The following is a 57267-nucleotide window of genomic DNA, read 5'->3' as shown; positions in this document are numbered from 1 at the left end:
ATCCTCACCACCTAATGCATATCACCAAATACATGCATGGATAGAGAGGTAGGTGTTGTACGAATGAAGGGTTTCAAGGGGTTATTTGAAAGCCAGGTTCACCAAGCGGCATCACAGCTTGGCTGGGTCAGTTTTTCTGGATGAGGGTCCACAACCAGAAGCTCCTTTGGCCGGTGCTGTTGCTGAGCAGTTGTGTGGAGCTGCATCCTCCATAACGGTGCTTCTGTCAACTTCTTGGCCGTCTCCCCATCAGGCCCAGATCTGTTTAGTTGTGAAACCTGAGAGTAGTATCTTATGTCCAGCAGGTATGAAGACCAAGGTAAATAACCCTCAATAGAAACCACACTTGTTAGGGAGAGAATGCGTATTAGATTTCATAATTCACCTTGGGACTCATTCACCAAGGGCTGCTCTAAGCCCGTTAGCGCCGATATCTATTTTTAACCCTGATTCCAGTCAGCTGTGGGTCCCGGTCCATGCACATGACACGCTGTCAAGAATCCTTTTTTTTTTTTTTTTCCTTTAACATTTAAAAAAACTACTGTGATTTTTTTTTTCTGCTGGCCGTTCAACCTCCTCTCTGCAGCAGTACGGGGAGGAACGGAGCTGCTCTGCCTGCAGAGAGGTTTCCCATTCCTCACAGCTGATGGTTTTCAACCCATCCCTCACTTTCTGGCTTGTTTTTGTGCATCGGGGAGCCAGTTTGGGAAGCGCACTGGAGATGGGGGTGCCGACTGGGCAAACCTCTGGGGGGGTGATGCCACCTTTCCCAGGCACGGGGACCTGAGCCCCGTGCTCCTTAGGAAGCACAGCTTTTTTCCAGCTGTAGTAGGAAAGGTCTTGTGGCATTTCACTGGAGAGGTTTTTCGGTATCTCCCGATCAGATCTCCCCTCTGGGCTGTTTGAACTGGCTGTTTGCCTGACAGCAGCAGAAGCCTCCGGGAGGCAGAGGGAATTTTTTGTGTACCGTGCAGGAAATTTGGGGCCTTTTAAAGTGAAAGGAAGCATAGAAATGCAAGATCCCATTGCTGCTGTTACCAGAACTGGGCAAACTGGCTATTTGCTTTCTAGTCTTCTGAAGAGTCAGAGGGTTCAAAGGTTCATGCAAGTGAAGATGTTACTGTGGTTGGGAAGCCAGATGAAAGAAGCGGGGAGCCAGATGATCTCATGGGAGGAAGGATAAGTGTGATGAGAGGGATTTCTATCCCTCCCTGTGGAAAGTAAAACTTTCCATAGATACAGACCCTCTGCCATACTCTTCATCAGCAAAGCCCAGGGGTCCAGAGTCTCTTGGGGTGGCACGTGGAGTAAGGGGGAGAGAGAAGGAGGAGGGCTGTGGAGGCTGGAGGAGAGGAGAGGAGAGGAGAGGAGAGGAGAGGAGAGGAGAGGAGAGGAGAGGAGAGGAGAGGAGAGGAGAGGAGAGGAGAGGAGAGGGAGAGGGAGAGAAGAGGGAGAGGAGAGGGAGAGGAGAGGAGAGGAGAGGAGAGGAGAGGAGAGGAGAGGAGAGGAGAGGAGAGGAGAGGAGAGGAGAGGAGAGGGAGAGGAGAGGGAGAGGGAGAGGAGAGGGAGAGGAGAGAGAGAGGAGAGGAGAGGAGAGGAGAGGAGAGGAGAGGAGAGGAGAGGAGAGGAGAGGAGAGGAGAGGAGAGGAGAGGAGAGGAGAGGGAGAGGAGAGGGAGGGGAGAGGGAGAGGGAGAGGAGAGGGAGGGGAGAGGGAGAGGGAGAGGAGAGGGAGAGGAGAAGAGAGGAGAGGAGAGGAGAGGAGAGGAGAGGAGAGGAGAGGAGAGGAGAGGAGAGGGAGAGGGAGAGGGAGAGGGAGAAGGAGAGGGAGAGGAGAGGAGAGGAGAGGAGAGGAGAGGAGAGGAGAGGAGAGGAGAGGAGAGGAGAGGAGAGGAGAGGAGAGGAGAGGGGAGAGGAGAGGAGAGGAGAGGAGAGGAGAGGAGAGGAGAGGAGAGGAGAGGAGAGGAGAGGAGAGGAGAGGAGAGGAGAGGAGAGGAGAGGAGAGGAGAGGAGAGGAGAGGAGAGGAGAGGAGAGGAGAGGAGAGGAGAGGGAGAGGGAGAGGGAGAAGGAGAGGGAGAAGGAGAGGGAGAAGGAGAGGGAGAGGAGAGGAGAGGAGAGGAGAGGAGAGGAGAGAGGAGAGGAGAGGAGAGGAGAGGAGAGGAGAGGAGAGGAGAGGAGAGGAGAGGAGAGGAGAGGGAGAGGGAGAGGGAGAAGGAGAGGGAGAAGGAGAGGGAGAAGGAGAGGGAGAGGAGAGGAGAGGAGAGGAGAGGAGAGGAGAGGAGAGGAGAGGAGAGAGGAGAGGAGAGGAGAGGAGAGGAGAGGAGAGGAGAGGAGAGGAGAGGAGAGGAGAGGAGAGGAGAGGAGAGGAGAGGAGAGGAGAGGAGAGGAGAGGAGAGGAGAGGAGAGGAGAGGAGAGGAGAGGAGAGGAGAGGAGAGGAGGAACACAGCAACATCTGAAGCAAGTGCAGGTAGGGTCTGGGTCTGAGCAAGCCTGCGGCAGGGAGCTGTGGGAGAGCACAGAAGGGGCCCCAAGCGTCGGTACCATTTGGGAGCTGATGGAGTATGAAGCTGTGAGTGGGAGCTATGGGAGGTCTCTGGGAGGTGTGTTCAAAGCCAGGCTCCTGGGGAGCCTATCCAAAAGGCTTTAATGAATATGTTTGTTTATACATTTCCACCTAATTGGGGTTAATCTGCTTTGTGTTTTGGCTAATCGGCTGGTTCAGAGGCCTAATAGGTTGGAGGGGGGTGTTTTGCCCTCCTCCTGTTTTCAGGCTGTGGAGTCAGGGGAGAGCGACCGCTGTGAAGGGGCTCAGAGCTGCCTGGTGTCAGATCTGGCGGAAAAGTGCTTTATCCCATGAGGAACGGTGCTGGGGAGCATGTCCCCGGGAGGGACTCGCACCTTTCTTCTTGCTAATTGGTGGCTCTTGTGGAAACGAAGGATTACTGGGGAAAAAAATCCATCTCAGCCTGGCACTAAGCGAGGTAACTGCTCTGTAGGGGTCTGCTGAGGTTCCCAAATCCTGGTGGGCACCGTCCCTGGCTGGCCCCATGCCCTGCCCTCACCCTTCTGCCTCGGGGCCCCACCTCGAGCAAAGGAGATGTGTGGGTCGGGCACACGCCTCCGCTGTCCCTCTGTCCCCCGTGAACTTTGTCTTCTGGGAGCCTTTCTGCACCCGTCTGCTCAGGGACTGTTGCTATTTCAGGTCCCTTTGCTGGCTGGGAAGGGGTGAGTCATGGTCATCTCATGCAAAGTCTTCCTTGTCGTTTTAGGTTAAAGGAGCCGCTGTTGCCACCAGAAGCACATCCCACCCTCTGAGGGTGGAAAAAGAGTCAGGAGGATGAGCTCAGCCATGTGGCAAGAGCCCATTGCGCTAAGGGGAAGCTGCTGTAAATGCTGCCCCTCCTGCCAGACCCACACATAAAGGGCTTTTTGTGGGGCTGTGGCATAGCCATGGGACTGTTCCACCACTTTGGACCTCCCGAGCTCAAGGCTTGCCAAACAGATGTTTGCTTTAAAAGACCTTTGTGCTTGCAAGGTCGAGGATGGGTCTGACCCCTTCGGTGTGCCACATGAGGTGGTTTCGAAACCGGTCTCTAAAAAAGCCTTCGTTCCTCTAGAAAACCACTGCAATGCTTATTCTGCAAGCCTCTTGGAGGAGACAACATGTAGAGGGTCTCAGAAAGCTCCCAGGTCCTGGGTGGGAAAAAAAAAGGGAGCCCAGAGCCTTAGTCAGAGCCCATAAGTTGCTTGAAAAGGGGCAGAAGAAAACCCGGGCTGCCTTCAGGGCTGCTTGCACGTGCTCTTCCCGGCAAGGCGACAAAACCACAGGCAAAACAACGCCGGCGGTGCGATGACGCCCAGCCGACTGGCGACAGACGCTCAGCGTCCAGTGGTGTTTAATCACGGCAGACGCGACCTTCCTGTTATTCAAAACCGTCCTTGCGCCAGCTCACCCCCAGCCGCCCCGGCCGTCCTGCAGCCCACGACTCAGCCCTGCCTCCCCTCCCTGCCGGGGCTGCCGAGGGACCCAGCGAGGACCCTCCATCGGGGGGTTGCACACAACCTCTCGCAAAAAGGGCTGCCCTCGAAGCCAAACTCATCCAGCCTGGGGACGGAGCCTCTTGTCGAAGCCAAGGTCAGGGGAGCAAAGCAGCTCCAGCTTTTCCTCTGTGCTGTTTGTGCAAGGCGCCTGCTGCTCATGCTTGGCCCGGCTGCCAAGCCCGTGGGGCAGCAATTAAACCTCCACGCCTGGCACCGGTGCAGCAAATTCAGGTGGTTGGTTTCCAGTTGGGCTTTTTCATCTCTCTTCTGCCGGCGAAGGCGGAGCGTGCTGTTGCCACAGATGTGGCTGGCCCTGCGCCTCCACGTGCTGTGGGGCGGCCAAGCTGGCTTCCCAAATAAAGCAGGAGGGCTGCAAGGCTTGAGGCAGGCTTTGCAGGCGATGCCTCAGCCTGCAGGCAGGAGGGGCACGCAGCATCTTTGTCAGGGGCACACGGGAGGGTGGTGACTGGGTGCCACCATCACCCCTGAAGACACCCGGAGGCGGGTGCTGAGCCCTCCGTCACGGGCCGCTGAGTCAAAGCATCTCACCACCCGCCCGCCTCTGTGTGGGGTGACCGAGCAAAGTGGAAATACCCTCCGGCTGGGAGGCCGTGCCGTGCCGCGCTCTGGCAGAGGCCAGGTGACATGGTGTCCTCTGGTGCTCCAAATCCAGCAGCAGCGATGGAGGCGGGGAGCGGCTTGGTTCAGCCATGACCATGGGCCAAGTGGTGGGGACGGTGCAGCCGCAGCACCACGCTCCCACCCCTGCAGGTCTGAAGTAGCTGACTCGCTACTCTTGCTCTCTGCATCTGGATTGCAAGCCAACAGCAAGCACAGTGCCTGGGTGCTCTCCAAGCTGTGCCCAGTCCCCTGTGGTGCCGCCTGGGCTCGTCACCTTCATGACCATGAGTCTAGGTGACTGTCCGTGCCTGCCGCCCTGGCTGGCGCCGGGCTCTAGCCAGACCTGTCCCATCCACAGTAGCTTCAACATCAGGAACCAGAGGCCCCCACAAAGGTGGGTCTGAGCCTCGGTCCCTCTGTGGCTGGGCTGAAGGGAAGCAGCGTGGGCTCGGCACGGGAGCAAAGTTAGTGCACTCTTCTGCAGGAGCAACACCGTTTAGGCATCAGATGGCCAAAAGCCTGAAGATCCACCATCCATGACGTGAAATCACCATCACGCCCTTCGCTTCATTCGTTCTTTGTCTAAACCGATCCTGGTCAGGAAGCCTTTCTAAAGGCTTTAAGAACCTGGCGCTGGGAGCTTGAACATCCCAGTGGCATGAAACCCTTGGAGCAGAGGGACAGGCGAGTGCAAGCCCTGATGCTGCTCCGCTCAGTACAGCGCAGCGCTGTACCTCTGCCTGCGGCTCGGCAGCGGCTACGCAGTCCCAGGCCATCGATGCTGGCTCTATAAACACGAGCGGAACAGAGCAAATACTGTTACCATGGCAGTCTCAGCACTGGGAAAGCTCTGCTGAGGTGACCTTGCGTTCAAATAGTCGTTCCGCTTCTGCACTGTGATGGGAAGGAAGTTTTGCCGGGCTTTGCTCGTGACCTCCCAGGACCAGCTCTCCAAAGTGGTGTGAGGAGTGCGTACGGGTTGCTTATTACAAAAACCTCTACCTTTTTTAGCCCAAACCTTGTACTCCACTTTTGGTGCCGTTTAAGAATTTCAGTCTCTAATTACTAGGTACAGCTTAGCTTGTAAATATTGACCAACATCTAGGGCCAATATAAAATATCTTGTGCTGCCTTCACCACCACCCCGGCCCTGGTTACCTGCTCCCTTCCCCAAGCCCAGTTTGCCCCAGTCACAGCTCCCTCGGTCCCTTATCCAGGCAAGGATGTTAAAGCGGTCACAGCGGGGTGAAGCTTTCCTTTGACATTAGCCAATGCTTGCTCCAGGCTTGGCTTCAGAGTAGTTTTCTTACAGGAGATCGCACCGAGACTGGCGAGCGACAGCACGAAATGCAAGAGACGCTCCTGGACTGGTGCGAGACGTCCAGGCGAGGACATCCCGAGCAGCAAGCGTGGCCGAGAAGCGTTCCTGCAGGACGCGGCTTGGAACCGGCTGCAGAGGAGCCCCAGCTCCATCGCAGCACAAGGACAGCCTAGCGAGGAACCCTGCGGGCTTGCAGGGCACGAGTTCAGCTCCGGCCCGGGTGCTCAGAGGTGTGGGACCCCCGTCCTCCCTGCAGATGTTCTGATCTCAGCTCAACAAGGCCATTCGAGGACATGGTTTAGTGAGGACTTGGCAGTGCTGGGTTAATGGCTGGACTTGATGATGTTAAGGGTCTTTTCCAACCTTACCGATTCTATGATCAGCAACCTGACCGCGCTTTGAAAACGGCTGTGCTTTGGGCAGGCGGTTGGACCTTCAGGCATCCCTTCTCCCCTACATCTTTTACTCTAGCGAGAGGCCCACTGTTAAGGCTGTTTAAAGCTGAAATGCCAGGGGGAAGAAGAACAGGTTCCTTTTTTTTTGCCTGCATCAGACAAAGCAAGGCTGATTTTGCAACGTCACGGCAGCAGGACGGAGGAAGGCTGAGGGACTAGTCAGAAAGTTGAAGCAAGTGTCACACCTGGGTGGAACAAGCGTCATTTCTGCATCACTGCTCCATCGTCATCGGATCCAGCAACATTCATCCCACCTTCTTCCTTCCTCCCTTAGTGCAGCTCCTCATCTCCCCTTCCCAGCTAGGATCACCTCAAGCCCAGTTGCACCAATGCAGCTGTGAGCATGGGCAGACTCCAACCAGTGGAAAACTTTTTTTAATGATTTTTTTTAATGAATTTTTTAAATTTTTTTAAATGATCTCCAGCTGTGGGTTCCACATTAGTGTCCAAGACCAGTTAAATCAGTCACCACCCTCAGCCTCTTTGCTATTTGAGTTTGTATTGTTCAGTATGTGAGAGAAGTGACCTGGCTTTAAAATAACACCTTAAAAAAAAAAGTAAAGAGGAAGGACAGTTTTAACTGCAGACCCTTTAGTGCTGCCATTTAGAGGGATCCTTTGCAGAGGTAGACACGTATTTAAGATGGACCCAGACCAGCAGTTCAGGAATAGGACCAAGGGCCTGAAGCATCTCTAGGTGGCTTTAGCACAACAGCACTAGGAGCACAAAGTTCATAGTAACTTCATAGTAACTATCCACATGCGAAAGGGCAGCTCGAGCCTCCCTCGAGTTCTCAGAAGTGCACTGTGCAAGCATTAAACAGTCAATCAAAACATACAGAAAAGGGCTAGATAGTCAGAGGGAAGCAGCATGACCCACTTCAGCACACAAAGCAACTTGGAGCCCAGACAACAGCGATGCCTTCCTCAGAAGTGGAAGATGTAGGATCCCGTACCCACGCTCAGCCCCTGCCCTCACTCCAGCGCAGGCACCAGCCAGTATCAGGATGGGGCAAGTGCCACGCTGGAGCAACTGTGTGCACGCACAGAGGAGACTAGGAAACACTATCCCTTGCTTGGCAAAGCAAGCAGGAAAATCGGCGTCAGAATTTTGGGAACAAGGCTGCTTGGATCCAAGCTCCATTCAGTGGAAGCCTGTTCTCATTCTGAACCCAGCAAGCAAGTCACAGCCTCGTAAAGCAGGCCAGAGCGGACATCCAGCAACCAGCTCTTCTCTCCGCTCAACGCTAAAAGGGCTTTTAAAAACCACGTATGCTGTTGCCTCCGGGTCAAGCAGCTCTGCTTCCCTCCTACAAAAACGGGAAGCCGAGGGCTAACCCATGCTGTCACCACCACACCCTAAGCGGGGAGGGGAGGCTGCCCTGAACCGGTTTTTGCCTTGAGGAAAAACATCCACCTAAGACCGTGTGGGGGCATCCTCTTATAATCCATCTTTATTTGTAAAAATCCAAATATAAAATCTTCAATTTCCTTTTACAAAAACAAAAAGGCACATAAAACTATTCAAACTCCTATCCCCATGGACTGACAGTTGGACACTCCCCGCACCCCAACCTCCCCCTTGCTTTCTCCTCCAGTCCATGTTTCTTCATGTTTCCATTACTTTCAGCTCACTCCTGCCCAGGCACGGTTCTGCGCTTGCAAAGATGAAGTACGCACACAGGGGAGACGGTGGAGAGGCAGCTTGGGCTGTGCGTGGAATGTTTTGCAGGCGCTTTTTAGTAGTAGGTCTCTCTTTCCACCCAACCTAAAGGAAAAGGAGAGAGAAAACAGGGTTAGTCTTAAGGCAGACCAGGTATGAGGTTCGTGAGAGCTCCTTTCAGGCTCTGAAAACTTGCACGGTAGCACCTGAGCTAGTAAATGACCCATCACAACGGAAAAATCTTGCCAAATTGTTGATATGCTGCTGTTTACAGGCCCTGTTCCAGCTTTCTAGAACTACCCAAGCATTAATCAGTCTTCTCCATGTACTTCAGTGCATTGGTACTTTCATGTACTGCGGGAGAATGCAGGGAGAGGGACAGAGAAAGTCCTTAATTTGAACTAATTGCAGTATTAACGTTGAGGAAGGGAAAACAGAGCAAAACATGCCGCTGCATAGTGCTCGGCACTGGGGGTCCCTGAGCATTGCCAGAGCTTCTGCAGCGCTCAGCCGCAGGAAGAGGTGGGGAAGGAAACGCACAGATCAGCAGCATATTCTTACCACCAGGGTTGCGTCTGATAATGAGCTTTCTGACTTCATCGTACAGGAATATGAGGAGGGAGTACGGGAAAGCGCAGAACCACCAGGTCGGCCTGTTTGGGAGAGGAGACAGTGAGAACACAGGCAGCAGAGATGCTCTTTGCCTAGCAGAGCTCCGACTCGATGGCACAGAAGAGCGCAGGAAGGCTGGCGTGTCCCAGCTTGCCAGTGCACCAGCTCCCACGAGGCTGTGGTTCAGCTGAGAATCCTCCAAGCCAAGAATTACCACCAAAGTTTTCTACTGCAATAGGTTAATCCACTTTTGGATATTAATTCCAACACAAGGTGTGTCACAGCACACATCATCTCTGTACCAGCACCTCTCCACCTATTCATCTAGCACTATTTCCTCTAAGTACACACCACCTTTGTGCCCACAGCCTTGCTCACTTGAACTGCACTGGTTTCCCTTATTATTTACACATGCTAACATCTAGCTGCTGCAGGCACTGAGCAGACGCCAGCTTTTTTGTTAGGAAATGCTCACACTTCAGCACCAAACTCCAGACAACACTTCTGAATGGAATGCAAGATGTACCAGGATTTTTTTTGGCCGTGAAAAATACCATGGCACTTAAGCCGGAGGGCTGTTTGAAGTTTGAGACTAAACCCTGCCATGAAGTGTTGCAATGCTGTTGGGCAACGCTGAAGATGCTGGCACCCTCCCAACCGTTAGGAAAGTTACTATGCACCAACTGGTTGTCTGCACCTACGTAGCATCTTTCAAAAGACTTTGCTACTTGTGCTGTTTCTTTGGAAGGCAGAAAAAGGCACAAGATGTCATCACCAGTTCTTTAGCAAAGAAGAGTCACTTGGCCTATGTTTTAGAGCAATTCAACTGGCTTTTTTTGGAGGTGCAGTCCCCTATCCATAGAAATACCCCATGCAAGTAAGTACAGGAGCAGCTGCACTACAGCACACTAGTACAACTGAAGCTGTGATGCTCATTTTTAGTGGGGCACTGACCTGCAGGCTTCCCATAAACAGTAACACAAAGCAAACCCCTGGTATGCCACACTACAGCAAAGGATCACTTGGCCCCACTAGCCTGAGCTCTTCTTGGTTAAGACTTAAGTTTCATGCTCCACAAGCTCACAACTACTTTTATCCATCTCCCCACCCAAGCACTGTTGTTCTGTGGTACAGCCTGCTGTGCAAAAATCACGATGCAACTTACTTGAGAGGGTACATCCTTAGAGCAACATCCATCCCAGGGCAGTAGGAGAGGAAGGCAGCCAGAGCAGTCTCCTCAAAGAGACCAAATATTAGGATCTTGTTCCTAGCAGAAACAGGAATGCAGTCAGGGACAACATACTTTCACAGATGACATCCTAAAAAACACCTAGTTGCCGCAATGTAGTGAATGGAAACGGACATTCTGGTCTAGCCCAGAAGTCCGTCAGGTGGGGACTATCAGGCCATCGAAGCTGATGGCACAGTTGTCACGAGGGTCTTTTTTTGTGTCTCTAGGCAGAGATATTCCAGTTCGCAACTAAGTCAACCAGCGATTGCTTTCATCACAAATTCAGAAGGAGGCTGGGGTTCATGCCACCAGATCTCTGGAGACATCAGCTGCTCTGCTGCTGCACCAGGCTGCGTGCTGGAGTATGGCACTGTCCTGTGAGGTGGGCTAGCTCCCACAGACAACGCCAGCAGAAGTCAGCATGTCGCTGCCTCAGCCTGACAACTGTAGCAGGTACTACGAGAAAGAGAGCACCCGGTCCCACTTTTATCCACTACCAAGGCACCAGACTGCTCAAGACTTATGCCAAGATGCCCAGACACAGCTGGAATGAAGAACTAGAATGCCATGTGCTGGAGAATACACAAAGTCCAATTCTAAACCCTGCACGGACAGCCTGACTTACTTCATCCCCTGCTGGAAAACAGAGTTTCTTCGGGTCTTACAAATGATCAAGTCTGCCCACTGCACAACCACAATGCTGACGAAGAAGGCCGTATGGCAAGTGAACTCCACTATTTTCCTCTGTTCGTAGGTCTAGGAAGCAGACAAAGCAGAGAGCATTTGTTCAGACATGCTGCCTTTGCTCTCTGGTGCTCACACCAACTTCAGCAGGCATTAGTATTCAGGCTGGCAGCCTCTAAGCTGTGCCTCAAGACTTACCCATTGCTGCCCATAGCTGTCTTCCACATCGTTAACCCATTGGTCATCCCACTGAACTCTGATCCCTAGCAAGCCAGAAGGCCAGAACCCATTCTCTGCCATGATTACAAAATAGGTGAAGAAACCTCCAAGGGCCTGGATCATACCTACACAGATAAGAAAGGATGATAAAACTGATGAAGCTACTATGCAGTGCAATTATAACAAAGCAGTTTGCAGGAGACCCCAGCCGCCTAAAAAAATTACTCCTTGTGGGGTCACTCTCCCAAGCAGCAGCTACAGAAATAGTTCACACTAACATCAAACTCAGCTGCAACCCTTTTGCTGAGCAGCTTCTGCTCCCAACTTTGTACAGAGTTACTTCTGTTCTGCCCTGTGCCGTGATGGCACGATACTCAAGGACACAAGATAAAACTCCCTTTGTGTTCCCATTAAGCCCTGCCCACCCTCAACCCTTGCAAAATACAGTCAAGAAGGTTCCCAAGGTCTGCTGCAATTAAGCATGAGCTCCCGTCCTGTGAACTGGGCATGTCTCTATAGCTGCCTTTAATCAAGGCTCCTAATACTGTGTGTTTAGGGATATGCTGGAGAGAATCCTTTACTTCTAATTAAACTAACAATGGGATCTATGTTCTTGCTGAACAAGTTTGAACCAGAGGAGTCCTGGTTGTCAGCCAGTTCCTTTACAGCGCTATGCAATTAAAACAAAGTTACTGTGAAAGCGATTCAATGGATCAAGCTGCACAAGCCACCGCTATGCGCCATGGGGGCAGAATCATGGCAAGTTCTTAACAGTCTGAGGTTCTGGTTTACACATCCCAAACCTCAACCCTACCAAAACAAGCAGAACAGTCACTAACTCACGATGGTGTAGAACCCCCGCTACCACCGAGTTCAAATCAGTGCCAGAGAAAACAGACCAGCTTACCGATCTGCCCATAGGCCATGCTGATCAGCCGTTCATTCACCAGTTTGTCTGTTTTCGGATTTCTGGGCTGCCTCTTCATGATGTCACTCTCTGCTTGCTCATATGCCAGGGAGATAGCAGGGACCTTTGAGGGTGGTAGGACAGCTGTTAGAACTGTTTCAGTTTTTGACTGTATAGAGCCCTCCCAGCTTGAGAAACAGCACTGCCCAAAAGCCCTAGCTGTAGTATTTGGGAAGGACCTTACCCCCTCCCCATCCCCAGTTTGTCCTTACATGGAACTGAAGGATCCTCAGACCCAGAGAGCCACGAGACAAGGGAGTGTGGATTAAGGGAGTATCAAATGATCACTTCTTTTAAATCAGAACACTAGAGAAAATTGTATTTAAGCATTTTCCTTCCACCCGTCCTTTCTTTAGGGTACCTAAGAACACCCACATTTCTTCTTGAGACAAAAAAAAAATCCCAAAAACCCAAGACAATCACCATGTCAGTGCCCAAGTCAATGCAGAGGATGGTGACTGTTCCCAGTGGAAGGGGTATGTTCGCAATGATGAAGATCAGGAACGGCGTGATTTCAGGAATGTTACTGGTCAAGGTGTAAGCAATAGACTTCTTCAGGTTATCAAAGATCAGGCGCCCTGGGGCAAGGAAGAGAGAACAACGTAACTCTCACTTATTAGCAGAAGGCAGCCAAGTAGCTCATAGGCAGCTTCAGCGGTACCACTGAAAGGCAAAAAAATTGAAGCATTCTCTTGCACGTAAGGGTGAGACTGTGTGCTCCATGCACAGCATCACCTATACAGAGTAGTATTTTTGGTCACAGCGATTAAGGTTCACTGCATACAGCAGTAGGATACTAAGCCCTAGTTTCTGAAGATCATCAAGGGCCCCTGGAGGTACCCCCTGTTCTGCTCCTGTCTGAGAGCTATTGCTCCATCAGGGAGGAAAATGTGTCAGACTCAGCTGGCACAGATGACTGTAGGGTCAGTGTTAGGCAAAAGGACAAAGCAGCTTTTGTTACTCAGCTGCTTCCTACTGTTACCCATCCACGGAAAGGGAGAAGACTTTGAAGGGAGGAGGAAAGTGCCACCCTCCTTGGAAACACCTGTCATGGAGACAAGGTCAAATAAAGGAGAGCCCTCCAGACGCCTCTATTTCAGGGGGAATCAGTAAATAACATTGCTGAAGTATACCACTTCATCACCACTGCGTGCAAGTTATAAACTCACCTTCTTCAACCCCAGTGACAATGGAGGCAAAGTTATCATCCAGCAGAATCATGTCAGCTGCCTGCTTGGAGACATCCGAGCCAGCAATACCCATAGCAACACCAATGTCAGCCTTCTTCAGGGCTGGGGAATCGTTCACACCATCACCCGTGACTGCTACAATGGCACCCTAGTCACAAAGAGAGGGACAGAAAGACTGAAATCATCATGTAAGTTGTTTTGGGCAGAAAGTTTTTTCCTGTCTTTCAGGAAATGAAGCATAAAAAACTACTCCACTTTACTCTAAAGATACCTCGGTTTTTTTCTTGTCCTCCCCTCACCCCTTTCCCTGTTCTGATCAGGCTTATCAGAGAACCATGCTGCTCTCTCTAAAGGAGACGCTGGACAACATAAACATGTTGAATCCTCCTCTCCCAAGCACCTCCAGAGCATTTAGGAATTGTGTTAATAAACATCCCAGGATCAGAAGAAAGCCTCAGTACAAACTGAAGATGTTTTCCTGCAAGACCCTTATATATATGTACTGTAGAGTGGCATGATATCAGCAGCTGAAGGCTGCTGACAGACTGAGCTCTAGTCTGGCCCTTTACCTGAGGCCACTGAGAAGACTAAGCCCTGCCACTTCAGAAAGCAGAACCGATCGGTCGTTTATATATCTAGCTATCTATATATCTATATGTCTGGGGATTTCTCCGATATGAAATCCTTGGACTCCCTCTCTTTACCTGTCGCTGACAGCCTTCCACAATTATAAGCTTCTGCTGAGGAGACGTCCTAGCAAAGACAATTTCCGTATGATGCATCAGGATGTCATCCAGTTGCTCGCTAGTCATGTCCTTCAAATCCGAGCCATGAACAACACAAGCTTTGGCATCCCTGCAATAACAATATGATGTTTTCCTTCACAAGTTAAATTAAGTTCCCCATTAGTTGTATTTGCCCCACAAAGCTACGGTTCTTCAGTGCTCCAGGCAAGGCCAACTCCTGCTGTGATCAATACTGATCCAGGCAGCCTCTGCACCGAAGTTTGATGCTCCAAGTTTAAAGGTAGATGGGGAACACAAAGAAAAAGACAAGACGACAGTGCCAAGCAACAGACAAAAAGCCCCACGAGCAGACTAATTCTTTCTACAGCTTTTTAAAATGCATCAAGGCAAAAACTAGTTGTTTCCACAGCTCTTGGCCTCTCTGCAAGAGAGGAACTTCTGGCTCAGGCAGTTAGCTTCCAACATTGCAAGAGATGCTGTGGTCTTCTGCAGGCAATCCTTTTTGCAACAGGCTGTTGATCTACATGTGGCTCTCTTCACAGAGAGCTCACGCTATGCCAGTTCAGACTATTTTACACTCTTCAGCAACAAAAGCATGCAACGTTATATTTAGACTGGTTTGGTACCCTGCATGCTACAGCAAAATACCACCTCTCTAACCCAGCATACCATCCCTTATAGGTCTAGGAGACTATCCACACAGCTCACGACATCACTCAGTTTAGACAGGGAAATTCCTTCCCCACCCTTACAGCCAGCTGCTGGCCTGCTCAGTCACACAGCCCAGCGATCCCCAGCCTGCATTGATAGGTTGTGAAGTTACCCTCAAAAAAAAAAAGAAGAGAAGAATTCATCCACAATACTTGTCTTCCCCAAGCAATTCATTCCACAGGGCGTCTCTATTCACAGTTCATAAGCTACATGGCTACCCTCCAGCCCAAACACAGGCTGGTTCAAGCTAAGCAGTGCAGACAGCCCAGCCATTCTGCAAACAGCCCACTTATTGCCAAAGCACATTTTCTGAGGATGCCTCAGTTCTGCACTAGGCTATGAAGGCACATTTTAACCCCTAAGAGGAAGGAATTCCATTTTCACATTTATTCTGCTGGTAGCTACTGCCTGGTGTCCTTTCCTCTACCCAGCCTAAGTCCTGCTCCCTTTGCCCACCTGCAATCAGACCCAGAAGAGAGTTTGAGAGCAAGAGGGACAGAGCTGGGCTTTGAGTGATCTATTTTATAAGTGGCATTTCAGCTCTTTTCTCCAAACAGTATAAAACAGTTAAACAGAGTTTACTTTCGGCCCATTCAGTCTGGATTGTGACTAGCAAACTAAGCATTTTATTTTTACCCAAGTTTTCCCATGAACTTATCTTATGAAGTTTCCCCATGAAGTTATCTTACAAAATAAGCTTGACTAAGTATATGTTTAAAGATCTGGAATCACATGAGTGCGCAGTTTCAGGCTCTGCAGCAGCATTGCCCAAAAGAGTCCCCAAACAGCCACCTCCCTCCCCCATGCCACTTTGGATACTTTTTCCTGCCTGCTACATTGGGCCAGTACATGGTGCTTGTGCAGTGACATGAGCCAGGCCAGGCAAACACTCAGCTCAAGGGGAAAAAGTTAGTCCCCGAGAGATTCCACCCAGGCAGCTGCTTCTTTCTCCCAGTGTGGGGACAGACCGTCAGGACAGGCAGCTACGGGGCAGAGAAAGGACAGAAGGAACTGCCTGAGTTTTCTGTATAGGGCTTCATCCTAACTACTTCCCACGCACAAGGAACACACACATTTGAGACAGCCTTGTGCATTCCTCACATAACTCATGATACAGATTGAAGAGCCACAACATGCTAAGCTAAGCAGATGCCAAGCTTTTCATGTGTAGGGATTGATGCTGAGAGATTATCCAAGGCAAGGAGAGAGGCAAATGCTTAATTCTTTGAACAGTTCTGGCCTTCCCCACCAGTCAGTACCTAGGGTTGACCTGGCTGACAGGAATGTTGAGTCGAGCAGCAATATCTTCTACTGTTTCATTGCCCTCAGAGATGATGCCGACACCCTTGGCAATGGCTTTGGCTGTGATCGGATGATCTCCAGTAACCATGATAACCTGAAATGCAAACAGACTGCTGTGAAACCCTTGCCTGTACTGCAGAGCAACACTGCTCAAGAGGCAGGGTCCCTTGAGACTGAAAAGGCCACGTGGCTTTTGTTCTACCAGCAAGCCCTGGCACAGAGCAAGCCTGAGGTAACAGGCAGTAACCTGTTACCAGTATGCAAGGGATCGAGGCAGGTGGAAGACAAAGAAAATTGTTAATCCTGAGTCAATAGATGCAGTTCCGTTTCCAGCCTATGCTTTGCTCTTTCATCTCAGTCAGTACTATGGGACATGCAGAACACACCTGAGCCAAATCACACGCTCTGGACACCATGCCATCGGCACCCAACAGTGCCCTAGCAGTTTGGCATCTAACTCATTTTTCAGTCCATTAACATGCAATCATTTGTATTTAACTCAGAAATGAAGCCTGAAGTGGTACTAGTTAAATCCTGATCAATACTTCACTCACAGTACGGCAAACACACAGAGTAAGGGAAGCCCTTTATAACCACAGGTATAGAGCAAGGCTATTTTCAACCCAAGAATAAACTACCTTGATCCCAGCACTTCTGCATTTGCCAACAGCATCTGGCACAGCAGCACGAGGAGGGTCAATCATGGACATCAGTCCGACAAAGCAGAGTTTGTCTACAGGAAAGTTCAGGTCGTCTGTATCAAACTGGAAGCCTTCAGGGAACTGATCATCAGGCAGAGCCAAGTGACAGAATCCTGTAACACAAACCCATGTTTACTCTGTTCCTACATATCAGGAGGCAGAGAACGCGAACGCCTAGTGCTTCTGCAAACAGCTACGCAGGAATAACAGGGCATCATCAGGGGTTTAGCCAGGGCTATTGAGGCAGGAGTCGTGTTCATATTCTGGTAACTCATAGCTGTTGCTAGGTGCCCAGACGCAGCTTGGTTCACATGCAATAGAGCAAATCTAATACCATGTGGCCCCACAGAGACTGAAGGTCCCAAATACTTTGCTTCATTTTGATCTAGGCAACCCAGCTGCTGGGCAAGACAAGGCCCTGCGGCTGCCTTTTAAAGGCTAAAGGCAGGACTGTTTCTGTATGAATTGCTGAAGCGACCTTGGCTCAACACTATGGTTACACTGCAGGAACAGAGTACAACCCTCCACTTAATCTGTGGGGACTCTGCACAGGAGCATGAAGGACAAATCTTTTCCAATTTATTAAGGCTGCTTTTCCTTACCTAACACTCTCTCTCCAAGGCCTCCCAACTCAAGGTATGCATTCTGAAAAGCATCTTTCATTTCCTCATCCAGTGGTTGCTCTTTGCCATGAATAAGAATGGTGCTGCAGCGATCCAAGATCCTCTCTGGAGCTCCCTTCATCACCAGCAAGTAACGGGATTCTGCTGGATTTGCATTTTTGTGGATAGACAGCTAGGGCGGAAGAAATTAAACCTTTTATGGACACATACTGTGAAGGTCATGAGTAAATCACCAGTGATGGTGACTACGGTAGCTCAGGACAGTTTGTGATATTCTACTCTGGTTTTCATTTACCCACACATTAAAGAGGTTCACAAACTAAGGAATTACTACGTATTCTTTAACATTAACACATAACCACAGATGTTGCAATGGCCTTTTTGGTATCCAAGTTCCATCTGTTAAGGACATTTCCCAGCAGTTCATTCCTATTCCCAGATGTGAGTTCTTCCATTCTCCATGCACTACTGCTGCACAGGCAGGAAGCACGTCTGGTCTTTTCTCAGCAGCTGACACCTTAGTGCCAAGGCAGCTCCAAAAGCTCTTACACAGCGTAACTAAGTATGGTCTGTTAACTTAGATTTATAGTCTCGAGCAGTCTACAAGTAATGGCTAGACAAGCTTTTGGTGCCAAAACAAGTTTTGAGGCACACTGCGTGCAGATTTACATAACTGCTTCACACAGCGGCTGTCCCTCAAGCGGACGCATGCTTACCTGGTACTTGTTGGTAGAGTTAAATGGTATTTCCACGACTTTGGGATACCTTTCTCTCATCTCCTTGACAGAACCACAGCACAATTCAATGCATTTCAGAAGTGCAGACTCAGAGGCGTCTCCTGCCACTGCTCTCTGAGGAGAGAGACAACTATCATAGCGTACATTCCAGTGGACTCACCACAGAAGATCAGACATTTAAAAAAAAAAGGTGTATTCATCTCAGCCCAGTCCCAGCTTCTACATAACATGATATGAGAGCAAAGAATAAATAATTCTATTATCTAGTCCTGACAAATACTGCATTTCAGAATGCCAGACCTCCCAGCCTGAGAAAGCAGCAGTCTTCTGGTGCCAAAGTCAAGAACCCTTTTAAAGGGCAGTCAGAGGAAGAGAGGCTGGAGGGTAAACTTTTGAGAAGAACTGCCGTAAGTTGCTTGCCATGAAGAACAGCAAATGTGAGATGAAAACTGATGACATGCACACAGAAACACTTCTAGGTGCTCTCCCACCCCAATGTAAGATTAGCTTATCAAGCCTCTGGCAGAGAAGATTTAATCCTTGCCTCCTCCCCCATAAAGTTAGCACTGGTAGAGATTGTAGATGGGGGTTCTCAGCCCTGGTGATCTGTGTGTGCTCAAATGTCCTGCTTGATCTTCCTTTGCTGCAATTTAAACCACATATTTCTTGCCCTTCTAGTCTTTGTCCATGAGAATTTTTTTTTTTTTTTTCATTTTTATACTGCTTTTTGGTATCTAAAGACTTTCTAAAACTCCTCCCTCCCAAGTCTTCCTTAGATGGGAAGAACTCCAGCTCTTTATCTTAGGTCTAAAAAAACATGACCTGAAGTTATAGCCAGAGAAGTGCTAGGGAAAAATAGTTTGTTCCATTATTTCTATTATTACAGCATCAGAACATCCTTGGGAAGAAGTTTACTAAGGAACATGACTAATAATTGACAGATTATAAACACTGTACAGTTAATTTCAGCCCTGGCTGGGTCACGGTTCAGAAGCAGGAATCTGAATTGATGCTATGCCTGCATTTGCACGAGCACTGAACCAGCAAAAGCTTAAAAAGCCAAGACTTGCCAGTGAGAACAGATGGGCTAAAGACAAAGTCTTCATGACTGCTGCTCCCCCAGCACTGGTGTCTACTTCCCCCAGCTCCCAGAACTGGGTGTTTGTAGCTTTTAAATGTACAAATGCCAGATTCGTGGAACAGTCAGACACTGGGAAATGCCTAGGAAAGCTTTCTGGTCTTTCCCAGCCCTGCCTGAAGTATCTGACCTCCCAAACAGACTGTAGACACTAGGGGATGGCAGGGAGTCTGCTGTGGGAAATGTGTCTTCCCAGTCCCATCTCCTCTGCCCGTAACACATCTCCTCTAAGAGTGTCAGACTGCAGAAAAGATTAAGAGTGGCAGATACCTCGACTTTGCAGGTTCCTGTGACCCACAGGACATAAGCTCACTACCGTTACAGGAGGGCAGTGGTGGGGAACAGGACAAACCTTTCTTTTAGGAACTCACCTTAAGAATTGGTACATTTTCCTGGCTGGCCTGAAACACAGCACGGTTGCAGAGACCTGCAACTCTGGACAAAGCACTCCAAGTAGCTGAGCTCTTGTCAAAGGAAGCACCTGAAAGCAGAGGAAGAATGTCAGAAAGCCCCCCCAAAAAAAAATCACATAAGCCCAAAATCCTACAGGCTTAAGAGCAAGAAGCCTTTACCTCAGAAATAGGAAACATTTAGAGCCTGTTAGCACACTACATCTTTTTCAATCCTCCTCCCTTCCCAGGTACTTGATGAGCAGCTGATTATTTTAAGACCCAAGGGTGAAACAGCAACAGTGCTAGAGAACACCTCTGCTTTCAAGATTCCAGTAATGGCTGCATCCAGCAGCAGCGGAGGCCATGCTGACAAAGCCAAGGACTTCTGGACAGATAACATTCTTTCAGAGGGGCTTGAGTAAGGGAGGCTGGGTTCCACCTCCAGGTTGTCTCACTTTATCCATCACCCAGGAACTGGATGAAATAGCTCCCAAAGGAACAATGCTTAAAGAAAAGAAAGATACTGCTTCTCCCATGCTGGCTCTTAAGTTGGCTCCAAGGGAGATGAATTGAACAGACAGTTAACTGATAAGCTAATGTACTTTCCATGAAGTGAAATCTTCTAGGTTTATTTCTACTGCAGCCAAGCCAACCGTTGCCAGGCCAAAACAGAGTGCTTCCAAATAACACTTTATTTATAGCCTGTTACTTTGCACTAGTGTTAAAGACCAAGAACAGTAAAGCAGCTTTTTTAAGTGGTTCAGTCAAGCACAATGTTTTGGAGTGGCTGGGGGCAGGGTGCAGCAGTGCCACTGGAAAGAGTTTATGCTAATAATGTGTTGCAAGCACAAGATTTCACAAGGTAGATGACAGCTACGAAACTCCCAAATTTCATTGTACTGCACAGTTCTGGAGAGATAAGTACCTCTCAATTGCACAGCACACCGAGATTTCAGATTCTTACAAATATCTAGAAGAAGCTTCCTGCTGAAGTCTGACAGTCACTTCACTCATTGCTACTCTGCAAACACAACCAGGATGTTCTGGGAAAACCCCTGTTTCAAAGGCAGATCTAGTTCAACGTGAGAAATTTCCATCTATGTTCAGTCTCAAGTAACTTATTATCAAGGTCAACACCTCTGCTGTCCACGCTTGCAGCAGACTTAAGATGAGGCAATTTCATCAGATACATTTTTGCAAAAATAAGCAGGTACTTTGAAGTACAGAGCAGCAAATATATCTATGTACAGAACAAACATAAGGGGCTGAACATTCAAGAGGCTCAAATTCCAATGGAGTAATTCTGAGCAAAAGCAGCCTATATGGAGTTTAAGGATTAAAAAACTGTGGTACAGTGCAAAGCTTTCTATGTGTCACCTCAAGTCTTTTACTGCTCATTGTAGATCATATGTTAGAGGTCCGTGCGCTGTAGGCTTCACTTGGACCAGAGAGCTAGAAACACGGGTTCTTAGAAATACAGGTGTACAGGAAGCCCCAGAAAAGGCCATTTCTTAATGAGATGCCTCAAGTGCAAAGAGATGGTCTTACCACTCTGGTTCTCTGTAGTATCAGCCTCATGAATCTGATTGTCAAACCACATGTGTGCAACCGTCATACGATTCTGTGTCAGAGTGCCTGTTTTGTCAGAACAGATAGTGGATGTGGAGCCCAGGGTTTCCACAGCTTCCAGGTTCTTCACCAAGCAGTTCTTCCGAGCCATACGCTTGGCTGTTAGTGTCAGACATACCTGGAGACAAGGAAGAAGATGACAGGTTAGATGCGCTTGTGCACTACTACACCACTACCCAGCTCACTGTGGGCATGGAATGACAACCAGCTTACATGCCTGCAGTGATTCCCTAACTCCATGCTCACCCTGCCAGTGCAAAATAAAAAGCAACATTTAGGTCCAGCTGCTAGGTTTAAATGACACATTTTCCTCATCACAAAACCTCCAGAAAAGGACTCACAAGGCTTCAGTCTTCTGCTTCTCAGTGCATTAGGAAGGAAATAACATGCCCTGGACTAACATTTTAGTGAAAACTGCAGTTCCCTAATCATAGTACCTCTCAAAATAGGTGGAGGCAGGCCATTATGAGAAGGCCCAAAACAGCTCTGGCAATAGGGCTGCAACTTACTGGTGTAGGAAGCGAGCAGCCCCTTTCTTGCCAGAGGGTCTTGTCTGGTTCCAGCTCCCACCTGTTCATTCCCAGGCCCAGTTGCTGCTCTGCTTCCTAAGGCTGCATGGACACCTCTAGCCCCATCCACCACCACGCTGTACACAGCTGAACACACCTAGATACTCCCACCATGTCTTCAGGAAACCAAACTTGCAAAAATCTCTGCCAGGTCCCAGATGAAAAGCTAGGACTAGAGTGAAGCTTGCTGGATGCTCTGCCAGCCCTTCGGGTTGGAAGGGCTGGCGTGCACGTGGGTGTAGAAACCCTGAACAGTTGTAACAGGAAGGCCCCTTCTTGCCACAGAAAAAGGCAAGACAAGTCCAGAACTCCTCATCTTGCTCACTTGATTTCTACGACGCCAAGCCTCTGTGCAGGTCTAGCTTAGGGACCTATCTTCATTAGAAAAACAGCTGCAGAACTTGACAATGATTCGGGCAACTAGTCTGACTACACTGAATTTATAAAATCTAGCCCTACACACTCACCTCGCTGAGTACCTTCCATTCCTTTAATGTCTACCTCTGTGAATGCACTGAGCATGAAGCACTCCACTTCCTTAAAAAAAACCATATATGTAACTCATTCAGTCTTTTTTTCCCCAACTTTACTCACCGTGACCGTTGCAAGCAGCCCCTCAGGGACATTGGCAACAATGATCCCGATGAGGAAGATTACAGCCTCCAGCCATGTGTACTCAAGGATGAGTGAAAGGATGAAGAAGGTGACACCCAGGAACACAGCCACTCCAGTGATGAGGTGGATAAAGTGCTCGATCTCCAAGGCAATCGGAGTTTTTCCCCCTTCCAGTCCAGAAGCCAGACTGGCAATACGGCCCATCACAGTACGATCCCCAGTGCTAATGACAATGCCACGGGCAGTGCCTAGAAGAGAGACAGGCTTTAGAAAACAAAAACCCTTCCCAAAACACACTAAACTGAGTTTGTCCACCCTGTCTTAGAGTTTAGCAAGCTTTGTCCAAGATAATGCAGGTAGGCAATTCCAATGGTCAAAGTCTTCCACCGCAGCTTTTTTTACTCTCTAGCAGCATGAGAAATAAATGGGGATGTGCACTGCACAGGATTCCCTGGTGACTGGCCAAGCTGTATGACCTCTCCCTTCTACCCCTGGGAATCAAGTGCCAATTGCACAGGGAATTGGAGGAAGCCATCTTCAAGAAGGAGACAGTGTCCTCTTCCTTCCTTTCAGGGGAGGCCCCTTTCCTCACCCCAAGGCTCTTGAGAAAGATCATGAATTTCCCTCAGTACTGCACGGCTGGGTTTTTGTGAGGGGGGACAAAAGAGCAGGAGGCAGTTTGCTGCTCAGAATCTGTCAGCAGAGGACACAATAGGAGTGAGGCAGAAATCCCCACCATCACTGAACAGTTACAAACCCTGTGGGTATGGAAAAGATGCTCTGGGCTTCAGCACAAACTGTACCTACAACCATACTATGAGCTGCAACACAAAGCTCTGCCAGAGATGTTTGAAATTTCTGTTTTTTGCAGCAGCTGTGGGTTTTTTTTTTTAATGGTTCTGCCTAACCATCTAGGTTCATATTACGTTATCTGCACTTTAACACTGCTGTAATAAGGCAGTCATGCTCAAAGACACACTACACAGCTGCTCCCTAGGAGGAGCAAGAAGGAAAAACAGTGCTGTGGAGTCTTCTTTGCCCATTGTACAGTATCGCAGTTGGAATCGGCAAAGCCTTTGCTGGGAACTTCCAGCCTGCTCTTGCATGGCAGGAGTAGGCTACCAACTAACACACTAAACTCACACAGCATCTGCATTGCTTATCTAGGCAGTTCAAGCCCTAGCATTGTTAACACTTTAGGGAAGTAGGAGAGTCGCATACCTTCCACACAGTTGGTGGAAAAGAAGGCAATATTCCTGGTCTCCAGTGGGTTCTCGTTGGAGAAGTCTGGAGACCTGGTCTGAGGTTCTGATTCACCAGTAAGCGAGGAGTTATCCACCTGTATGAAAGAGAGTACTTTGTCATACACAAGCAGGCAGATGCCTTCAGCAATGAAAGCAGATAGAACACTAGGCACTCCCCCCAGCCTTCTCTTCCACTCCACCACCCATTCACAGCATACAAGACATTCTTTGAAACCAGACTAATTCATCATCCTTCATAATGAAGTTTTCAGACAGCCTGTCACTACTGTACCTTGCAACCATGTGCAGATATGATCCGAAGGTCGGCTGGAATTCTGTCTCCTCCTTTCACCTCCACTAGATCTCCAACTACAACACCTTCAGCATTAATGCTGATCTTCTCACCATTTCTGACTACAAGAGCTTGCTGAAAAACAGTAAAGAAACCTGTGTCAAAAGCAACTCTTAAGGGGTTTAAAAGATCTGAGTATCTTAAAATAGTTGCGCTATGGTTCTACAAGGTTTCTACTTGTACCAAGATGTTTATCTCCAATACATATGTTATTTAAGACAAATAGCTATTTTTGTTTTCTTGATATTACAAGTTCCTTGTTGCCAAGGTGACAGTAAGATGGCTAGGTACAATACGGACTGTCTGTGAAGGAATCTGAGTTTTAGTGCTTATCACACCAGTTACTGAACTCCCTAGACTATCAAGAAAGCGTCCTATGAACGTTAATAAGCTGGTGGAACTCACAGGGTGCCAGGAACTGCCCTGGACTATTAGCATAGCTACTTGGAGCATAAAGAAGAAGGAGTCTCGTAGACCCCCTCAGCATTAAGAGCTAGTAACCCACACTAACAGCTTGGCACAAGAGACATCTTGTCTGCTAAAGGCCAATACATACCATTCACAGCCAGGCCTTTTGCAATTGAAGCCCATGTTTAAAACAGTTCATAACCTCAAGCAAGCTACAGCTTGGCAGATCTCAAGGAAATGAGATATTCCCTACCTGAGGCACCATGTTCTTGAAGGACTCCATGATCTTGGAACTTTTTGCTTCTTGGTAATAGGAGAAACAGCCAGTAATGATAACCACAGCTGCCAACACAACACCCAGGTACAGCTACAAAGAGCAGAGAAAGCGAGTCAGAGGACAATTTGCCTGAAAGGTTTCCAGTTTGTCCAGATAAATTGCTTGGTATTTAACTGCCCCGTTACAAAGCATAGAGGTACTTGCAGCCTCTGTACATTTTGTACACAAACTAGTGTTGTTAACACAACATGAAGGAAGTTGGCTGTTCATTTCATTATGTGGAAGCACTCCAAGATGTGTTAAGCTCACCCACTGAATTTCCCGTGCTTATGGGAAAAGCTTCTGGGCTGAATGCTTAGAGGAAGTTAATCTGCTTTGAGCCAAATAGGCTGCTCAGCCTGCCTTTGAGGTAAAACAGACATTTTCACTTACATTATCATTGTTGGGCTCCCCCTCCATCACACTTGTTATGCCGTAAGCCAGAAAACATAGAATAGCACCAATCCACAACAGGAGCGAGAATCCTCCAAAGAGCTGCCGACAGAACTTGACCCATTCAGGAGTGGTGGGTGGGGGTGTGAGGGAATTTGGGCCATCACGAGCCAAAATCTCAGCTGCACGTGCAGGAGTCAAACCCTAGAAGAGAGGTTCCTTTTATATGCATTGTGGCAAGACTGACTGGGGAAGGTAGCTCTGAATTTGTTCATGTTCTGCTCAAAAAGGCAAGCAGAGTCCTGCCACAGCAACACAGAGATGCCAACAGGTAATGGAGATCTCCACAGCTGCCAGGGCTCTGCAGGATGTGAATGCTGAATGCCGAAAGAGGAGCTACAGGACGCTGGATGCTACTTGAGGAGACTGCAGGCCATGGGGCTGCAAACACTGAAGAAGGGTACAACAAGAAGGCTACAGCAGCAGACTTTGCGCCCTGAGGAACAGCCCAGTGCAATCTGTCCTATCAAATTATGGAACAAGTGAAAGTTGAGGGCCATAAAGATGATGACACTTTAGTTTGGCCTTCCAGGAAGTTCAGGTTTCAGAATCCAAGGTCTTTGACAGAAATGCAAATCTCTGTGCTATTATAGAGTAAAAGCAGACTTGCTGGAATATGCAATCACGCAAAAAACGCATTAAGCGAAGCAAACAAGAGCAAAGGTGCAAAACCACTGCAGTGCTGCTGCACTGGACTTTGAGGTTAGCTATGACATTTGCACACCTCTTACTATAAAAGGGTAAAATTTTAACTGCTACTAGCCATCATTAAGTCTCCAGGCATGTGCTAGCTCACTAGACTACATCTGCAATATAACAAACATTTGCCTTTATTACAAGCTCCTCGGGGGAGAAAAAAAAAAAAAAACATAAATCCAAGAATCAAGTTGACCTTGGAACAATTCAGAGGCAGATAACAGTGACTTTGTTTCTAACAGAGTCACTAAAGTATTGCAGCCAGGCTGTACAGTGGGAGGACGAAGAGAAGTATTTGTGAGCGCAACAATTCTCCCAAAGCCTGGGAAACTTAACTGGAGGAGGGGAGATTAAACAAAAAAGAAAAAGAAAAACAACAGACCACCCAGAACTCCCTTTGTGAAGTGCTCTGAGACAAGACTGTTCCTTTTCAGATCACGGCAAGGAGGGATGGGAAACAAAGTCTACCTACCCGACTCAAGTCTGTTCCATATTTACGATGAAGTTCATCAAGGCTCAGCTTGTGGTCATCCTGAAAGACAAGAAATGGTTAGGGGGGAAGAGATCAGTCCCTGCAGGCTGATCAGCAAGAGCTCAGCAATTCCACCCCCCACCCCAGGTTTCCTATCTATAACAGTTCGGTGAGATAGCAAGACTCTAGCTCATCTTCTCTGTGAAGAGAATCTCAATCTCATTCTGCAACTCAAAGCGGTGTCATCTTTAGTATTCTTGTGACTATCTGGGTACGACATGACAGCTTTTTAAACAAACTCTGACTGTATCTCAGTGCACTCTTTATGCTCCCAGCAGATTCTGTGAAGCCTCAGTGGTGGGGTTTTTGTTTGGTTTGTTTTCTTGGGGGGGAGGAGGCAAACAGAAAAGTTGGGAAGGAAGGTAGGAATGTACAGAAGATTAACCCTGTAATTTCACACATTTTTAAGTAACACTGCCAGCTTGAGCAGTGTTTCTTCCCCCAAAGAGGGGAGGGAGCAGATGCTTTAATTTAGCTTTGCTACTGAACACAAAATCTCATCTTGGAGCAAGCTTTAGTAGCCCCTCTCCCTAACAGAGGGGGCTAAAAACATGAGAGCCCAGACTCAAATCCACAGCACAGCAGCAAAACCTGTATCAACATCAAGGAGAGCAGATCTAAGCTGGATGATGTGCATAGACAGATGTACACCATCATCTAGCCTTCACAGATGGGGATGGGAGAGACTCCCCGCAGCCCCAACCATGATTAGAAGGAATAATACTACTGAGGTCAGTCTGAGCAGAGGCCAGCAGTAAACAGAGCTGTACAGACTCAACTCCTCAGCTGGAATGAAAACAGCAGTCTTGCTCACATGACAGCACAATAAAGCCTGCAATGCTGCCGTCCAGACAGTGCCTGCCTGGGTGAGGAAATGCAGCTACGTTGTGCTATGGGTAACGCAGGCAAGCGCAGACTTGGGTTCTGTGTCAAGTGCCTTGTGAGAAGTGGTGTTTTTAGGGCTACTGTGTGATCATCTTGATGCTGAAGCACTTGCAGCATGTCTGCCTTGGAGACAGAGGGGACCACAAGGGAGATCAGCGCCTTCAGTCACACCATGCTGTCAGCACACCAGCTCTTTTCTCTTTTAGTCACATGAAGCACAGAGCTTTGGGGGCAGTGAATATTCTTAAAGCTGTTTTTTTCATGCCCTACACTCTTACCATTGAGACTTCCTTTTTAAGTTCCTCCATGTCCTTCTCCTTCCTCCCCTTTTTCTTCTTGGTGCCATGCTCTGATGTAGCAGTGGGCTCATACTTGTCTCTTCCAGCCTGCAAGAGAAGATGCAGTACCATAAGAAACACCTTACGGTCAACTTCTACAGCAGTAGACATGAGCTATGCACACGAGACTGCCAGTCAGACGAAACAATTACAGTTTATTAAAGTTATACCATTTCAATAAATAAAAAAAATGAGCTCGTGAGCAGACTTGTCTGCTCAACAGCATCCCTGATACACAGATTCCAGGCAGACATTGTGCAAGTCTAGCTAGGAGGAAAGCAAGCTATATGCTATTCATTCAGTCTTGATGCGTAAGCCCCACTTCAAGCTGAAAAGTGATGAAGAGCAGAAGAAACCAATTCCTGAGTGCATACATATGTTCCCTTCAAGGCACTAACTTCTCCTCCTCCCCCCTCTCAGTCTTCGACATCCTCTGGCAAGGAGCAGCCTATCAACTGAAGATAAATAGGAGGTGGTACCTCCGACTGGTTGAATCTGGGGGATAAGCTCCGACACTTTCATTCTCAGTTTGGCACTCTGGCTGGCTGGTTACGCAACAGAAATCTGCTTTCAATTTATGGCAGTTTGACCAGCGAGAAGGGTATACAAAGCAGTAGTACACTTCTGCAGATTCGATCTGTGCTCAGCCCCGCTTACACTTCACAGAGCAGATGATTTGCTTAAAGCCTCTATTCAGATGGATCTTCATTCACTTTCATTACAGTTAATTCTACATGAAATCATGCAGAGATTTAGATCTTGTCATGATGGGGTAAAGAAGCATCTAAGGACAAAGAAATCATGACGTAGCACATACAAACATCACTTGAGAGACAAGAAAACATACAGAAGAGTTACAGGCATAAATAATCCCAAACCGCAAGAAGTTTGGACACCCTGTAAGGTATCAAAACCAGGCACCAGTGCAGCCTTGCAGTACAGTTCCTCCATTAAGCGCTCCATACATTTCCAGACTCTCACAAGCCTCCAATAGCAGCTTTTCCCTCCCTCCTCTTCTGCGTGGGACCTATTACATCCCTGCCAAGTTTTATGCGATGACATTTTCACCCAATAAGATCCCCCCAGAAGTATTTTGAGATGAAACAGCAGTTAGTGGCACCAGAGTCAAACCGTTAACAAGATTAAGAGGTTTCAAAGGCATCGCCTTGCTTGACCTTTGCATGAGCACCTGAAATCACAAACTGGATTCCTGAGAGTGATCTGAACACAGAAACTATTGTTAGGACCCAAGAACTGCCTTGTTAAGCAACAAGCACAGGAAATTTTTACTATTTACTCCAAGAGAAGTAGAAACCAAAACCAAAAGTGAAACTATATGGGAAAAAAAAGGAAAAAAATACCAACTGTCCTAAAAGAACCTGTCAGTCACGTCTAGACAAGGGTTTTTATTGCTCTGAACACCACTCTGCAGCCATAGTCCTACATTTCACATGCACAGAACCCCTCTCTTGCCCTGGTCAGTAAAGGCAGGCTTTGCACCCCCCATATCCTTGCATGCAGCTACAGAGCTGTGCAGTGGAAACAGTTTTTAATAAGTGGAGCGGAGCTGAGCTGTTTGCCTGCACTCTTCCAGGAAAAGGACACAGAGCTACAGACTGTCAGCATTCCTGACATTCTCTTCCTTGCACCTAAACTCCCATTTCACTTCTTAAAAAAGCAAAAGCCACAGAACTTAAACCAGCATGGTCCTCGCATTCCAGCATCACAAGAATTTGCCATGGGGCAATTCACAAAAAGTCACCATGAAGTGTCTCTCTCTCCTTCAGTCTCTGAAGGAAACAACTTTGATTTCTGCTAGAGCCCTAACAGACAAGTTCAAATACAGCCCTGCACAAAACGCACGCTTCTTGATTACTGCTTGAGATGAGAAATGATTTCTAATGAAGGTGAAGGAGCTGGTGCCTTGACTGGCAGTCCATCACCTTCAGCTTCACCCCTTCCACCCAGAAAAGCTTGCCAAGCTCTTGCAGGTGATCTAAAAGCCTCCCGGTTCTTTGAAACTTCGGTGAGAAGTACAGTGACATAGCTTATTGGGGGCAGCGGAGAACAGCCCAAGAATGTAAGAGCCTTTAGCTCTTTCAGCTGCAGAGACGACCTACAAGTGGGCAGACATGAAAAGCCTCACTGCCCTTGATTCAAGCATGATTTGCTTAAAAAACCAAACAAAGAACCCAGCCATCAGTTGCAGTCAGGACAAAAAGCAGCTAGGTTACTCATTTCTTTAAGCCCCCACATATTTGGGTCTTAACTGAGTCCATCTTACCAAGTTTAAAAAAAATAAAGCACAGTATCTTCCCTTCTGTTGCTTTAGTACCACATCCCACCCGTCAGCAGGATCAGTTTCAGCTCTTGCTATAGGATCGTTTCATGCGGCGTCTGTCCTTCCTGCTCCATCATTCAAATTTGAACTTGCCATAGACCGGAGTCAAAGTCCTGCCCCAGTTCTCTGCCTTCAGGGCCATTGCCTCTCTTCTGCTCAACAAAGGCTTGTGCTGGCTGGGCTGCAAGGGGACGAGGGGTTCATCCCACCCCTCAGCGCTGTAGGATTTCCCTGCTCTCCCCTCCTTTTCCTGCCGTACAATGAGAAGGCGGCCTAGGGTACTCCAGAGCCACATCTTATCGGGAATTAATCACATGGCCTGAACACAAAGGAAGGTCTGTTTCATCAGAAATGTCATCCCTGTTACTTGACTTAGCTAGGAACTCTGACTCATCAAATCTGCCACACAAAAAACAACACAGCTTTTTTTTTTCCATGCAAGATTTTGTTTTTTTTCCCCATTGGCTTAAACACAACATTTGTACACAGCAGTGTAAGAAGTTTTATACAGCCCCCAGAAAATCCTATTGTCTTTCAGATACAGCTTATGTTTTTCCGCTCTGGGCTAATTGAGCCATTCATGACTGATGTTCTCAACACAAGCCATGATTGACCAGGAAACGGGAGGGGTGCAAATCAGCAGACAAGCTCAGAAGTACCCTGTTCTAACATCACCTAATCCAAGAAGAAATGTCAAGCAAGAGCCAAAATAAATTACATAGTCTCTGGAGGTCTGGTCTGTTCTAGTACTTATGTCATTATAATCAACTGTGCAGAGAAAACAGAAAAGTTACTGTCCTGCTGCCTCATGAGACGGTCTTCAGTAAATATATTAACCAGATGAGCCATGATATGGACTATGCCTATTGGACTGGACACACCACTCCATGACCCTACGTAATCTTAGCAAGGGATGCAAATGCCTTCTCTGGGTCCTTCTTACTCCCTCCCAAGAACTGTGTTCAATCTCCGATCTTTAATCAAAAGTCTAATCAACTGAACAGACTCTCAGCATCTCAGACAGTACAAAGCAGTTTTTACTCAACAGCTAGTAACTACTCATTGCGAGCAGACTGCCGCTTCCCAAATTATGGAAGGACGAGCTCTCCTCCCATGACAAGAGATCTAAGCCTAGTAGTTGTCAAGCACGTGAAGACGAGCAGACTGGACACAGTTCTCCCCTAGAGGAGCTGGTGACTTCAACTACCCCTTGAAAAGGCCTGGGTGAAGCATGACCTTCTGCAGTTTTCAGCAGGTCGGGATCCTACTGGGTTGTGGGATTGCAATCCACAGGTACAGACCACTTGCCAGAGACCCTTCATCCTGTTACACCGCATGCACTGACTAGGCCCAGGGCTTTCTTTGGCAAAAGGAGTATCCTCTAGCCATAGTAATAAAAAGAGGGAATGAAAAAGATAGGTGGGAGAGTAATATATTAAGATTTCTTAATTGCACTAGATGATGGCTTTGATTTGCATAATTTCCCCTCAGCTGGTCCATTATGCAATAAGCCTTCCTAGCTTCTGACAGGGAAAAAACCCTTAACTGGGGTTCAGGCCTTAGCACTGACCTCCAGAAGCAACTCGAAGCATGCACGAACGACTGCATGCTACACGTGTGCGGCAGGGGAGACGGAGTGAAGCACGCTGCTGTCTGCAGACAGCTTTCAGGCAGCTCTGAACAGAAATGAAATCCCATCTACTTTCCTCCACAACACACACCCCCTTGGATAATCTGCTTTTTGGGCTGAATGACATACCCAGGCAGTTCACGGCCCTCTCCTCGTCCCATTACCATTTAAAGTAAAACAGATGCTCCACTCAGCTTCTCCTCACAGCCGCAAAGACAAGGAACTTGTTCTCTTGCACTTACACTCTTACTTTCTCTTCCATCCCATGGGAAAGGGGTTTCCTTTTCGGACACCCTAACTCAGGAGAGGCACATGCTGTTCAGTGTTGCAACCACACATTGCCTTTTTCACAGCCTTGCTCTCTCACATCCCCATTTTTCAGGGGGTCCTCAATTACAGCACATGTTCTCACTGCTAAATGAGCAAATCTTGTGACTTGCTACCAGAAAGCCTGAGGCAGACGTACACTGTTGCATTATCCCTCATGTCGGTGCTTCAGTTTCAGGCCAACTGCTTTATTATCCATGCAATGTATGAAATCTGAAATGGAAGCAAGACAGCCAACAGCCTTCTATATTAGAAAGTGTTTGCACCTCCCACTAGTCCAGCCAAGGCAGCCTAAGCCCCCAAAGCCGTTTGCACTGCAGTCATACACACACGAACAACTCTAAGGCTGCTTTGATGATTTAACGCATCCAGAAGACTGCAACACCCCCAAACCTCCCCTCACTGTTTTATCATTTAGGTGACCTCATATCATTCAGGCTGCCTGTTGCCCACCTGACTGAAAAACATCACGCTGGGCTGCCAAGCATCAAACCCGCTTCACTAAGAAAAAAAAACCCAAATTCCCAAAAACCACCCCATGCACTCCTCAACCCCCTTTTCCAAGTAACTACCCATTCAGCCCATGTTCTTGCAGCTCCCCTGCTCTTCATGAGGTTATGTCAACACCGCTGCTGTTGTACCACACCGATGAGGACAACGCAAAGCCAAGTCAATGTTTGAAGAGCGCTTGGGAAGCAGAGAACACCTGTAGGCAGGGACAACGCTACCACCTCTGCCTCTCAAGGCCCCGCGCCGTCACGCTCTCCTCGAGAAGCGGAGAAATTTGGGAATTTTCCAGGAAGGAGTCTAAAACAAAAGCAAATAAGAGTCTACACACCCCTAACAAGATACACAAGGAAGTATTTGAAGGGGAAAAAACCAAACACCCAAACAATAAAGCCCAGAAACTGGTCTTTACTTTTTCAACACAAAATAAAATCGGAGCAACCCAAGAGGTGTTTCTGCTCCACACACGGGCGTTTGATCACAACATCCAACTCCAGAAAGTCTTCACGCCCGTTTTCAAGAGCCTTCACATACACTTTTCTATAAAGGGTATGATCCGAATTAAGGACGTCTCTTCATTGTGGTCTATAAGGTAGAAGCAACGCTGGTACAGGGCAGAGACCGCTGCAGGGCCTTCTGAGAGGCTTTTATCTCCCCATTAAACAGGACAGATGTGATAAAGTCAGGGGCGATCGCCTCCCTCCTACCACCGGCTCCCATCATCCCCCTACTGCTACCAATAGGCAAATTAGCCCTAATAAGCCCTAATAATCCTGATCACTCCCCCCCCCGCCCCGGGCCCTCGTGTCTAAAGTACTCTTACGAGACCGGGGAGCAAGCGAGGCTCCGCAGCTCCGCTCCAAAAGGGCATCAGATAACGCCCAGCCCCGGGGGCTGCGGGCCCCACACGCCCGGGGGCGGGAGGCCCCTTTTCGGGTGGGTGGGGGGGGGGAACGGGCCTCAAGGGGAAGGCGGCGGGGGCTGGGCCCCCTCCCGCGGCCATGTCTGCGCGCCTGCCTCTCTGCCCCCCCGCGGCCCGTTACTTCCTCTCCCGGCGGCCGCCCGGGCACGTTGCTCGGGGGCAGGCGGCCCCGGCGCCGCCCTCCAACGGCCGCTGCCGCCCGCCCCGGCCCCGCCGCCCTCACACACGACGTGGCCGCCCGCCCGCCCCCAGCCCGCCACAAAGCGAAGCCCCGCCCGCCCCAGCCGGAGGGGAAGGAGCGGGGGTGGCGGGGAAGGGGGGGGAGAGGACCCGGCTACGGTCCGGCTCCTCGAACTTCCCACTGCCGGCCGCACGCCCCCGCCCCGGCCATGCGCTGCGCTCCGCCCCGGCCCCGCCGCTCACCCCCTTGCCCATGGTGGCGGGCGACTGCGTGCGGGTCAGGCGGCTGGGGGCGAGGAGCGGGGCTCAGCGGCGCCACGTGTCCCCGCCGGCGGCAGGTGCGGAACAATGGCAGCGCCCCGGCCGCCGCTCGCCTTCCTCTTCCTCCTCGGCGGCTCCTCGCCTTCGCCTCGCCCCCCTCTGCTCCCGCCCGGGTCGCTCCTCTCTGTCGCCGCAAGCGCCCGCAACTCCGAGAGCCACCGGCTTCCCGCCAGATAAAGAGTCCTCGCCACACCGCCCCGCCCCGGCCCGCCCCTCAGGCGGTGGCCGGGCGGGCGGGAGGGCGGGACGGGCCGGGGCGGGAAGGGTGGAGGGGGGAGGCCTGTGGGCGGGCGCGGTGCCCGCCGGTCCGGCCCCGGCTTTACCTCGGGGCTCACCTCGGCTGCCCGAGCCGCGCCTCGCCGGGCCGGGGGGAAGGCGGGGCGGGGCGCGGGGGCTCCTTCCACCCGCCGCCGCCCTGGGGGTCTGGGGGTTCATCCCTCCTGACCGCCGCCCGCCGCCACGGCGGGAGCCCGGCGCCTCGGGGCGCCCCGTGGTTCTCCCGCGGGGCTTGCCGGCCCTCACGGAGGGGCACGGGACCTCCGGAGGCCCCGCTCCACCCAAACCTGAGCCTGTGCCGCTGCGTGGGTGAGCCGTGAGGGGCAGGCGCGGGGGGCATGGCGCCCGCCGCGCTTCAAACCTTCCCAGGCTAAAGCGCGCTCCGTGCGCTGGGAGAGGTGCGTGTACTTGCCAGAAACTGCTTTAGAGCGTGGCGATCGTAGAATCCTAGAATCGTTTAGGTTGGAAAAGCCCTTTAAGATCATCGAGTCCAGCCGTTAACCCAGCACTGCCAAGCCCACCACTAAACCGTGTCCCTAAGCACCACATCTACCCTTCTTTTGAATACCTCCAGGGATGGGGACTCAGCCCCTGCCCTGGGCAGCCTGGGCCAGGGCCTGACAGCCCTTTCGGTGAAGAAATTATTCCCAATATCCAACCTAAACCTGCCCTGGCGCAGCCTGAGGCTGTTCCCTCTCGTCCCATCGCTTGTTCCTGGGGAGCAGAGACCGACCCCCCCGGCTCCAGCCTCCTTTCAGGCCGTTGCAGAGAGCGATGAGGGCTCCCCTCAGCCTCCTCTTCTCCAGGCTGAGCCCCCCCAGCTCCCCCAGCCGCTCCTCCCCAGCCTTGTGCTCCAGCCCCTGCCCCAGCCTCGCTGCCCTGCTCTGGCCACGCTCCAGCCCCTCCATGGCCGCCTTGGGGTGCGGGGCCCAGCGCTGAGCACAGCATTCGAGGGGCGGCCTCACCAGTGCCCAGCACAGGGGGACGATCCCTGCCCTGCTCCTGCTGGCCACACCATTCCTGATACAAGCCAGGATGCCACTGGCCGCCTTGGCCACATGGGCACACTGCTGGCTCATGTTCAGCCGACTGTCGCCCAGCACCCCCAGGTCCTTTTCCCCCAGGCAGCTCCCAGCCGCTCCTCCCCCAGCCTGTAGCGTTGCATGGGGTTGTTGTGACCCAAGTGCAGGACCCAGCACTGAGCCTTGTTGAACCTCATACAGTTGGCCCTGGCCCATCGGTCCAGCCTGGCCAGGTCCCAATCTGTTCCAGATCGCTACACTTGGTGATCAACGCCTCGGTGAAGGGTTACAGGGCATCTTTCTGTGCCCTCTGCTGCTCAGGGAGCCTGGTTAGGGGACCGTCATCCTTCCCTTACGCTTCAAATTCTGGGAAAGATAGGCACAGAAGTTGTGTTTGATCACTTTGCTTTTTACTTCTATCTAGGTGCTCTGGCAAAGAAAATCAGCTCCTGCTCTTTTTCATTCTTGACGGCTTAGTAGAACCTCCAGGACCTACCTCCTGTGTAGGAGCTTGGAAATAAAAAGTGTTTTCAGCAGCTTCTTCCCCGCAGGACACTTCACCTGCCAAGGACCTCAAAAATTAGCTGGGAACTTTATTGCAGAGGAGGAACGTAGTTATGGGACTTCCCTGCTAAGCAGGGCTTGAAACTCCCATCCGCAGGAGAAGAGAACTGAATTCAGGCCTTAAACATCCTGGACAAGAGCTTGCTTTTCAAACTGTTTGCCTACAGGCCCATGTATGCGAGGTGAAAGGATGACACTACAACCATCACAGTCTTCTAAAAGGTGGTGGAGGCAACCACTGGAGGAGCTTGGTCCTGTCACTGAGCCCTAGAGCTGCTTTTAGAGGTTCCGATGGATCTGGCACCTGTGGACACGCAGAACGCTCCATCTTTGGGATTCCAGCTGGACTTACAAATGGCTCAACCCGCTCAGTACTGAGGTGCTTACTGGGACTGAACATAGTGAACTTTTTAAATTTAAAACCAGCACTGAGCTCAGATGCAATTTTAGACAGCCGGCCAGCATTTAAGAGACGCTTTTTTAGTCTTCTGCATAAGCTCCGGTTTGTGCCTCTGGTGGTCTTCAATGGGTCTGGCACTGTGTTGACAGACTTGGAGACTGAAGCTTTCGGTTTACCTAGAAAATACACGGCACCTGGGCAGCCGTCTGCCTCCCAGGCTGCACCGTCTTGACCCCGAGGCAGCGCACTCAGTTAGCTCTCATTACTCATTTTTGAGGTTTTCTTTTAAGACTTCCCATGAGAGGCGTGGCTCTTGCCAGCAGGCGGGGAGAAGGGGATAGGCATTAGGAACAGAGCAGAAATTTCAGAGCCTGAAATCACCTATTCATTTCATTTTCACTCCTTAACAGCATTTCGCTCTTTAAGAGCAATCCACCATACCAAACTTGGGTTTCTTCCTATGTGGCAGTGAAGCACCATCAACAGGATGACAAAAGAAGACCTCCAGACAACTTCTGAGCCACGTTTCCCCTTGAAGTGCCACCTAAACAGCGTAGTTGAGTTGGCACGCTATCGGTTCGATCCATCTTTTGCCTTGGGGTAGTTGACGCGTTGTCATTTCTTCACAACACGGAACTGTCGTGTGCAATTGCGGTGCTGTAAACTCAGACCTAGTGTCTCCTTCAGGAGAAAAACGCACCTCAGTTCTGTTACTGTCAGTGATTTAAACAGAAAGCAAATCCATGCGGGTCAAAGGAAATTTTATTATGTCAAACCAGGCAGGGAGGGTAGAGTACTTGTGTTCTCCTCCCGTAATAGGTATCAGAGAGATTAGCTTAAGAAAAATCAGGAGAGTCCTGTTTTCACTATCTACAAGCAATTACAAACTCTTCTCGATACCTTGGCAGGGCAACTGAGAAGCAGAGATAACATACAGGGAACTTCACTCCTGCCAGCAGGTCAGATCCAAATCAGGTTTTAATACTTGAAAATTCCTGCTCTTTGGCTTGCGTGTCCCCATCCCGGGAGTAATCACGAATTGTTATTTTGCAGATTTGCAGCAATACATCGTTTTTCCCTTCCGACCCCTCACTCTTTGCGGTGCCGTTGTGGGCTGCTGAACAGCAGTCGAATTCCAGGGATAGGTAGCACCGGACGCGATGAAAGGAGAAAGGTGGGCCTTCGGTAAACGGCGCAGGGCGTTATGTGAATGCCTGCTGCTGCGGACATCACACGGCCCTTCTCCAGCGTTTTTTACTTTGAGAAGCTGAGAGTGCTTTACAGCAGGGAGTTTTATTATGGCCATTTTAGGGACGGGAAAACGGAGTCACAGAAGGGGAAGGCAGGCATGCAGAAAAGCTTTAGCAGGTTGTAGGTAAGAGTCCAAGGGTCTGAAAGCCCTTTGCTCTTGCCGCTAGATATGACAGCTTCTGCTCAGGCATATTCCTGCTTCCAGTAACAGACTGCATTTAGCTCTCACAGAGAAGCAAATCTTCTTTATCCCTTTGAAACTGCCACAGCCTAGGGCTGCATTTCTTGGGAAAACTGGAATGTTAGACCCCAGCAGTGGATACTACCTGGAATAGGAAAGAATGTCATCTCCCACCTGGTTTTTCCTTCTGTGACATCTCCCACGCCCACCAGCGTTTTGCATGTGTTGCTACAAGAGCCACGTTTTGGCCTTCACCTTGAAAGCCACAGCTGCTTCTTCAGTGGCATTTAATATTTGCACATTGGGGCGGCTTGGCTGTGGACAGTACGGTGGCTGTCACAGCAGAGGCTCCCACTTACTCAGCATAAAAAAAAAAAAAAAAAGAACAGAGCTGGGCCCAAATAAGCTGTTTTCCTTCATCTGCTTGTACCTTATCTCAAGAGCCTCCAGAGGATGGGGTTACCTACAGCAGACTAAAGCAGGCAACAAAAGCGGCAGCAGTGCGGATAAAGTGAGATGCGCTCCACCATGAGGTCTCGATCAGTGTGGTTCAGAAAGAGGTCAAAAGGGATTCGTGCTTTTTGAAGGGTAATTCCCTTAAGAGGGGACCCAGAGAAGACAAGGTGATTGTACGTAACTATATTTCTATCGACCTTGCGGCTGTACTTACAGGTCTCACACCCCCTGCTGTCTTGTCCCCTGCCTTTAATGAGATCACTTTAAGAGATAAGGCTGTGACTCCATTAAATGGGAGGGGGGACGACAATATCTAACTATGCGGTGAGCAAAGATCAAGATCCACTACACCCAGTCAGGCTTGGCTAAGCTTCTTCCTGCACTTTTTTCCTCCCCTTGGCTGAGGGATACAAACATTTTGCATTTTTGACGGTATTTTGCATTTTTTCTGAAGCCTTTCAAGTCAGTCATTCAAATACTGTTTCAAAAACACGACAGAGACTCCTCAAAGGCCCGTGAAAATGAGGGCTCCGGCCTTTGCTGCTGCACGTAAATGGCTTTACCTTCCTTCAGAGGGATGGCGTTGCAGGCTGCAGAGGCGACGGGCAGAAATACGCAGCATTCCCGTCATTTCGAGTGCCTCAGTGCTATGCCTGTACCAAATTCCTGGGCGCCTGGCACTTCCGTAGGTGGGAACTTCGGCTGCTCAGCCTTTCTCAAGAGTAAGCTCAAAGCGCCTCAGCCCGAGAACTTAACAACTGTGGGTTTTTTGTGTTTTACCAGAGAGGAGGTGGAGGCTTAGAAGAGTCATGCAGCGAATCAGATCAACGTGTGGGATTTAGGAGAGCGTGGTTCGTGTCCGACTGCTAGGAGACGGATTTTACTACTGGTTCACAAATGCCCAAAGACTACTTGGGGTGGGGGGTGGGGATGCTGTGAGAACAAGGAAAGCAACGCCATCGTCAATAGATTCAAATACACTGCTCAAGGATTTGCACTTCTCCAGGAAAAATGTTTAGGAATCCACAAATAATAAAAAAAAAGGTTTAAAACTTGCTCTGGACAAAACTGTAACATGTATTTAAGTGACACTTCTTTTTTAAAGCCCATAATCATAATCTATCGTTCCATTTTTAGTTAGCAACGCTGTTTTTAATTTGCCCTTCTTTGCCAGTGCGTTATCTGGGAGATAAAGCAGCTTTGAAATCCCTAGACTCCCTGGAACCACAGTGTATATCTGTGTGTGCACTTTGCCATTCCAGAGCAGATAAACCGAGTGCCATGTAACTTACGCCTTCTCTGCGAATTGTTTGAGCGCTAGTGGCTGTATGGGAATATATTTAAAAGAGCATAGGGTTGAGCCAAAAAATGTCTGCATGTCCTCTTCTTTTTTTTCCTTTCCCCCCATTTGCACCTGCCTGTATTCCATGGCAGCGAGGTGATTGCATTTAAGTATATACAAACTGGTGAAAAATGCCAGATTTCTTTTTTTTTAATCCATACTTGCGCTGTTTTTTACCTGGCTGAGAGGGCAAGAGGGTGTATTATTGATAAGTAAAAGGGAGTGGAAGATTGTTGCTCCTTGGGTGGACGAGGAGAGAGAATAAAGTATATGTTGCCATACTAGAAAAAGATACGCACTTTTTGGCATTTTACTGTGCTACAGGTATGTTTGCAAACATATAAAAGATACTGATAACTTTCCATTAAAAATTTGCGTTAGAAAAATACGCCGTTTCCAAAGAGAAACACCCCGAAGTCAGGATGTGCCAAAGTCCAGCCTCTGCTCTCTCCATCTGTCTGCACGCGCTGTGGTGCAGCCTGCAGCTACGACGCACTGCTGCATCCAGCATTTCGGGTGAAAAGCTGCACAATGAACGAGAGGGAGCCAGCTTTAATAGATTGAAGTTTATCTTCACCTGCCATAATGCTTCGTTTTCCAAGATTAATGTTCTCTGAGTTCAAGAGCTGCTTTTAGCAGGACGGCTGGAGTTGTTAGAGGAGAGCAGGCTGACGGGGACCCTTGCTGGCTGCAACCTCAGAGACCAAGGTCAGCGCGGAGCTCAGCACCCTGCCTGTTGACTGACAGCCAAGTAAGGGTGAGGGCAGGATCTTGAGACCTGTCTAGTGGTGCTCCACCGTGTCGATCATACCTTCTAACATCTGATCTGGCCTACAGGAGGCCATGCCTCACTTCCCCATACCTTACGCAGCCAACAGGGGTACTAAAGCTGGGCGTTCCTGGTAGGAATAGAGAGAATATGGCTGAAACGCGTTGATCTGAAATAGCCTGAATGTGACGAGTTTCTAAGGAAGCTGCATAAGCCATCAAATTGACAGGACGCTGGGGGAGGACTGAGAATATTCTTCCCAGCATGACAGGGATGGATTTTCTGGAGGTGGCTGCTTCTGTTCCCATACAAATGATTACTTTAATACAATAAAAAATGAACAATATGAGTTTGGCCACCTACAGCCTTAAATAGCCATGGTTTTAATTTTCATTTAAGTCTGCATCCATCAATAAAGTATTTGATATTGTTCGCTAGACAGCTGAGTTCTGCACAAGATGTTCAGTCTGGCCCTGGTTCATCAAAACACTTAAGTGGTTTGCTGAATCAGGAACTTGCTTCTCATTAGGGCAGGCATTTTTTATTCAAGGAAGGAGAGAGCATGGTGCAACCTTACCTCACTGTGTGGGCTCTCTTGGCAAGTGCTGTGCACAGTAATGGGTTATGGATTAGGACCCTGTTCTCAAAGCCCAGACTCGCACTTCTCAATGCCCAGACACATTTTTCAGCTGATAGTTGTCAAACTGGCATGGGAGTGCTTGAGCTTTGGGAAGGAGCTAGTTGTTGGTTAGAAGTGGTACTGATTTGCTTTTTTTTTTTTTTTCCCCTGAACCAGGGAAATTCTTCTATACAGCCTCAGGATTATAGAGGAAAGGTGGAAAGCATTGGGCTCTGAAATGGAGTCGGTCATTGTGCAGGTTCACTTTTGGGATAATGCAGCCCCCATGAAGATTTTTGCAAAAAGCTACAAAACCAGGTATTGTGAGAAGGCAAGTGCTACAGAGCGGACATTTTAGTAGTTCCTCTATGTAATTGTCTAAAAAGCAGCACGTGGTAAGGAGGAAACCAAAATGATAAAAGGCATAACCCCCAGGTACATGCGAAGGATGTTTCCCTAAGAAAGAGGGAGGGTAATCTCATCATTCGGGAGTCCGGGGCTATGCCTGGATGTCCCAAAATATCCGTCAGCACTAGCAGGGCAAAAGCTTTGCCTCGCCACCATAATCCCCTGTCCCGTCCTTCCGCTGCCCTGGCACTTCCCATCTCTCCCAGCAGCTGTGTTGACCCAAGCGCTGTGGACAAACACCGTGAAACAGGTTGGAGAACCGATCCCACTTGAAACAAACGTGCAGGAAGCATCCCCCATTTTTGTTCCTTGGAGTCTTTTATTCGGGGATTTGCTCTCACATCGAGTCCGCACAAACAGCAGTGCCAGCACAAGGCAGCATTGCCGTAAACCAGCATCGCCACCACAGCGTGGGAGCCAGGAGCCCCCAGATTTGCTGGGAATGGAGTATAGTTCCTATTTGGGTCCCATGGCTTATAATGGCCAAGTGCTTCACGGCTGTTAGGAAAAGCGTCCTGTCCGCCTGGAATTAGTAAGGAAACGCTCTTGTCTTCCTGAGGCACAGAGGCAGGGCCTCAAGTAGGATGCCCCTGGGGTCCTGCAGAAGTGACAGAGCTGGGGAAGGGGCTAGGAAACACCCCAGTCTGGATTTGGGACAGTCTGACTATGGTCCTAATCCCTGATGCTCAGAAGTCCTCCTGACTCCTGGAGTTTACCTGTAAAGATATTGCTTGTCTGTCTTAGCTGAGATGCACCAGAAGTCTAGGAAAGAGCAAGGATGTCAGCTCTACCAGCTGCGGCCAGCCAGCCCGGTGGCCAGAAGGTGCGGGCTCACGGTAGTTCTCCTAAACTGTGTTTGTAGAGGCAGTTTTGTACCCTGGGAAACATGAAGCACATACGCATGATTGGTGTTTATATACGGGGCTATTTCAGGACAACGTAACTGCTGGGAAAAAGGATGATTAAAAAAAGGTTTTGAAACAGACAAGATAGCTCCATAAAATCCTCCACTGCCTGAGATGGAAAGCCAGCAAAAATAAGCTTCACCAACAAATACAATTCATTCCAGCTCTTGCGGCGGGGAAATAAAACAAGAGAACTGCCAGAAGAGTGGGTTGCAGTTCATGGCGTGAGTGCATCAGTATCATTATAGCCTTGAGATGAGCAGTTAGCCTTAGTAAGAAATGCACATTCAGCAGCAAAATTGTTCTATGCAGATGGGCTATAGCCCAAGGATGTGTTGTATTCCCAGAGCATTTACTGCCCAGAGCAACTCAAATCGGCATGAGCAAGCAAAGCGCTGACCAGCTATAGACGTTTGCTTTAAGTTTATGAGTCCTCCTTGTCTGCAACACAATTTTAATTCAGTAACAACAAGTTCTGTTTGCAGAACATCTTTCTCTTCAAGGATTTTAAAACCTACCTGTTTGCACCGATCACTGGTCTGGGGCAAAAGAAAAGAGCTGCTTATCAACACTCTGTAATATTACCCCATGGAAAAAGTAAGGAAATTAATTACAAGAAGAGAATTGATGAGGGAGAGAGAATTCAGATGACAGCCATAGTTGACAAGGTTGCTGACTTTTACAAAAATGTCATTTTAAAAATTTTGTGTGTATGTCTTCAGAACCTAAACAACAGAGCCTAAAAAGCAGCCTCGACTAGCGGTAATTGAGATCTTGAGATGGGTTCCTCTGCATGGTGGAGAGGTATAGCATCTCTTTACAAGCAAATACTTAGAAATCCATTCTGTCCTTTGTCACAAGAGCTCAGCCTAATCCCCTCTCCTTCAGTGGTGTTACTTGGGATTTCTGGTGTCCACAAGGACAAGTGCTAGCCCTGAGGTTTTTTTCCAGCCGAGTTTTACACAAATGCACGCATATATATTTGCTTCATTTTTAAAATAAGCCGGGGATGGCTGCTCACTGCAATGGGAAGGATGAGATGTCGTTCCCCTAGAGTTTCAGAAAGAACGTGCATAAACCTGCAGTTTCACCTTTACCGTGGATTAATTTCTTTATACCCAGGAAAATTAGAGTGAAGTCCTAGCAAGTGTTGTCTCCGTTGCTCCTTACTCTGTGTAAAGACCAGAGGATACGGAGGCTCTCGTACTTTAATCAGCTTCAGCATGTGTTGCAAAGAAAGGGTTTGAACGGGCACGGAGATACCACATACCCAGAGGAGCATGCCTGGACGCCGTCAGCCTAGCACCCCTGTGCGACCGTATGCTGAGCACAGCCACGGTCTGACTGCAGACCAGAGCAGCAGGGAGCTCCTCATCTTTCTAAAAGTTAGTGCAGAGCGGTGGTGGCTCAGACTCAAACCAGGGAAGGACCCGCGTTGTCTCCTCCAGGTGTGCGAGTGACACGGTCCTTGCTGGCAGGGCAGAGCCAGTCGCCGAGGAGAAGCTCTGAGGATGCTGCTGCTCCATTTCTTCCTCCACCCTCTCTGACCTCGGGGCTCTGCAGGCTGAGGGGATTTACAGCCCTGCTCCGAGATGGCCAAAAGGCTGCTCTATCTGTCCAGATGTGCTTCTGAGTTACAACTTTTGGGCACTCCCCTGTACCAGCCAGGCACCTCGGCGGTCCCTCCGTGCTGCTGAGGGGAACAGGGCAGCAGGTCCTTTTTTTCTGATGGGGGCTGCGCATCTCCACCCCATGGTACCGGGCAGACTATCATGCAGCCGTCACACTCTTGGGCAGCGCTTCTGGCTGCCCTAGATAAAAGAGTTGCACATCAGCCAAAGGCTGTGATAGGCACTGTCTGAGGGATTACACCTAGATTAAGAAAAAATGGTCCTAGGTTTAATCAAATTAGAAAAAGTCTGAAGTACAAGCTGGCAGCCGACAGCAGCGCAGACTACGCACATGGAAACACACTGTTGCTGGGGAAGATCACATGGATTTATAATGCATCAGTTCCCTTGGCTGCCCAAGGCAATGCCTGCTGAGGGGAGGATGCTGTTCGTTTGCTGTGAGTAACAAGAGGTGCGCGTGGTACACCCTTCTGAGAGCTCGCTCGTGCTCTCGTAGCCGCTTTGATGCACTGCATTAGCCACTTGTGGATTTACCCAGCTGGCAAACTGTATCTCCAAGTGTAGTCCCACACTAAGAACCTCATCGTGCCATTATCTGCATCGTACAGGAGGCAGAAAGAAACACAGCGCAGAGGCGCAAGGGTAGGATTCGTGTTGTTTCCATACTCACTAGAGAGCACTTCTCCAAAGAGCAATTCGTTCCACCGACATCCGCTACCAAACCTAGAGTGAGGTGAGTCACTCTGGAAGTCCCCATGATTCTCCACTAACGTTGGCCCTGTTAAAGACCTAAACTTTTGAATAAGCTAAAGTTAGGGGCAGTGAATTGCACCAAAACTTGTCTTGCCTGAGCTTCTTGGAAAGTTCATAGCAGAGCTAAGATCTGCCCATATTCTGCTTGAGATCCCAGTTCTAGGCTATCCTGAAAGCCCAGCCTCTGCTTAGGTGGATACCAGCTCTTCACCAGGACACTAATGGTTCTTTTCAATGTCTTTCTGGCACTGGCTGCTTTTGGGCAACTGCAGCTTTACTTTCATGTGACACATACTCGTACCAGGACTTGCAATGAAATTTTAGCAGTGCTTGAAATTGTGGTAAATCTGCTGACTTGGAGCTTGGGTTTTTCCCCAACGAAGAGCAAGGAGCCTACCACTGTGCTTTGCTCCGGGCGCTCTCCTGTTGCCCTCTTTGTTCTTTCCCACAGGCTGCTGAAAAAGCAGCGTTCCCTGGGGCCATAGCTTTAACATCTAGCACTCCAAGAGGCAATTACAGTGGAGTCGGTAGACCAGGGGAGCAGCTTGGAGGAATAGCATGTCCCAGGAGACCGTGCTTTGCTCCTCCAATGACATTGCTCTGTACAGTACCTGCCAAGTTACATGCAGTACAACAGCCCAGCTCTCTATCCCCCAGTGTGGGGTTTTTTTATTATTATATAGTGTTTAGATACGTTTAGACTTTGGCTTGCCAGCACATAGCTATTGTCTGCATGGGCATGTCCTCAAGAAACAATGCAGAGAGCCCATTATGGTTAGTGATAGACCTGAGCTGCATAACTGAGATCCACCCTTAAGCCTCAAGATGTTCTAATCTAATGCTCAAATCCAGCAGATTCCTCTGTTGCAGATAAAAGCAAAAAACACCAGACCCGGCATTTCCAGAGCTGAATTTTCCCAGTTCTGAAGAGCCTGAGGATTTTTAGTTTGAGGGCTCAGTGTCAGAGTTTCAGATCTTGTTGCCATATACGAGTGTTCAGGAGGACTGCTGGATGCACTAGCTTGTTTCAAGCCTGGTCTCTAGTTACATTGAATGTGTTTGGTGGGGAGAGGCTAATCATGAGTTAAGAGAATACCTGGGAAAACTAATTTTAAGGCAGGTCTGTAAAAGTCTTTTTTTGTGCCAGAATAGCAATATTGTTAAGGAACATCTTTCCCCTCCCCGTTTTGGTTGTTTTTTTTTTTTTTTTTTTTGGCAGAGAAGTTGAAATTTCCATAATGGCAGAAACCTTAGTGCAAATCCTGTTGAATCCAGCATTATAAGTCTTTTTGCCAATATATAGTCATTTTTGTTTCATTTATCGAAATCAGCTAAACTACCAGGACTCTCTTGTGACAGTAAAAGCAGTACTCCCACAAGGAAGGTTTGCTGGGATAGCTCCTCTGGAATACTTACACCTGGAAATTTTAAAAATAAGACCTCCCTGAAGTAAACATATATATATAAATCGCAAAGAGGTAGTGAGGAAAACAGCCTGAGTCATCTCCCATCTATCCCAATGGAGAGATGAGAAAGCTTTGCCTTGCTTCTAATTCCTACATAAACAGCGAGAGCTTCCTCTCTGTTATTTATGCCCCGATGAGTAGGAAGATGCCAGTAACAAACACCGCCAGCCTTGTCTTCGTTCTTAGCAGCTTATTACCCTCCCAGTGTGCACACAAGCCTCTCCAAGGGCATTGCCAAACTCACCAGGCAGCTTCCCCGAGGTATGTTCTGAAGAGCTAATGCACGTCACGCCCATGCAATCCTCTTTTCCTGCATCTCCAGGCAAGGGCACGCACCGCCCATAAAAGCATGCAAATCATTCCCGAAGTATTGTACCAACGTGAAAAAGAAAGTATTTCCTTGCCCTGAGGAAGTTGCTGGCAATGAAGAGATGGAAAAGACTAGGGAAGAACTGGAGGGGGTTGGCTCTTCCCTAGCTGAAAAAACAGGGGGCTGGAAGAAGCTGGGTGATGGAGAAGCCAAAACCGCCATGCCGGGCAGCGGGGCACTCCTGGCTCAGTGCACCCCGAGCTGATCAGCTGCGCTGGCCCTTGGATGGGCTCAGGGTGCCGCTGATCCGGCAGGACCAGGGTGGATCAAGCACTGCGCCTGGCCAGGACCTGCCAGCCGGCCTGAGCTAGCCTGGCTCTCTTGGCCATCGTGGAGGGACTTCATCTGGCCAAGGGACAGTTGCCCTTGGCCAAGGCCACCAGCTTGGAGCTAAGAGAAATACGTGACTTCTGGGGCCTGACTTAGTGCCCAGGGCATTGGTAGAAACACGTTATTTCAGCTGACTGACCAAAGGAGCTGCGGTGGGCATGGAGGGGACTGCTTGCAAGCAGTTGATGCTCTGCAGCTGGCCTTCACAGGCTGAAGCTATTGCAGAAAGGGCCTCTTGAATTTTACAGATATTTTTTAATCTTGCTTAACAGCTTGAAGAAATATCCTTTTTCCTCTTCCTTCATTTTTGGGGCAACATTTCCCAGGTAAACTTCCAAACTCAAAACATAGGCTTCCTGATGCAAGCTGAGCGTATTGAGCAAGAAGCTGGCATTACTAAATTGGAGCAGTACCGTCTTCTCCCGGAGAACCACAGCGGAGGAAACAGAAGGTTTTGCAAACCTAATCAACTAGTCCTACAGGAAGTCACGGGACCAGCTCCTCTCAAGCTAAAGCCCTGAATGCTTAAACAACAAATTGAGATGTTGATTAAAAGGGAAAAAGCCTTTTAAATCTATATTGGCCAATGCAGTTCAAAAGGGAGGCTTATTGTTGTGAGTGTATATACTATAAATAAGGGGGTTATTTGATGTTCTGAGAGTTGCGCAACAAACTGTTTCATGCGATCTTTCAATAAATGGTTTTAGCATGAGTGAGGTGGGTGGTTCTCGGAGGTATTGGATTTCATGAATATGCTGAAGCTTTTGGGAGAGCTTCCACCCTAAGAAAGATGGATCTGTCATGTTGGGCTTTCTGCCTCTCCCAGGCGACAGAGAACAGACAGGGTGGTAAAATGGCATCACCACCTGAGAAGGGGGGGGGGGGGGAACAGAAAGAAAAAAAAAGAAAAAAAGAGAAAAAAGGATTGTTTGGGTAAAAGAGGAGGGGAGATTTGTTTATTGCTCTTCCAAAGAGGGAGTCTGCTCTGCATTTGAATTTTGGAAATACTTTTTGTCCCTATTGCCAAAACAGGCAGCAGTGTATTGGGGGTCAGCTAGATTCTAGCAGCGCTTGCAGAGACCTTGACAGCAAAACACGGGTGCCTTCATGATCCATGGCCATCTAGTAATCCTGAAATCAGCTTGTAAGATGGTGAGAGGAAAAAGAAAAAATATCACAGCACAACAAGGACCGGTGTGTGATCAGAGATGGGGACTCCAGGCTGGGTGTCATGAGGCAGCTGTGGCAAGCTGGAGCTCAGTGGAAAGATGTCAGCTCCCCTTCTTCACCTGAAGGTCTTCAGGACTGCAGAGGGACCTGGGCATAGCTGGTACTCCACCTCATGCTGTGAACTTTTTAAATTTCCACTCTCCTGTTGTGCCACGTGGAGCCTCATTTCCTCTGCTCGGGAACAGCGCAGTAGATTGCAAAGGGTTTGTCGCAGAGGCAACGCCATTAGCAAATGTAATGGTCAGAGAGGGCTGAGGCAGAAAACAACCGTGCAAGTGGATGCAGGTTACACCTCTGGTTCCTGCTGGCAAGTAGTGCTTGTGCCTCTGTTGATGCAGGATTTTTTTTTTTTTGTTTGATGTGGTTGGGGCAGGAAAGCCAAGCTCCTTGCTGTCAGTCCACCCAAGTTAATGAGTATGAACTGGGTTATTGCCATGATAAAAGGGAATGCCTTGAAGGAAGATTGTAGTGTAATAAAAAAGGTAATCCAAGTACTGCACCTAATTCTGTGCTTAGCACTGTGTAGCTGAGATCTTACTCACTCTTAATAGACCTTTACACCAGTCTGACTGTGAGACTAGATTTCTACCCTGAATCTGAAAGAGAAAGAAAAGTTTGATCCAAAGGGTAGCATTTTTGCTCACCTCTCTGAGTCTTTAACCCAATATAATCAAACTTAGTCTGAATTCTGATCCCAACATAAAATTCCCTGTGGCCCTAAGTGAACAATTTCCCTGGTGAGGGAATAGAAACTAAACTGAAACATGGGTGCCATCTGTCTATGAGGATACTTGTCGCTGGGTCATAACTTCATAGGGTCTTTTTTAAAAAAGACAGACTGAGCCAAAAATCCTGCCTTTAGCCATCTCCAAACTCTGGATAAGCTTACACTTGAAATGAACACATGGGCCCATAAACAGAGCCTGACCCACATTAATTCCTGAGCAAAACATTAATAATGCAGGAGAATTAGAAACTTGGGGCACTCGGCTTGATTTACCACAAAGGTCGTGCCCATGGATTGAGTTCCAGGTCTTCGCACTGAGGTTTGCATGACTCCTCTGTGGAGGCAGAGGTGGAGGAGCCTTTGCAGGTGGCTTTCCTTCTTGCTCTCCCGCAAGCGTGGGCGGCAGAAGGCACGGTGTGCGTTACTCGTCTGGGTTTCAGCACACCTACCTGTGGTAACCAGAGAAGCCGTAGCAGAGTCACGAGGAAGGCAAGCTGACATCGATCCAAGAAACAAGTAGTCCATCAGCTACCCTGTTGCAAATCCCACTGAGAGGATGTCAGTACAGCAGTATTGGAGATTATTGAAGAACAGGCCTTTCACATTTTATGAATATAAAAAGCAAAATGAATGCAAACCCAACAAGTTTATGTGTCCCTGTCTCTGAGAATCTGAGAGATCACGTGTAGGAAAGCAGTGGCAAGAGAGCTGAATCTCACGGGTATCAGCTTGACCTCTGAAACTTAGCATTCAGGAGGAAGCCTGACACATCTGGGTGCTAGGTGACATATCGAGGAGGCCACTCCTTTCAAGTGCAATGGTCTGAGTCTCAGCTGCATGGGACCTCTGCTTAGCGTGACTGCATCTGTGTGTTTTCCTCTTGGGATGGGGAGGAAGGAGTTAACAGCAGCTATAAGAGCTACCTACTACAGCCTGAAGGCACCATACATGCATAGATAGAGAGGAGGAGTGGATTGATGGGGCCCTCAGGCTGCTTAGGGAAAGGGTGCAGCTGCGTTTTGTACCAGTGCAGCAAAGTCACCCCAGATCCCCAGGCAAAGCAGTCTGGGCTGGTAACGCTCAGAGGAAGCCATACCTGCCAGGCACCCTGCTTGCCAGAGGTCTGTGAGTCCTTCCACCACCGGCTGAGCTTGCGTGGGGCACGGAGCCACCAGCAACACGTGACACCTTGCAGCCCTGCACCTGGTGCTTCACCCAGCATTGGCACCTACCCATGTCCTCAGAGGGCTTCTAGTCAGCCTGCCACATCTCCAGGTGCTCAGGGCTCACGTCTCTCCTCTGGAGCTGGGGATATCTCAAACCTTGTATAGGGGGTGTGAAATCCACATCTCTGCATTCATCTGCCTCTCCCACCATGCTACAGGGCTGGCAGAAGATGTGCTCCCAGTGCTGGGGCTTATCTCTGATTCCCAGTGCCTCTCAGCTGTGTCCCGTTAATCAGAAAAACACATGGTGCTCTGAAAGAGTCTGCTGCCAGGGCTGCCCTGGTGCTGCCGGGGCCCATCCCGTGCCTGACCTTGCCTGGAGGAGAGGGAAAGGTGGACCCTGATCAGTGATCTGACACGGGGTCATAGAGTGGGGGGCTGCCCCTCTTGCTTGCTGGCGTTGGCACTTCACTGAGGGGCTGCGCTGTTTGTAAAAACCACGGCTGGCAGAAGCGCTCTGGAAGCTGTGGTTTTCCAATTGCACGTCACAGGGGCTATGTCCTCTCAAACCATGCCTCTTGTCCCCTTTGCAACACACTATAGCAAATGAGACCAGAAACAGATAAGGTTGACGCTCCTAAGGTCCTTCATCTGGGTTACCTGAAAAGCAATACCTAGATGACAACTCCCGCTGCTGAGATGGGATTTATCTGGCTGACTTCTGCTGGACTTGCTCCCGCTCTCCTCTGCTTTACCTGTTATCTGCCTCTTCAAATGACAAGAGTTAATGTCCTTATTCTCCCTAAGCCGGGCAAATATCCAGCTGAGCATGGAGAGGGAGAAAGGACAAGGGATCATTGACAGCCTCAGAATAACGTATGAGAAATCGTGGGCTGTATCCATCGCTCAGCTCCGCCACAGAGACTTGGACAGGATCGGCACCGTTTCCCCACTTGTAAAACAGAGATAATCAGTCTTCCCAAATCTGTTACTGGGAGAAAGTTTGTTATTGCTCATTAAGCCCTTCGAGGTTGTTAAAGGGCAGGCTAGCTGGCCGAACTACGCGAGGTCTATCACCCAGCTGGAAGGCACTCTGTGACTTGAAATACAGCAGCCCTTTGCAGAGTGGAGGATCATAAATTCCACAGGGCACCAGATAAACTGGAGGAGGTAAAAAGACAAAGAGGCAGCTGAAGTTTCAAGTCCTTTCCCTCCCATCCCCTGCCTCCTCCCTCCCACCTTCGCTGTGCCAACCCAACAATACCGGTGTGACAGCCCTCTCCATCACCCATCGGCGGGGCAAAAGCAGCATGCGGTTAAGCTGCACCAGGTCCTGCTGCCCACGGACCACGTCTCTTCTTCATCCCTCTTCCTCCTCCTCGGTCAGCAGGTGGACAGCCTGAATGGCTCCTCTCCTGGGAAAACAAAAAGAGGAATGGCGATGGAGGGGGAAGGAGGGTTGCAGTACGGGGCAGGGGGAAAAGCTGGAGCTGAGCAGAAGGAGAAAGTGGGGATCTTGGGGCAAAAGAGGGAAGGGGAGAAAAGAGCACACAGACATCCTCACAAAAGAAAGGCAATGGGGGGAAGTATGGAGTAGGGCCTGGCGATGGGTGCTGGTGTTGCACACATTTCCTGGCAAGTGGGAAAATATAGCAGAGACGAGAGGTCACACAGAGCCTCCTTCCCAGCACACGCATCTCCGGGCAAGTGCCTTGCACACCCAGGGGGTAGCACTGATGAACACATTTAGCAACCGTCTTCACCTGCCACCGCTGGAGCAGAGTTTTGGGACCAGACCAGAGATCCACACAAGTAATACCACCGTCATTTGGTGCAAGCAGTGCCCAGTGCACCCAGCTCCAGCCCCGACTGTTTGCCTTCCCCGCTGCAGGGTGGCGATCAGTCACACAGTGGTCACCCAACTTGTTCTGCCGCTTTGGTTGGACAACATGGAGCAGTTACAGGAGCCTGGCGAGTTCCTGCGAGGGTGAAGACAGGCAAAACAAGGCTTTACTTCAAAGTGTAATCATTTTGGAAGGCTGGGAAGAGGAAGGAAGACAGCACTTTGTCAGAGCAGGAACAACCCAAGTGTAGGTACAGTTATGCTGCAAAACAGCACTTTTACCAGGAAAGCTTATTTCACTTGGAAATTCCTGCAAACAATGTCAACAACTGCTTTGTATGGAGAAGTATGTATACCAGAGCCTAGATATGCACCCAGGTCGCTGTGGCATAGCAAACTCCTGCTCATCAGCTGCATATTGCCTGGGAAGGAGTATCTGAATTCACAACACATGCAGGGTCATTGAACATAGACAAACAAGGCACGATCGTTATTTATTAGTAGTTTGTTACCATCAATACCTTGACAGTGTGTCTAAGCTTTAAAATGTGTGCTGGAAAATGGGGGAGGAGGCCATATACAACTTTGGGAATCGCATGGTACTGACGAACCTCTTTGGTGAAGACAAAGTCTTCACCGGTTGTTTTTCATTGCACAGAGGAATAGCTACAGCAGCCACGCAGAAAAAGCCACATCCACGCTGCTGGCAGACTTCTCTGCTACAGCTTCCCAGGACAGGTACAGCCACAGAAAGGGGACCAAGCCAGAGAGGCTACAACAGCTAGATTGACCAACTTCAGCCTGGCTCCTTATGCTCTTGGACTCGCTTCCAAACTCTCCTTCATCCAGAAACATTAACTCCAAGCCCTCTCTGACTGCATCTGTTTTTCACAAGCGATGCATGCTCAGGCTTGGAAAAACACGGGTCATTAATGGTTCCTACTGTGACAGACAGGGACCGCAGGCTACTCACAGGCCGTAGGCTGAGAACTGCATTCCCCAAAATGAAGGGTAAAAGAATTTGCCTCTTTGTTTTAGGGATTGTTCTCCTCAACCCTAAGCACAAGCTGAATATTCATGAACCTCCTATATGAATTAGTTATCTTCTAAAAGCAAACACAAAGTCCCCATTCTGCATGAGGTGCCCAGGCGCTGGACAAAGCCAAGCGTCTGCTCTAGCAGTGGGTTTCCCAGGGACTCTGCCTGCTGCCTCAAACCAGTTACTCTTGCCTATTAAAGCAGGATCAAAACTGAACAAAGACAAAGATCCTTCCAGAGCTGTTTGAGGCAGCTGCAGCTAGTTCAGACTTCTACATCTCTTGACCTAACGTGACTCCCAGGCTGCCACGTTGTCTGGATGGGAAGCCAGAAGGGAAGCTAACATGATTTTTATTGTAAGTGCTGCTCACCAGTGCAGTCAGTCTAGTTTATGTTAAGAGTTCAGGTTGCTAAGTGGCTTGCCAGCGCAGAGGTTCAGATTTGTGTTCGAGCTGTGTTTGTGGTAGGAACAAATGGGTGTGTATGAGCACAAATGTGTGTAATGGCTCATTTGCAGGTGTTCGTGGTAGCATGCACGAGGGAGATGGGCATCTCTGAGTGGGAGCACTCCTGAGGTTGTTGAGGACATCAGAGAATGGTTCATTGTATACATGACGGAGCTGACACGATTTGAGAAATGGGTATCACTGGGGAGGCAGACCCAGGTCCAAGTGAGATGGCAAGAGTGTGCAAAAAAAAAAGGTGAACGATTGCAAGTGTGTGTACAAAAGAGACAAGACATGCCTACTGTCTGGGATGGAGTCAGGAAGTTAACTTTCTTCACAGCAGCCCGTATGGTGCTGTGCTTTGCATTTGTGGCTATAACAGCGTTGATAACACCCAAGTGTTTTGGCTGCTGCTGAATAATGCTTGCACAGTGTCAAGGCTTTGTCTCCCTCCTCCCTGCACCCCACAAGTAAGGAGGCTGAGGGTAGACAAGAGTTTGGAAGGAGACAGCTGGGACAGCTGACCCAAACTGACCAAAGGGATATTCTGTACCTTATGACTATACCATATATTGTGCTCAGCAATAAAAGCTCAGGAAAAGAAGGAAGGAGGGGTGTTCGTGGTTATGGCATTTGTCTTCCCAAGCAACCACTATGCGTACTGACCTTGTGTCTGTATGCCTGGGAACACAGGTGTCATTGCCCCTAAAAATACCACCACAGTACAAGTGCTACAGCAGCATCCCCATACAGCAAATGCCTCTGGGTTGGCCTTGCCAGGCTGAACCTTCTAAATCGCCAGCGTCCCCTGTCTCTCTGCACAGCGAGGCGAGGGGGCTGTGCTGAGAGCTGGGCTTGTAGGTGTTTCTCATGGCACGTGCTGCAGAGCATTCCTCCTCATGCAGAAGACCTGATGCACATGGAGACTGTCTGGTCGTCCCCCCCCATCAGTGGGGCTAAGAGCACCGGCTACATGGGTCTCTTCGCCTGTGCCCTCTGCCATCCCTGGGGACACCAGCTCCATGCTCTGCCCAGGCCTGCCTCTGCCATGGATTCCTCTCCAGCCCAGAGTGAACATCTCAGAGCAACCAGGTCTCCTGCAACCACCAAGGGGGAGAGAGGGATGTCCTTAGTGAGTCCCCACTGTGTATCCTCCACCTCTTGTGTGCAGGTGGCAGAGAGACCCTAGTGCTCCAGAGGACAGTCCTGGCAGGTGTCACCAAAATCAGAGCCTTTCTGGACTACAAGTGGTTGGACTCCACTTGCTTCCTTTTCCCAGCCCCTAAATGGAGTCAGCCCTTACCCTCAGAAGATGTGGGAGGACACCAGCAGGACTGCTTGCTCCATGAGCCAACTCCACACCCTGCAGAGGCAGCAGGGACAGGCACGGTCACAGCATGGTTTATGGGGTCCCTGGACACAAATCCCTTCTGCAGCATGAGCGAGACCCTGGCACACATGCACCTGGCAGGCCTCGGACCCTCTCCCAGCTCCCCCAAGGGCTAAGTGGCTTTCTCCCCACCTTTCTACTCGCACCCTCTCCACCTGTGGCCCCACCATGTCACAAGACTTTGGCAGCCTTCTCTTGGCCTTGGTCTGGCTGACCACACACAGCTCCAGGAGGAGAAGGATGAAGAGGGGGGACCACAGTGACTATTTCTCTCCCTGCACTTCAGATGCTCGCAGGGAGAGGTGGGCACGAATGGTGGAGCTCTGCTCTGTGTCCCCTCCTGGCTCTCTGTTCTTCCACTTTTACCCCTCTGACCTTCATCCTTTTCCTCCCATGAATTGTCCCCATTTTGGCTGTTTTCCTTTATGCCCTGCGACCCTGAGAGCTCTGTGGTTTAGTTAGGATCAGCTGACACCCAACCTAAGGGGTCGGGTTTTCCCCAGCAGTCCTTGGCCAGGGGCCACATGATTAAAAGCAGTGGGAGAGTGGCGGCAGGAACCCAATCGGGCATTAATGAGAGCGAGAGGTTGTTGCGTGACCGGCTGAGCAGCAGGAGCCTGGCCAAACAGCAGCATAACAAATGGCGCCGTGTGTAGCAAAGCTCCTCGTTAGCATAACACGGATCTCCGTTACACCCGGGGCGCCCAGCCTCCCAGCTTTGCCCTTTCCTAAGCAGCCCTCTTGCATGAGGGAATGTAAAAGACCAGAGTCTACTTGTTCCTTGCAACAAAAAAAGATGTCTTACATTTCTGCTTTAGCTGTGTTTCTGTCTTGCCTCTCTCTGGAGCTGACAGTGTCCAGATGGAGCTGGTCAGGCTAAGTGACCTGGGACTGAGCAGTGTGGAAGAGGGCTATCTCACTTCTCTGTGCTGGGAGCCCGCTTACCCCATCGGCCGGTGAAGCTGGCAAGGTGTCCATGGGCAGGGAGGACCAGGCAGGACGCAAAGAGTTGTTAGGCTTTGCTATCAGACAGCTCACTGCAGGGATCTGAGCCCTGCTTGGACTTTGCAGGACCCAGTTGCTTTGGGGCCTGCTTCTCCTGCCCTTCAGATCACAAAACCCTTTTCCTTTCTTCATGCAGGTGCTTGGTGAGGCTGATTGCAGGCTGCTAGCTGCAAAACTCTTGGCTGGCTGTAGGAAGAAACTCCTTCTCAAGGTAGCTCACTGCTATATTGCACAGCAAAACACGTGGGGCTTTACACTAACTACCAGTTGTAGTTTATTTTAACTCCTCCGTGCACAAGACAGCAGGGACTTGCTGACACAGCTCAGTAAGCAAAAGATCATGCGTCCTTAACTGATAGCAGATGTAATGAAGGCCTGGTTCTAAAGTCCCTGATGTGAATGTGATCAGAAGTAATTATATAGTTTAGCTATTACTCTACCCCTATACACAAGAGTGGTCCCCAACTGGAAGCTTGGAGGCAGTCCATAACCTTTGTGCAATCTTGGGAATTGGTTACAGTCTGAGGAAGCCGCTGTCTATGCAGGCCAGAGACATCAAAACAGGGTATTGCCCACAACATGTTCTTTGCACGGTATTGTTAGCTAAGGAATGACATATAATATGTGGTCGTATCTATCATCTGTTTAGCTACGCCAGCATAATTCATACAGTCAAAGAAGTTATGTCAGTAAAATTTCCCAAGTGGACAAGCCTCATCATGGTTTTCCGACAACCACATAATACACCATTTTCACACTGCTCCGAGCAGCTAAGCAAGCATCAGACCTGGCTTTCAGTGTAAGAAACCCTCTGAACAAAAGCAGCATGTTAAAGGGTAGGTCGCCATCAAAGCTTTTCCAGAACAAGGAAATGCATGAACTGTTTCTGCCTTTTTAGAATATGAATTCAGAATAAATTTTGCCAGGAACTTCAAAAGTCATCATTTGGAGTTGGGAACCCAAAAAGACAGGCAGCGTTTGGTCTGTATGCATCAGGAGAGTTTGTATTTCCAACTGCATTTCCATGGTAGAGATGTGACTTGTTCAGACCCCAGGTGGAAAGCAGACCGGTATAGGCGCTTGCACAGAGCACGTCTCTTTGCACAGATCCCCACTGGAAAACTCTTGTCTCAGGGCAGGGACTCGCAGTTGTGCCCTCAATAGAAGAAATACGTGACCATTTACGGTTTGAAGGATGTTTCTTTTCCATGCAAGCTGAGTGGGGACCTGTGAGGTCGACGAAAGCTCCAAGGCCAGTGAAACAGCTGCTCTGGGAACAGAGGCAAAGCCGTTCAGCACTGAGCACAGCGAGGCCGAGCTGTCAGAGGCACTGCTGTGCTGGTTGCTGAGGACATGGCGTGGTCCCCACGTGTGTCAGTCACCAACCAAAAACTGCCATTGGGAGGGGGCACCCAACCACCACCATGAAGTACACCCTGATTCGCAGCACGCAATTGCTCTGGTTGCGAAAGGCACTTTCCTGCTCTTGAAAGCTTGTACCAGTACATACTGGGGGGAATTAAAAAGGTCCACTGTGCAATGACAACCGTATCCCAGCAGAAGCCCCAGTGCAGGGGCTTCTACTGGCTCTGCAGGGCCTTCTACGGGCAGAACCTCCCCAGCAGCAGCACTTCCATGCTAGCATGGATGCCACGTCTAGCTGCACTGGCAAAATCTTTTCTGGTAGAGGCAAGGAACACCTGGCAGAGGGAACCCTATAGCTGGGCATTTCCCAGGCCACCTGTATGACCAAACCCACCATTAACGCACTGTTGGTGGGTCAGAGGCTCCTCCTTCTGAGTGCATGAAGAGGATGATACCAGTACAAGCGTAGGTGATACAGGCCTTGTGATCACAAGTGTAGGTGATACAGGCCACGGTCCGGGCCGCGGGGGAAGTGCGAGGCATGCCATTAGGTACGTCAGTGTGGCTGCAGAAAGGATGCTGTGATGCTGCACTGCAGCTAAGGGGAAACCTTTGGGGGACGGGGCCACAGTGTAAGGTCCTGTCAGCATGCCAGAATGAAGCTATCTGCACTTAGTCAGCCATACACCTTAAACA

At 49.4% G+C, this 57267-nt stretch overlaps 1 protein-coding gene across 1 annotated transcript; it reads right to left on the bottom strand.

Moving 5' to 3' along the window:
* Positions 1–7865: 7865 nt before the first annotated feature.
* On the bottom strand, positions 7866–33765 carry ATP1A1 (ATPase Na+/K+ transporting subunit alpha 1). Its single transcript, XM_082334765.1, has 23 exons — positions 33541–33765; positions 27331–27438; positions 26108–26167; positions 24880–25083; positions 24424–24537; positions 23703–23837; positions 23388–23505; positions 22146–22414; positions 20902–21100; positions 19333–19442; positions 17803–17937; positions 17066–17258; positions 16401–16576; positions 15720–15856; positions 13708–13858; positions 12983–13151; positions 12237–12391; positions 11754–11877; positions 10826–10971; positions 10569–10699; positions 9878–9979; positions 8662–8753; positions 7866–8205 (listed from the first exon to the last, which is right to left on the bottom strand). Exons 1-23 carry the CDS (start codon positions 33550–33552, stop codon positions 8177–8179), a joined length of 3069 nt encoding a protein of 1022 aa, XP_082190891.1. The 5' UTR covers positions 33553–33765; the 3' UTR covers positions 7866–8176.
* Between the last annotated feature and the right edge of the window lie 23502 nt (positions 33766–57267).

This window comes from Platalea leucorodia, assembly GCF_965183815.1.
Source record: "Platalea leucorodia genome assembly, chromosome: 2".
NCBI classification, from domain to species: Eukaryota; Metazoa; Chordata; class Aves; order Pelecaniformes; family Threskiornithidae; genus Platalea; species Platalea leucorodia.
This window is presented reverse-complemented; position numbering and strand designations above follow the sequence as displayed.

What these genes read in the sequence shown, in the direction of transcription:
- ATP1A1 (XM_082334765.1), bottom strand. An exon ending in CCTTGGAGAGAGAGTGTTAG is followed by an intron (nt 16,577 to 17,065) that starts GTAAGGAAAAGC and finishes TTTGTGTTACAG; the next exon opens with GATTCTGTCACTTGGCTCTG. An exon ending in TATCAGACGCAACCCTGGTG is followed by an intron (nt 8,206 to 8,661) that starts GTAAGAATATGC and finishes CTTTTCCTTTAG; the next exon opens with GTTGGGTGGAAAGAGAGACC.